Source organism: Pteropus medius, unplaced genomic scaffold, assembly GCF_902729225.1.
Source record: "Pteropus medius unplaced genomic scaffold, Ma_sr-lr_union100, whole genome shotgun sequence".
Classification (NCBI taxonomy): Eukaryota; Metazoa; Chordata; class Mammalia; order Chiroptera; family Pteropodidae; genus Pteropus; species Pteropus medius.
Window position 1 is genome coordinate 20,541,840 of NW_024340696.1, and position 71,527 is coordinate 20,613,366.

Consider the following 71,527-nt stretch of genomic DNA (forward strand, 5'->3'; position numbering starts at 1 on the left):
TATCATAGAAATAGCACTTATTCATACTTCAGTAACTTGACCAATAACTAGCTGTGTAACTATGAGAGGTCAAACTCTCTGGCCTTTAGTTATTTCATTTGTAAACTGAGGAGATTCAGTTAATGATATATGAATTTCCCTTCAGCTCTAAAGTTTCTTTGATTTCACCTGGTACCTTAGCTGAGATAAAATGGCTTAGCCCGCTGGGGCCTTTGATGCAGAGGAAGACCGTTGAAGAGAGCTTCCTGTGTGCCAGGGCACACCCGTTCAGTCTCAGCCCAGGATGCCCCTTTGAGTGATGTGGTCTTGCAACAGAGGGAGAGGTTTTTCCTCATCCCAAGGAAAAGAACCATCATGTTCAACTCCTTGCTCTAAGACTGAATATTACCTGGACGAGGTAGGTAATGCTGTACCCAGAGGATTTTTCATAGTGACTGAGTTTAAGAGGCTCTGAATTGCTGTGTGATCTACAGTGAGTCACTTTTCCCCCCTGAACCCCAATTTTTGCCTAAGTGAAAACGAGAGGGCTGGATAGAATGTGTCCTAAAGTGATTTTTTTTGGCATTAACATTATGGGATTCCATGAAGTACCACATGGTGGTCTAGAGAGAGCCATGGGAAAGAGGCCCTAGTGATGTGATTTTGAGTTCATAGCAGTAGGACTTCCAGGCTTTCTGTTACTTATTACTTTTTGTTTGTCCGATTTCTCTCATTGAGGCTTTGTATTAGAGGATAAAATTCTACTAATCAGACTGTTATTTTCTTACCTAGGCTTTTATGTGTAATCTATGAATTCCCTTGAACTCCATGATCTTAGGGTAAGGATTTTATTTGGGGAAGTGCTGGGAGGAAGAAAAGGTAATTTGTTACCAACCAATTGTCTTTCTCTTGGGCCGGGAGGAAAGAGAAAGCAGAGAGAAATGTAAATAACAACCAGGAAGTCTGAGCTAATAATAGCCACGATTTCCTATTTGCCAACTCTGTTAAGTCCTTTATTTATTTGATCTCATTTCTAATTCTTGCAACAACTATTTCAAATATGAATTGTTACCCTATTTTAATGAGAAAACCTGTTCACAAAGACACATGATATGTGGGTGTTAGAGCTAAGAGTTGGCTCGCTCCCCTAAGCACCATTCTAGACCAGTCCTTAAGGAGAGTGAAAAGCAGCTCAATCAGGTGCCCTTGTTTTGTTTTCCTCAGTCAGAGGTCCATGAACCTGGAACTGTCCCCTTCACTAAATGGCAGGTCACTTCTGACCTTCTGAGATTCATCACCTCCCTCTCTCACAATGATCCCATGAAATCACCTTATATAATTGTCTTAAACTCCCCCAGTGGACTTTTTTTTGTTTTTCAAAATACATGTCACATTGTCTTAAATGGTAAACTTGTCAACATAAAGATTCAGATATGATATGTATGTGTTTATGTATGTGTATAAGAGATTTTAAGTAAGAATTGGATGATTTGGATGATTTAGGTGATTGGATGATTTATGCCCAAGTTACCCCGGACAAAACAAAGAACAACACATGTCTTCTATGGAACATAATGATTTTAGGATCCTCCCCACCCAGCTCATTAAAATAATCAATGACGTAGAGAAAATACCTCAGCTGCAAAGTTGCAGCATGTGTGATTTTGACCCTGTGCAGTAAAATATCCACTTCTTGAAAGAGATGATCTACATTGTTCACAACTTTACATATTTGGTGAAAGTGTCACCTAGGTTATATGAGGTCAACACAGACTGAAAAGAAAATGTAGACAGAGAACATTCAAGAATCTAGTTCTTTCTGAACAATCTAATGGGTAATCAATTTATCATCAGTTAAGAGTTTACATATATATTGAGCACCACCTGTGAGGTTGACACTTAGGTGCTGTGCAGGTTCAAGGAGTAACAGACTTAGACTCTGTTCTTGAAGACAAAGCCAACATAAAACCATAGTGAGCAATAAAAGTCAATATAAAAAATAAGCTATAATGAATTAATTGTGTGGCTCTAACTGTAAGTGGTAGAGAATTTCTTTATTTTTAAATTCAACGCAATGAACAATTATCGAATGCTTACTGTGTATCTAGTTCTGAAGATTCAGGCATGAATAAGGTCATCAAAGAAGATAGATACAAAAACAGTAATCATCATAAAATTTGCTAAATATTGCAGTTGAAATATATTAGAAACACAGAAGTGTTAACTGGAATGGGGTGATGAGCAGTGTTTGACCTGAGCATTAGAACAAGAATAAACATTAATTAGAAAGCCAAGGTGTGCACACCAAGCAGAGGGAACAACATATTCAAAGAGCACGTTTGGGGGAATAATATATATTTCAGGATGGCTGGAATGTAGGCTTTAGAGAGAGTGATGTCAAGTGATGCTAGAAAGATGAGCAAACTCCAGTATGTATATGCTGTGCTAATAACATTGGACTCAATCTTGTAGGCAGTGGGAAACCATTGATAGACAGATTTCTGTCAGGTCACCCTTGGTGGGGGTGATGACAGATTCCATATCTCAGTCTCACCAGCCGTAGCTCTAAGCTCTACCCAGATCTCTTCCCTGAGGTGGAGGAGGAAAGGGACCCCCAAGCCTCACACTCTGCTCAGGATCCCACATAGCTCTTGGACTCTCATGTTCCAGAGATGCTGGTATGGAAACATTCCCAAATAACTTTAGAATTTCCTGGAATGCACCCTGTTCACAGGGAAGGGATAATAAATGGATTCAGACAAGTTGTGTCTTAACCATGTGTCTTGATGCCATTTCTCTAAGGCACCGGTGTGGTGAACACTTTTCTCTTCTGGCAGAGGAGTGATGCCTCTCCCTCCCTTTCTCAAAAGGTCTGGGTTTCAGCCCTGATTTAACTGCTCACAAACTGTGTTTCTTTGGGCAGGTTACTTAACCTCTTTAAGTCACCATTTCCTCATCTATCAGTTAGCTACATCTAAATGAGACAGGAAGAAGTACATGAGAAGATGACAGTTAGAGGGCTTACCACAGTCAAGTTCACTGTAGACATCGAATAAAAGGCAGTGGTATCTGCTGTCATAGTGTCACGATGATGGTGAAAGTGGTGAATGTCAGGTAACCACGTGCTTTAGTTCCCTTCAGGCCACCAGATCATTTCACAGCGTGTTCGGGCTATTTTTGCTGCCTCCCTTGTTTCTGTTCCTCCATTAGGGAAGCCCGACTTGCTTCCTCTTTCCCCCTTCAGTTGTTCTTCTTGGGTGCCCTTCACGAAACCCCCCATTTCTTCTCTAGTTTTAGCTCTAGTACCTGGAATCTTTACTGAGGATTTTCTTAGCATATTTTCACCTCGTGTATGTCTTCAAATTCTCACTATGGGACAAACTATGTGTGGGGTGGGAGATAGATAATTTACTTAAGGGTGGAAGCACAGTGGAATAAGAAAAAAAATAAAAGGACTTAGAGATACTTCAAAGTAGTTTTAAAAACAGAGAAAACCCTTGAGTTTCTCTGCCTCATTTCATAAGCGTGCTGTTTAATTGTACAGAGTTTCAACCTTCCTGAGGTGAGGGCCGTCTTTCTGTCTTCTTTCATATGTCTCGACTCACCTAAGCACATGGTGATTAAGAAAACGTTTGGTTAAAGAATTGAATTAAAATAAAACCTCACCTGCTGACAAAAATGTCTGCTAGTGGTGCAAAAATCGAAAGGCAGACACAATAGAACTGGTGAATCCCCATATATTATATTTGAACTATTGTTTGATAGTGAGCTATACTTTCAGCAACTTTCAGATGTTCACTTTGGGTCTCAGGTTTCAAAAATTTTCAAAACTATGTTTGTATAAAAATTCATGAAGCTGTGGGATTGGCTAAAACTATAGGGCCTGAAAAAATTTAGAAATTTATATAGTTCATGTAAAGAAAATATTAAAGATACTCTTTAGAAAGGGAGAAATATCAAGGAGATTGGAATTTCTGGGGAATAAAAAGCGGAAACGAGGGGTTCGAAAGCAGAAGTTCACTTGAGAATTTCTGACACAAAGCCATGATGAGAACATTGAGAATGGGAGAATTGTTATTAATTACCATAGATGGTTATTAATGCTGAAAATGGTGATTATTTTTTCAGTGTAGTTTCCTTGAAATAACATATTGGTTAGAATAAAACAATCCGGTTCTTGTTCTGGGTCCATTTGTTACCGGGAGGTACGGCTATGGCACGACCTCTCCGAGCCTCAGTCTTCTCACTTGTAATATGAGCATCACAGTTTTTGGGGGGCAGGTTGACTAGTGTCTTGCACAGAGTGGGCTATTGAGTACTGTATGAGTAAACATTTGCTATAGTAACAAACAAATGAATAAATAAATAAACCGGACAGATACTGTGAAAGGTAATTGCCAAATGAATGTGAAAGATTGGTATTATGATTGTGTTTGTCCTGTCACAGGGCTCTGCCCTGAGATCCGTCTTCTTCACATAGATACCATGGTCAGTACAAATAATATGACTGAGTTAATTTTCACCGGCCTCTTCTAGGATCCAGAGGAGCAGAGGGTGTGCTTTGTGGTGTTTCTTCCCGTGTACCTGGCCACAATGGTGGGCTGCGGCCTCATCGTGTGATGGTCCACGTCAGTAAGAGTCTGCATTCCCCTAGGTCTTTCTTCCTTAGCTACCTGTCCCTGGTGGAGATGAGTTACTCCTCTACTGTCTTCATGAAATTCATCACAGACTTACTTGCCAAGATGAAAACCACCTCCCTGGAGGGCTGTGTGGCTCAGATCTTCTTTTTCCATGTTGGAGTTACTAAGTTTGTCCTGCTCATGGTAATGGCTTATGACCACTACGTGGCCACCTGCAGGCCCCTTCAGTACACCACCATCATGGGTCGGCCTGTGCGTCATCTTCTAGTGGCTGGTTCCTGGTGGTGGTGGTGGGGGGGATGGCTTTTTTCACTCTATGGTTCAGATGGTTGTCACTGGCCAACTGTCCTTCTGTGGTCCCAGTGTGACTGACCACTACTCCTGTGACCTCCATCCCTTATTCAAGCTTGCCTGCACTGACACCTTGTGTTGTGTTGTGTTGGCTGACAGTGGGTTGATCTCTGTGTTCTCCTTCCTCCTCTTGGTGTCCTCCTACGTCGTGTTCCTGGTCCACCTGAGGATCCACTCTGCAGAGGGCAGGCGCAAAGCCCTGTCTACCTGTGCCTCTCATGTCCCAGAGGTCTCTTGTTCTTTGCACCTGCCAGCTTCCTCGACATGGGACCCTTCTCCACTTTCACTGAGGAGAAACCGGTGGCTGTGTTCTACACGTTTGTCACCCCCATGCTGAACCCCATCATCTACCCTCAGAAATGCAGAGGTGAAAATCACCACGAGGAGGTTGTGGGGCAAGAAAGTGAACTCAGGGGTGGAATAAAAATGAAAATGAAAAAAATTCACATGTACAGGGTGACCAAATATGCATTCTGTTTTTGGTCAACTATAAGGAATAGTGCAAAAGTTAACCTATGAATGTTTTTTTATTGAATTTTAGATGAGCTTTTAATACTCTGTGGCATCAATCCTAGCCCTTTCACAGCTGTCTGTATTTTGTAGAGTGTGGAAAACTGAGTTGCATTCCTTCTTTGCTTCAGTGGTCCGTAGTGCCAAGTGCATAGACTCCAGGGACTGGAATCCTCACTCTGTCATGTACCTGTGGAAGCTTGCTTTCATCCCTTTTCCCTCTTAGTGTTAACGTGCTGTTGTAGGTGGAAAGATGGTGGCACGTGGAGACAGAAGTCTACGTGTTGCTTTTCCCCTCCCCATCAGTGTGATCTTGTGAGAGTCCCGAGAAAGCTTTTCTACTTTATTCATTACCTTCGCTCCCCACAACTTGATTGCAGCGTCTGAAAATCTGCAATGGGAACTTTATTTCATGGGAGTAGGGTATAGTTAGAATGGAAATCTCTCTGGCTATTATTAACCATTAATATCTTAATCTGAACAGTTCTATACGATCCTCCCTTTTCTATAGAGTTGTCATCTGGGCACCGAGGTATGGCTTAAGCCAAATCCAGCCCATTGTGTGGCTTGTGAGCTAAGAAAGGTTTTTAAGTGTTTACATGGTTAAAAAAAACCAAAGAAGAATAATATTTTGTGACACATGGAAGTTATATGAACTGCAACTTTTAGTGTTCATAAATAAGGTTGTATTGGACCAGAGTCATACCCATTATTATTATTTTTTTAAATCTCTGGCAGCCTTTGTGATAGTGGCATAACTGAGTCATTGTGGCAGAGACTGCATGGCCTGCAAACCCCAGATATTTACTATGTAACTCTGATAGAATAAGTTCACCAACCCCTAGCTTAAGCCATAGTAACATTTATCGCTTACAAGAAGTTTGGAGGCCAGTGGTTCCAGGGTTGGTTTGTTAATTCTGTGATGCCAGAACATTTGGTTGGTGCCTCTTCAGTTCTCCTTCCTGTCCCCTCATGGCTGCAACGTGGCTACAGCACCTTCAGGTATTCTATGCTCACAAGAAGAGACAGGAGAATAAATGCTGATTGTCATATGCTGCTGAAGATCTGTGGTTGGCACATAGCACAAACTCTCTACAGTTGAACTAGCACATGCATTTAGCAATGGAGAGCAGAAAAGTCAGCAAATTGGGTTAAAAATGGTTAATGTTTATGAGCCTTGGTATGCTTACCTCACATTGCATAAAGATTATGTTGAACTTGAACATGGATGTGTCCTTCCTGATGCCCTGAAGGTATTGCCCTTGATTGGAACTATCTAGAAATGGTGTCCGCGAATTTCTGCCAGGTCAGCATAGCTCAACTGTTCATTTATGTTATATGCATTTGTTGATCTAGGTTCATTCAATGTTGATTTTCCGCGTGTTTGCCATTCAAATATTTCAAGGCTTCTTAATCAAGAGTGAAAGTTGTAGAGCTGATTGGAAGCGAAAGCAGGTCTTTGGTCATCTGCCCAATAGCTAAATTGTTGAGTTGGTTCATTCTGTCACTTAATTGTTGCTAATTTAGTTCTCTGCAAATTTCTAGTTGGTGAATTGATTTTAGGTGAATTGCTCTGCTTTAGTACCTAATGTAATGAGTGACACAGGGTAGGCACTCAATAACTGCTTAATGAATAAAAGATATCGGAATGTCGTCAATGTTATTTACCTTCATCACTTGGGGAAGGCTTGAGCCAGACATGAGATAATTTGGAAACAGAACTTCTTGTGAATACAAGTAATGTTAATATATTATCTTGTAATAAAACTTACCAACTCTCCAAACTGCATGGAAATACCTGGAGTCACATTGGGACTTACTAGTAGAATAACTGATATTCCTTGTATTTGCCTCACACCTTGTGCATGTTTCACAGCCCTGGCACATCCATTATTTCATTGGAGTCTCATAGCAATCCTCGCTGTAAATAGAAAATAGATTAATCCTTCCCAATCTACATTTTTGGAGAGTAAAATCATTTAGATTAGGTTTTAGTTGCAAGGAACAGAATCTCATACAAGACAGAAGCCAGGAAGTAGACACTTCAGGATGGAAGGGGACCCTATCTTGTTTCTCCATCCTTTACAACTTCTATTCTTAGAGTTGCCTCATGGCTGAAGATGTCCGGTAGGACTCCAGTCCTCATGGCAGCATTCCTGTCATCAGGAAAGAGGAAGGGACAAAATAAGTGCATGTCCCCTCCTTTGAAATTGTAAGGGAGGCTGTGGAATGTAATCTTTAGTCCAGGTGGGCTTGTGCCCAGATAAAAATTCAGAGGTCCTAGTACTGTAGAAGGAAGAAGGAGAAAATAAGCATTGGGGGACTCTCGCAATCTCTGCTCCTGAATGAATCAGGCACGAAGTCTTGGGCACAAGCTCAGGTATTCTGACTCCCAGACCAGGTGTTCCCTCCATCATGGCCCTCTGCCCCAGCCAGGTTTTATTTCTTTCACTGAGGTAAAATTTTAATTGAGGTAACATGTCATGAAATGCACAGACCTTTAGTGTACAATCCAGTGAGTTTCGACAAACTTATATATCGAGTAACCACATCCCAACTAAGATGTAGAATATTTCTGTCACCCCAGAACCTCCTTTCATGGCCCTTTCTGGGTAGTCTCTACTCCCCAGAGGCAACTGCTGATCTAGTTTCTATCATCACGGTTTCTGTTTAACTCATTCTTAAACTTTTATAAATGTACCCTTATGTGTCTGGCTTCTTTCACCTAACATAATGTTTTTGAGATTCATCGTGTTGTGAGTTACAGTAGTTTGTTCTTCTAAACATAAACATACCACAACTAAAATAAACCTCTTGTTCATAGATATTTGGGTTGATTTCAGTTTTTGTCTGTTGTGAATAAGCTCTGCTGTAAACATTCTTTGACATCCCTATTTTTTAATAAGAAGCATAAGCTGACCGATTCATTCATTTGTTTTACTTGCAAATAAGTTTTTGCAAGGAAGAATGTGTATAGACACAGTCCTAATTCTTAAAGAAACTGTACATCTTTTATGATGGTGGGGTTTAATTGGAACTGGAGAAGTATGCCAGAGTTGATGAGTTAATCTTTACTGGGTTAGGAAATAACATCAAACTCTTATGAAAAAGGCAATTTATAACTTCAGGTGAACAAACACAATTCTATACCACACATATTTTAATAATTATAGTTTTCTATAACAAACATTCATGGACTCATGTTTAATAATCTATCTACCTTAGATTTCTTAAACCAAATCTTTCACTATAGAAAATATTTTGATGACAGGATTTTCACAGAAACTCAACTTCATGATGACATATTATGGAATACATACAGGTTTGAAATAGTTGGAGTTTTTATGTAATCATTTGGCTTGTGTTTTTTTTTTCTATGTAAAGGATAATAGTTAATTCAGTATTTGTACTCTCAAAAGCAATTATATGGAAACCTTCAGAAAAAAATCTTAAAATACCTCATCATTACTTTCTTATTAACCATCTGTTAACACTTGACATTTGGTTTTAATCCAGGCTGAATTAATGACATTGGCGAGTAACACCAGTGCAGAGCACATTTATCTTATAAAGTGCTATGATAGGATTTGTAAACCTTTTATTACAGAAAACTTGACACATATACAGTTGTGGTCAAAGCATGGTAATGAACTCACCTGTAACCAATACCGAGTTTCAGTAATTATCAGTTCAGGGTCATTTGTCTTTCATCTATAGTAGGGCATCTCAGTAGCAGTGGTATGATTTTTGGATCAGACAATTTTTGTTGTGGGGTCTGTCCTGTGCATTGTAGGATGTTTTATAGCATCCCTGTCTTCTACCCAATAGCACTCCTGCCCTGCCCAGGTCGTGATAATGAAAAATGGCTCCAGATATTGCCAACTGTCTTCTAGGGGTCAAAATTACACCCTGTCAAGAGCCACTAATATATACCCTCATCATAACAAAAGCAAGGGAAGTGCTATCCGCTTCCTGAAACTTCAGGCTTATGTTCCTTGGCCCCATCCTTTGAATGGTGTTATTTTGTGTAAAGCCACATGATTGAGTCCATGATAAGCAAGAGCCGTATTAAACTGACTTCTGGACAGCATAGAGCCCTATCCAGAGTCAGTGACCTGTAAACATTGGGTGAGTTTAATTTTTTCACATTTCCGGTTGACTTCTGAAGGTACGTTACCTACAAGGAGGTTTGAGATTTGAGGGACCAGGTCTTGCTTCCCATGAGGTAGTCTACCTGATTAGGGAGAAGAAAGGTATGGCTCTCTGGGGACCGATCTCTTGCTCATCATGCCTTACCCTCTGGAGCTCTCAAGCACTTTGAACTCAAGGCTCAGCTTCCAGGATTCTTATTTCTCTGTGGAACATTTGGGAGGGCCAGTCTACTTTGTTCTGGTTTTAAAGCAGGTAGAATTGAGCCCAGTGGCTTAGTCTCAGCATTCCCAAGCCTGAGGCTGCAGGGGGAGCAGATTTTCCACCTGGCAGTTCCGGAGAGGAGCTTTCTGATGGTCTAACTGGGAAACCTGCATGAGCTGAGGGCTGTTCTCATGTTTGCATCTCTGCGGTCAGAACAGAAAAGGTAACTGCGGTGAGAAGAGCAAAACCACAGCAACACTGGGGTGAGTTTTGTTTTGTGAGCATGTGATTCTTTTACATAACGATTGCGAGTCTACTTTTCAAGCAAAGGGAATGTTGCTATGAAGCGCATGGCATTTTACAAAGTGCTCTCCCATTATCTGGTCTTTGACTGAGGCAAGCACAGGGCTAGGTGTGGGATTCCGGGGTGGAGAAGGTGTGGTCTCAGTTCTTGGGGACCTTTGTTCTTTGGATATTTACTGAATACCTACAATGTACCTAATACTGTGTTAAGAAGGTTGGGGAACATCTATATCCAGTCTTCCTTCATCGTACTTGCAATCATTGAATGCTATTTCATGGAGGTGCGTAAGTGAGCACTAAAGGTGGCATTATAGAGAGACATAATCTGTGCCTGCGGGAATCTCATAGTGTAGTGGGGCAGACAGTTACATAACAATTATAATTCGGCGTGAAAATTACTGTGATTCCAAAATGTCCTCAGAGAAGCAGGCCTTCAACCATAAGGGTGTGTGGATTGGGGAGATGGATTTCCTATCTCTTAGAAGAATCCAAGGCAGCACAGAGGATGGGAACTTAAGTTGTCCCGGGATGGGCTCGAAGTGGCATGTATGGTATGTACCTGTGACATAAGTATTAATTCCATGCTACCTTTGGACCTAGAGTCTCTGAGAGGTTAAAGAATTTTCTAGATATCACATAGATATGACCGAAAAAACCTGAATGTAAACCCAGGAGCCGGCATGCTAGCAGTGCTTTCTTCCATGAATGGCTTCTTGGTAAAATCCCCCGGCTGATCAGAGAGTTTCTGGCTGGCCTTGGCCCTCTCTTTGTCTCCGTAATCATAAACTCTATCAGTGATTCCCTTCTGGTTCATGATGGTTCTTAATCACCTCAACCTGTCCCCATTGCTGGTGAAAGGAAGCTTTGTGACATGAGTGGATGTCACCTGACTCTAGGTCTCAGGTGCCCTGGAGTCTCATTGTACAAGGGGCTGTGTTGCTATACACAGAACTCATTCACCTTGGACAAAATCCAGCATGGACCAAGAGAGTCTGCAGTCAGTCAGTGCACATTCTCGGTGATGCCCTGAGGGGCTGGAAGGCTGGATTGCAGAGAATGTTGTGTCAGAGCATAAGTGGGCACTTTGGGCAGAGGGATGGTTTGTCCTTCTGTTGCCACTTGCGGGGGCACATGGGATGGGAGGAAGCAGAAGTAAGAGGGGGAGCTGAGTGCCAGGGGACAGCTCTTCTGAAGACTCCGAAGGGAGGCAGAGTGGCAAGGAAGCTGTTCTGCAGACCAAGAAAGAAAAGAGAGCAAAAGGAGATGGAATGAAAGAAAGCTGCAGGAGAAAGACAAAAGCATTCGAAGGCGATGGAGAGATACCTAACACGGAGACAGTAACGCTCTCCTTGCTGCCATACATCATCCGGTGAGGTATTCGTGTCCTAGTCGGTCACCCCTCCTCTGGTCTGTTAACACTAGTCCAACCTCTTTTGCTTTCCAATTGACTAGTGTTTCTGATGATTCCCCATTGTCTGTAGGATAAACCCCAAAGTCCATAACTGGGATTCATGAACTAGTCCTACATTCTGCCTCCAGCTTTATCTTTGCCCTTCTCCTGATGAATTTTCATTGCTTTGTATGCTCGTCTTCCTTTTTTATTTTTTAAGTTTATTATTATTATTTATGCCTACAGCACCTGGTCTTCCTAGGTGGTCTCCCATCTAAGTACTAACCAGGCCCGACCTGGCTTAGCTTCTGAGATCAGACATCAGGCTTGTTCAGGGTGGCATGACCATAGACCATGGACCATGGCTCTACTGGGGCACGTACCCGGGACCTTCTGCATGTAAAGCAGATGTGCTCACTGCTACACTGTGGAACCACATCCTCGTCTTCCTTTTTGAATTTTTTTTCCCTTCCACACACAACTAACTCTTACTCATCTTTCAATATCCAACTCACAAACTTTTCAGATATGCAAAGACTTTGAAGTCTAATGAGGGAATCTATTGCTTTGTATCATTTCAGATCATCCACCCAAATTACTGCCTCCTGGTGGCAGCTTCATGGCTAACACACATAACGTGACTGAATTCATTTTTCTGGGACTTTCTTCCAATCAGGATGTGCAGAAAGTTTGCTTTGTGATATTTCTGCTCTTGTACACAGCAATTCTGCTGGGGAATTTCCTCATTATACTCATCGTCTTGACCAGCAGAAGTCTTGGTTCCCCCATGTATTTCTTCCTCAGCTACCTGTCCTTCGTGGAGATCTGCTACTCCTCTACTACAGCCCCCAAACTCGTCTCCGATTTGCTGGCTGAAAGGAAAGCTATATCTCTGTGGGGCTGCATGACACAGCTTTTCTTTATCCACTTCTTTGGTGGCACTGAGATGTTCCTGCTCACAGTGATGGCTTATGATCGTTATGTGGCCATCTGTAAGCCCCTCAACTACACCATCATTATGAACCGGCAGGTATGTGCTGTTCTGGTGGGAATAGCATGGGTGGGAGGCTTTGTGCATTCCTTTGCCCAAATCCTTCTCATGTTCCACTTGCCCTTCTGTGGCCCTAATGTGATCGACCACTATTTCTGTGACCTGCTTCCTCTGCTCAAACTCGCCTGCTCTGACACCTTCCTCATTGGTCTGCTGATTGTCGCCAATGGGGGAACCCTGTCTGTCATCAGCTTCGTGGTCCTCTTAGCCTCCTATGTGGTCATCTTGCTCCATCTAAGGACTCGAAGCTCTGAGGAGCGGCGCAAGGCCCTCTCCACCTGTGGGTCCCACATCACCGTGGTTACCTTGTTCTTTGGGCCCTGCATCTTCATCTACCTGAGGCCTTCTACCACCCTGTCTGTAGACAAGATGGTGGCCGTGTTTTACACGGTGGTCACCCCACTCCTCAATCCTGTCATCTACTCCCTGAGAAATGCTGAAGTGAAGAAGGCCATGAAAAGGCTGTGGATTAGGACAATAAAACTAGATGAGAATTAGAGGCTGGTCTTGGTATTCATCCTTGGGTTTAGAATGATGCTGAGTCCAAACCAAAGAATGAGACGAAAGCAAGTTCACAGGCTTTGTTATTTCTAGGGTTATTCTAACTGGTCTCCATCTCCCAAAAGACAATCCAATCAGTTGTAAAATATTTTCTCTTATGGATTTATGTGCTATATTTTAATTAGCCACTTTCTCTTAGATGTTTAGATCACTTTTAATTTTTTTTTTTACTGGTATAAATAACACTGTGGTAAGCATTCTTGAAAAGAAATCTTTACACTTCTATTTTTCTTTTAGACTCTTTTGCTATAATAAGTTTACTGTGTTCAGAGGTATAACAACTTTTGATGCATGTGTTCAGTTGATTCTTAAGAAGATGGTAATAATTAACTTTCCTTGTGAATATACTCTTGTGGGGCTTGAATAATGTCATTAAGCCTTTTCTTGATGAGAAATAAGATTTTACACTGTTTCAAAGTAGCTCCCTGCAAGATATTTATTAATTGCAAAAGGCAAAATGTAACTTTGGAAAATGTAACTTCAGTGGAGGAGCCTGGAAGATACTCCCGTAAATGATTACTCAAAGTTAACATCACCAGTATTGAGATTGGAGAGACACACAGTATTATTACTGTGGTATTCTTACTAAAAACACATAACCTAAGTCTCATCATGACAAAATACAAGGCAAACCCCAACTGAAGAACATTCTACAAAATTCCTAGGTTGCTTTCTTTATAAGTATCAAGACAAAGAAATTGAAGAGTTTTTCCAGATTACAGAGAGATGGTAACTAAATGCAACCTGTGATCCTTGATTGGATCCCGTGGTAGATGAAGGTCATTAGTGGACGAAAGAGCTGTAAATGAGATAGTAGAGTTCTATCAGAGTTAATTTTCTTATTTTGATAATTGTAGTGTGGTTATGCCAGAGAATGTGCCTGGATTGAAGAATTACTTACTAAGGTATCTAAAGGTTACATGGGCATTATGTTGTCAACTTTCAAACATTTCAGAAAGAATTCTGTCTATCTACTGAAAGAATGAATGATAAAGAAAATGTGGAAAAATATTAATATTGGGAGAGTTTGGACTAAGGATATACAGGAATTCTTTGTATTGTTATTGTAACTTTTTTCTGTCAGAAATTGTTTTAAAATATTAAGTTAAATTACTTTGCAAATCAGATAGACATCTTGTTTAATTTACGTTTTGTGAGTGAGAAGGGATGTTTTAATGTTTAATTAGCTTCGAGTCTTATTTATAAAATTTTCGCTGTGGGCTAGTCTCTTCATGTTGCTCTTCTTTATCTGAGTTCTCCTGGATATTATTTCTCCTTATGAACTTTAGATTAATTTCACCACTCTTTCTGTTTTATAGCCATCCGAAAGAACTTATTATTTTGATTGCTATAAGATTACATTTATAAATGTATTTAGAAAGAATCGACATCTTCATGATGTGAGTCTTCCTATCCAAAACCATGGATTGTCTTTTCATTTGCTGATGTCTTCCTTTGCATTCTTCAGCAGAGATCTATTATTCTCTCAGCAACTTTCAAGTATATAATACGGGAGTAGTAATGGTAATCACCATGCTGTGCATGATTTCCTCAGAACTTATCTTACAACTGAAGTTTGCACTCTCTGATTAATATCTCCCAATTTCCCCCATTCCCCTAGCCTCTAGCAACTACTGTTCTATTGTTCTATGTTTTTATGTTGCCTATTAGCCTCCTTTCATTTCAGCTTAAAGAAAGAAGTCCTTTCAGGATTTCTTCTAAGGCCAATCTAGAGATGACAAACACTGTTGTCTTTGTTTGTTTGGGAAAGCCTTTATCTCACCTTCATTTCAAAGGACAGCTGTGCTGGGTAAAGCATTTTGGGTTGGTTATATTTTCATTCGGGAGTTTGAATATATCATCCCACTCTCTTGGCCTGGAAGGTTTCTGATGAGAAATCCAGTCATAGCCTTATGGAGGTAGGTGCCTTGTAAGAGATCATTTTTTTTCTCATTGTTTTAAAATTTCTGTTTTTGCTTTTAAACAGTTGTATTATAATGGTCTTGGAAAAGATAATTTCGTATGGAAATTTTGAGGCCATTATTTCTTTAAATAAGCTTTCTATTCTCTTCCCTTCTCTTCTTCTGGGACTCCAATAATTCACAGATTGTTTGTTTTAATGATATCCCATTGTTTATGCAGGTTTTCTACACTCTTTTTCATTTTTTTTGTGTGTTCTACTTTGGTTAATTTCAAAAGTCCTGTCTTCTATGCACAGAGTCTTCTGATTGATAAATTCCGATGCTGATGTTCTCTATTGCATTTCTCTTTTCATTTATTGTAGTCCTCAACTGCAGAGTTTCTGTCTGGTAAGCTTCATTGTGGTGCTAATTTTATAATGTTTGAGTATATCAGAATATTACATTGTATATCTTAAATATATACTATTTATGCTTGTCAGCCATACTTCAATAAAAGTGGAAAAATTTAAAACAAACCTGGTATTAGTTATTTTTATTTCCTTTCTAAGCAAATGGTGTGTGTATATGTGTGTGTGCATGCATGTTTGTGGGTATGAGGCAGGGAGGTGTGATGTAAGGCAGAAAGGAAGCACTCTCTTCCTACATTCCTTCAGGTGAGCAGAAATGCATGTATGGGCCATTTTGTTTCCTCATTCTATTTTATCAGCGTTTGTTCCTCTTAGAAGTCTTTCCCAGGTTTTGGCTATAACCCAGCTGTTGATGATATTGTGAATGTTTAATTTTTTCCCCCTCCTTCTTCAGAGAATTCCTGGAGCTTTAAAAACAGAGATTGAGTTCTTGTGGTGTTTCAGATGGGTTATGATTAGGAGGAAGGGGCCATACTTATACCATGTTTCATAATTTATTCGGCTCAAGTTAAGAGAACTTTGATGAAGCAGCATTACTACACAGAGAAGGAGCAGATGTGGGGCATATACTGGTTCGGTTTCCTATTGACGTCTTTGTTTCCTAATGGGGCGCCAGCAGCTGGTGACATATTCTGTTTGGGCAGGAAATGTTACACTTAGACATTTGACCCAGCTGGACAATTTATTAGTTGTATAAGTTTGAACCATTCTCTTAATCTTTCTGAGCCCCAGTTACCTAATCTGTCAAGTGGCAATACTAGTTACTATGGTAGAGTGTTACTTTGACTCTGTGTGAGATGTTAGAAAGAAAAGTGGAAAGACACAACACTGCACAACGCAAATGTAACGTGCTGTTACTTAGGAGACCATCCCTAACAGTTAGGGGACTCTAGTCTTTCCAAAGCCTTTGCACATGAAAACCATGTGTTGAAAAGTTGTGGCAAAATGCTTAAAACCTTAAGAATGAACAGTTGGAAGACCCCAGTAATAGGCATCAGGAAAGAGCTGGGTTATCTATGCTATCAGTTCATGAGGTAACTTTGCACAGTGATTTTCCTTCTGGCTCTTTTCCCACCTTTAGGTTGACATGAGTTGGACATGATGATCTTGAAAGCCCTCCATGTCTAGCATTCTCTGAAGAGACATGTCAAAGTATGTGCGTGAAGTGGTCCAGGTACACTTGGGTAAAGTCCCCTTGGAATTGAGCATGACATCATTGGTCTAATGAGGGGTGAGGTCAGAATTGGCCACCAAGAGCCTCTTGAGGATGCCTGTGGCGAGAACACAGGGGTGAAGTGATATTGCATTCTCCTCTGTCACTTACTTGAGAATGCAGAGGGAAACCTCTAGTGGCCAAGGCAAGAGGGTGCTAATCATGGAGGCAAGTAGAAGTCCCTACTTTATAATTGGATTAATTAGAGATAAGTTCCTTAACCTCTGAAGGATACACATGAGAGGTCGACTTTTGCTTATCTCAGAAACTCCCCAAATGGGGGATGCTAGAAAAGTTCAGGGAATTCAATTCTCTTATCTCAATTTTCCATCTCATACACCTTAAATGCTTCCATCCTCACAGTCCAGCAGTCCTCATTTTAGTGGATTTTAGAGTAGACTGCCCCTGTTCTGTTTTCCTATAACTCTCTTAGTGAGAAAGTCATTAAGTTCTGGAGTTGGCACATGGATGTGATGGCATCGATGATAACTGGTGAGTCCGAAGGGGATGATCTTAATTTAGTGGTGCCTTTATGTGTGGAACAGGTTCTGAGTCAGTTCATTTATTGATCCTTTAGCATGGAGGGACAGACCCTCAGGCAGGGTCTTTTACACATGTTGGCACTTTTCACTCGTGTTCCTCTGACTTCCACGTACTTTCACACAAGGGGAGCCTTAGATTTGTTCACTCTTTCAGCTGATGGAGCAGACTTTAGACATCATCATGTTAAAGTCTTTCTTGCCTACTTTAATAACAAGATGACTCCTTTGCTTGGCTTAGAGCAGATGTTATAGTCATTCTCACCAGTGCCACTTGTAACATGGTCAGTGTGAAGTCGTTTGCAAGGCTAATTTTTAATCAAGTGCAGAGTCATATATTTTCAGAAATATTCTTTTGAAAAATTCAGAGATCCTGGCTAAGACACTCTCACGTCTGGCCTTCTCTGGTAGAAATGAAGGTATTAGCTTCATTATAGCCTGAATGGAGAATTGGTACACAGAAGCCTAGATTTTGCTGAGGACCAACCTTGAATCAACACTTCTAAGTTTTAGATCAGTGAACACTAACATATTCTTTATATTTCTTTGGTTGCTTTATCTGTAGACCTTGTCAGTGAAAGAAATCTGTTGTCCTGGGGTGGCTTGTGCAAGTGAATCAGTTTCCTGACCACAAAAGTCAGAATCAAGATAACAAACAATATTAAAGGCGGGTTCATTCGCTTAATCTCGATGGGGGATTGCTTTGGAATTATTTTCAAAAAGGAGCATTTTTTTTTTTTAACACTAGATAGATACTCTCACATATATTTTATCATATTTATATATATATATATATATATATATAGATATTTATATATATAAGATACATATGCATCTTTACATATATATATAAATATATGTCTTTATATTTATAGGACACCCCAGTGATACCTTGGTTTTGAAATAGATGTAGCACCAGCCAGAAGATTCAGGGATCAAACCCAAATACTTACAACATCTACTGAGTTCCCCACCCTGTGATAGGTGTGACAGAGGGATGAAAGAGACTCTTTTAAAGCTTTCAAAAGGTTATATTCTCTCTTGTTGGATAGACCTGACAGATTCATGTGAAACAGCTAGAGAATCATTTAACTCTTGGTGACAAAGTGCTAGAGCTAGGATCGGCACCAAGGCATATCTTGCAAAGGCTTCTTTCATTGGCAGACCAGCCTGGCCAACTCCTAAAATATCTTCTCCTCTCCAGGGCTTCTAAGCTCTGCACAGGCTGCCAAGGCCAAAATGACAACCCAGGAAGGTGGGAAACTGAAGTTGGACAATATTATTGTTACATTTCTTACTGTTGATTTTTTTTTTTTTTTTTTAGATCTTTTCAGGTTTGTTTTGCCTTTTATCATAAACTCGAATCCCTTCTCTCTCTGTGATCTCCCTCCGTTATGAAATATAGTTTTCGGTGAGGACCAGGGGGATGGGTAACAGATGAGATGAGCATTGAAGCACTTATTGGACGGGAAGCCATGCAGCCTAATTTTAGTCCAGGCTCCACAATGACCAGCTGCATGATTGTGGGCCCAGGTTCTTCTTCTGTAAGAAGAGGAATCTATAGCATCCTTCCTGATTTAACAGTTCATGATTCCTCAGCGAGGAAAACTAGCAAGGAGAGGCCTTGTACTGACTCTTCTGGTGACAGGATATCTGGAGAAAAAGTGGGATAAAAGAAGTGCTGGAAAAAGCCATTTAGACCAATTTTATTTTTCAGAACTCCACAGGACATGGAGTTCTATGATAGGGAAGGTACAATGAGAAATCATAAGGCAGGGGCCAGATTTATTGTAGACTTGAAGAACTTCCATAGGTTTTTATTTATTTCTATTTATTTTATTCTTTCTTTATTTTTTAATTGGGGCCAATCTATCTTACACTTCTGGGTCATCCCTGTTCAGGTTTTCTTAACCACCAACCCTGGAAATATGCAGTTGTTTACTATCTGATAAGAACACATACTGATCTTTCAGTCTCTTCCTTGGCCCTGCCAATTCAAAAGTCAGAATTAAAGTTATTCCACAAGTATGTCACTGCCACTGTCAATGGCTTGTGGGTCTGATGACCTCTTTATGAAATTATCTCAAATGTTTTCCGTTTCTACTCAAAGTTTCAATAAATGTCAATTTCCTTTTCTTTCTTCCATTCTAAAGACTTTAAAATTTTAACCTTTTAGAGAAAATTCGATGATTACACTGTATATACATCTTGCTCTGTTAACCTTCAGTAACTTTAGAAAGAAAAAAACAATCTCCTCAATTTTAAATTTTTATCTGAAGATTAAAGTGATCCTTACGCATCCCCTGAGAGGAGCTCTCTTGCTGACACCCTAAATCAGAAGCAATTGCAGAAGCATAGAGCATTTACTTTCAAAGCTAATTTCACGGAGATTATTCACCTACTAATGGAGCCCTTTTTGCCCTGAGGGTGAAACATATCTAAGATTCCTGCTCTTTGCATAAACATCCTGAGTGAAAAATTGCCACAGGGCAGAGGAACCTGATGGGGAGGTGAGGAAGTGGCTCAACAATAAGAGGATAGTTTTATGTTTATTTTATAGGTAAGGAAACAGAGGCTCAGAGAGGGTTAGTCACTTGCCCCAGGCCATGCAGCTCATAGTTGAATGGAGGTCTGAATTCTCCAAAGTCATTATCTCTCTTACTGTGAATGTTATAATGGCTGCATAACAAGGGTGTCAGATCTGTCTTGCTTTACACTGGAACATGGAATGGCTTTTCCACAGCAAGTGCCAGAGCTTCTCCACGTCAACTCGTCTGTATCCTTTGAAACTAATCAGACTCTCTGATTAGGCATAAGAAGGAAGCTAAAGTGGGGAGGTAAGGGGAAGGGAGGACAAATTTGACAAACTTCAACCATTGTCCTTGGAGGTGGGTATGGAGAAGGGGAAATGAGTCATTTGATATTGTTTGTGTATTTATTTATTAATTGTGGTAGAATACCCATAACATAAAATGCACCACCTTAACCATTTTTACATGTCTAGTTCAGTGGTATTAAAGTACATTTGCGTTGTTATGCAACCGCTGCTACCATCCACGTCGAGAACTTGCATTGTCTCAATCTGAAACCGTGCTCCCATCAAGCACGAACTCCACGTCCCCGCTCCTCCCAGCCCCTGGCACCACATTCTACCCTCTGTCTCTATGAGTTTTACTACTCTACGGACATCGTACCGTGCTGGACTCATATTGTATGTGGACTCCTACAGTATTTTTCTTTTTGTGATTGGCTTAGCACGTCACTTAGCATATTCAGTCCCATTTTATTACATGGCCTACTATTCCATAGGCTTGTTGTAAGATGCTTAAATCAGAACCCCAGGGTGCTGCAAGTCTACACAAACAGAATTGGGTGTCAGGCTCGCCTTCTGATGCAGGGGCACCTTAGTGAGTCCCCATCACACACTGCACTAACAGGGTCATGCTGCAGAGTAAAAGCATAACCAATTATACTCGCCAGTTATTCTCTTCTACAATTATTATTTGTTTTAAAACTCGTGAGCTCATTCAATTCTCAAAATAGCACCATGCAAAAGGTTTATTATTTCTGCTTCTCAGATGCAAATTATAGGCTTGGAGGGATTTCTGTACTTGTTTAATGTTCTACAGCTACTAAGCAACAGTGTTGGGATCGAACTCAGGTCCCCTGACTCCAAAGCCTGTGTCCCCATCACCAGATCACAGTGCTGCAGCTGCTCTCCGACAGCCTGGACTGTAAGCTGGCTGTGAGGTGTGTGCATTTGACTGAGGGTATCTTCGGGTTTGCTGGCAGGGCTTGTTTCAGCCAGAGGGAGTGACTGCTCAGAGGCTGTGAGTATGAACTTTCTGTGTCTGATCACCGTTGTCAGTGTTCAGAGCCCTCTGCAGTGTGTGCCGGCATCTCTAACTTGCCTTTGTTTCAGGAGGCAGTCCTTACACCCACCTCAGAGCCTTTCCTTGTGTAGACTTGCTGTGCTCTGAAGCTCTGAGTTAAGCACACTCGATATCCCATGGAACAATAGGCTGTTATAAAATGGAACTTTAAATGACTTTTGAATTGTTTCTTAGCTGCTGGTCCCAGGAGAATTGAGGCAGCCTGTTACCGATTCACATTTCCTATTCTCCATCTCTCCCTCCAAGGACAGTGGTTGAAGCCTGGTGACCGTCCTTCCCCCTTTCAGCTTCCTTCTTATGCTTATTAGGGAATCAGGTTAGTTTCATAGGTTGCAGAATAATTAAGGTTGAGAAATCTGGCACTTGCTGTAAAAAACTGGTTCCACATTACATTGTAGGGTAAGACTCGTTGAAACTTGTATGCAACCAAGATCACGCACACTTCAGGAGCAGATCTAATGGTGGAAGCATCTTTGTTTTAAAAGATACAGACCTGAGTTCAAAGATGAGCTGTGTGGCCTTGAGTTAGTGACCGAATCTCTCTGAGTCTCAATTTTCTTACATATAAAGTAGCGTTTCATTTTTGTCGTGAGGATTAAATTATCTAATGCGTGTGCCTGGATCAGAGAAAACACTTAAGGTGCTTTATTATAAACTTAAATCTTATTTTAGGAATGATATCAAGCAGCTGATGGTCATTGTTTTGTGTCCCATCACCTGTCTCATATGGGACTTTAATCACAACAACTGATTATCTCATGGAGAACATGTGGTGGAGAAGCCCAAGGCAGACAGGGGACTCAAGAAGGAGCAGAATGACAATCTTCCTCAAGGTTTGAGAAGCATGTTTCTAATTATTGAAGGAGGGTTCTTTGTTTTCTGTGACTCCAGGCCGTTGGCTTCTGTGCTTTAAAACATGGTCCCTACAAGCAATGAGACTGAAATAATTTTCTTGGGATTTTCCCATAACCGGGACATGCAGAAGATCATTTCTGTGTTTTTCCTCCTCATGTACACAGCCATTGTGCTGGGTAATGGCCTCATCGTGGTGACCATCATGGCCAGCAAAGGACTCACATCCCCCATGTATTTCTTTCTCGGCTACTTGTCCTTTGTGGAGATCTGTTACTGTTCTGTCACAGCCCCCAAGCTCATTCTTGACTCTTTTATCGAAAGGAAAGTCATTTCCGTCAAGGGCTGCATCACACAGATCTTTTTCCTCCATTTCTTTGGTGGCACCGAGATCTTTCTCCTGGTGGTGATGGCCTACGACCGCTACGTGGCCATCTGCAAACCTTTGCACTACACCGTCATCATGAGCCGTCGTGTGCGTGGCCTCCTGGTGGGTGCGGCCTGGGGTGGGGGCTTGCTGCATTCTTTTGGGCAAACCTTCCTCATTTTCCAGCTGCCTTTCTGTGGCACCAAGGTCCTTGACCACTACTTCTGCGATGTGCATCCTGTGCTGAAGCTGGCTTGCTCGGACACCTTCCTCATTGGCACGCTCATCATCGCCAATGGCGGCTCCATATCGGCGGTGGCCTTCGTGCTCCTGCTGGCCTCGTACGTGGTCATCCTGCACTCCCTGAGGAGCCAGACCGCAGACGGCCGGCGCAAGGCCCTCTCCACCTGCGTCGCCCACGTTGCCGTCGTGAGCCTGTTCTTCATACCCTGTTCCTTTGTCTACCTGAGGCCCTGTGTCACCCTCCCTGCAGACAAGATTGTTGCCGTGTTTTACACGGTGGTCACACCTCTCTTAAACCCTGTCATTTATTCCTTCAGGAATGCTGAGGTGAAAAATGCCATGAGGAGACTAGTGAGAGGAAAGTGACTTAGGAAGAGAGGCGGATGATCTGGGTGGGGCGAATAGGTGAAACCAAGGATGGGAAAATGGGGCACCGAGATCTCATTCTGCCTCTACTTCTGGCTGAGAGAGCGGCCTTTGGGCCTCTCACCTTCTTTCTATAAGCTTAAGTCTTCTCTCCTTTAGGGATTGGACAGAATTGCAGAGGTCTCTAGGATGAAGCCTTGGAGGGGCCTCCTAGTGCCGCACCTCCACGTTTGACAGTGACCTTGAGGTAGATCGGCTGGTTTTGAGAGGATGAACTCTTCCAGAAACCAGGGTCTCTCAGGGAATAATGAAGAGGGAGGTGGAAGAGGAGGGGAACTGCCCCAGGGAATAGCACCCATGTGTGCTTCGTGTTTGAAAAGCCTCAGTTTTTGGAATTTGGGAGGTGACTAATGGGAAAGGAAGAAGTGGTCACTCAAATGCTGAGAAATTTGATTGACCTGACATACTGAGAATTTGCCCCATGGGTTCTGGGCAGACCAAGCTGCCCTAGAAGGGTTTAGTCCTCAGGACAGAAGGTGTTTTGACTCTTGACAGAGGTTCATGTGAACTCAAGCTAGAGTCATGTTTTCAAGGAGTTTTAACGTGATTTGAGAGCACCAGACCATGCTATCTACTCTGTGGACACAAGTTTTATTTCCCATGTAATACTGACATTTTGATGTCTAAAATTCTCTTCTGTTCACACCTATTTGTCTTTCTTTTTCTCCTGCTTTTCCTCACCATGCCTCTGGTTGTTTGGCTCATTAGTTTGCTCTGTGTTCTTGTGTTTCTCAGCTGGTCCCACAAAGTCCACAATAATTCACTCTCTTACACCACCACCATACTGACTTGGTCACTCTCCATCCAGGGGCACTCTGCTCCTTTTCCTTCTTCATTCTGAAGCTGCCGTTGCTTAAAGTATGGGTTTAACTGCTCTTGGGTCCTCACTGCTTGTCCTGATATTTTAATGATCATTTTTTGAGTCCTACTTCATGTAGTCACCACGATATGCCACACGAATACACCCCCAAACGCTAACCCCAATACTGACCATCATGCACAGCCGATGATTTGTTTCTCACATGCTTCTAGAAAAATCACCCGAAAGCACCACTCTAATTTCACCATTCCCCTCTTCAGAAATCTTCGATGACTCCCCATTGCCTTGTGAATCGACCACAAACTCCTACTTGACACGTAACACCCTCAAGGCATGACCCTCTCTTAATGTTCTATTTGAATTTTCAGTTACACTCTGGTAGAGCTCACTGTTTTCTGGATATCCCCTCGTGCCTTCCACCTAAGATCTTTTCCCCATTGCTATCTGTTAACATCCTATCCACCTTCCAATGCCCGTCTCAAATGCTGCTTCTGTGTTTATCCTATCTGGTTATGTCTTTTTCTTTATTTGAATTCTAAGAGCACTCAGCTAGAGTCCTTTAAAGCCTTCACTACCTATAGGAGTTTGTCTGAATCTTACTCATCTTTGTACCTTGCTCTGAATGACATATAGTAAAACTCAATAAATACTGGGTCAGTTAAGTTTCTGGAAGTCATTATTGTTCTCTCTCTCTTTTCATCTCAATTATCTAAATAATATACCAATGTTACACACTTAAGAAAAACCACTAATCACTCTTGATATCGTTTCTGAGAACAATAAGAAATAAGGAGGAGGTATGTGTATATACTTTACTGTTAACCAAGAGATTTCATATATTTTATCTCATTTGATCTGAAAATACTCTGGTGAGATGAATATGAGGCCCCTGTTTTACAGATGAAGAGAATGAATCTTTGGCAGGTCAGTGTCTTGATCAAGTTCATATAATAACTCACAGAGGCTAAGTATAAACCTAGGTCCACCTGATTGCTACGTCCCTGCCTCCTCTGCTCATTCCTCTCTTTCTTTATAAAGATCACCAGAACATAAATACATCTAAGTCTCTGAATTCCAAATCTGAGGCCTGATAATCTCCTTATTATCAGGCATTTCCCTCTGGAATCATTTCAAAAGAAATAAAAAGTTCCAAAAAATATATAGCATGAACTGCTTTATGGATGTTCACAGGTTTTCCTGGGTCCACAGAAAACCAGAGCCTGCAATGCCAGATTGGGAATTGGCAAATAAGAAAGCAGGAACACATGCTTCTTCTGTGAGCTCAGGCTCCTCTTCTTGTGTAGGCAAAACTTGGGCAATAGCTGCAAGAGGTACCTATGCATTGGATTAAAACTCAGTGTGGTGTCCAAGAGAGATTTTTTTCTATTGACATAATACTGAAAGTGGAATCATTCTTGAGAGAACCATTTGGATCAGGAAAAGGGAAATAGGCAGCAAAAGGCTAATATGAATTGAGCATGCACCAATAAATTTTCTAAAATTAATCTCAGGACAGTGTTGCCCCATAGGTGGGACGAAACTCAGTTTGCAGTTGAAGACAGTGCAGATGGAGTACTGTTTCCAAGCTCTTGATGTTTTTTTCTACACTGGTTGTTTGTGAACCATGATTTGGAGTCCAGAATTCTTCAGGTGTTTCAGGTGTTGGGGCAGGAAGCACAGGAGAGGATGGAGGCAGCCAAACAGGCACGTGTGGGACTTTAATCACAACAACTGATAATCTCTTTTCAAAATCTTTTCCATATAGATTTATGTCGATGAAAAGTATTCAAATTCTAAAAAAAGTTTAAGAACCACTATAATATACTATGTTTATTCTTTCTTGTTCGGTCCTAGCCACGTGTGGCTTGGTTATGGAGTGGCAGACTTTAGGAAATGACCTTCGTTCTGAGAAGGAGAAGCAGATCTGAGCCTTCTTCTAGGTCCAAGTCCAGAGACTCAAGGCAAGACCTTCTTCAATGAGAGTGAAGACATACTTCAGAAAATGCAGCTTGTCCAATCTGAGTGAACTCCTGCAATGTTGACACAGCCTGGTCTGAAATTGCTTCACTCCTTGGTATGATGGCACTATAGCATCTTTCTGTTACGACTGCAGACTGTGCTACACAATTCATAGCATTCAGTCTTCTTGATAAGTTTTAAAAATCTGTGACTTGTATAAAACTAGACGTTCTATACTTTGATTGTTTATGTGTATGGTTAATGTCGAGAAAATTGGGTGAAAGTTATGTTATTCCTAAGTTATTCTGAGAATTCTAGGTGTTAAGACTTTTTTACCACTCTGAGAAGCCATGTCGAGACACTTTGTTGGTTCCCTCACTTATATTTGCTCAGTATCCACATTCAGGGGCATGAGGCATCCGATAGAGCTATGGCTTCTCTTGGAAAAGTCTGAGAAGCCAGGTGTTGCAATGGAGTGAATAACATAATTGGTTATCATGGTGTATCTTCTGAAAACCATGGCTTTTTTTGTGGGTGAAAACCTACTCTGGAGAATCGCACCCAGTGTTAGAGCTGACACAGTCATAGCAATTATAGGCAGAGAATCATGGCATATGGGCACTCGGGAAGGTGTTGTGGCCACTATTTCACATGGATACAGCTAATAGATGATTTTGGCTAAAATCACAGAGTAGATAGGTAGAGTGGGGATTTGATCTCACAACAGCTGAATTCTCGAGGTCATGCCTTTTTCATACCCAACACTTGCACCATAAGGGAATCTAATTCACATCTTCCTTTCAGAGTACAAAGCTCTTTAAAAATCTTTAGTGAAAATGAAAGTCACCCCGTAGTCCATCTTTTATTCAGTATAAAATCTGATCGGAGTGGTGGTGGTGGTGGTGGGGGTGTCCCCTGAGCGGCAGCTGTAAAAACTTGGGCACCGGGTTGTGTAAAATCTCCACCCGCCCCACGCTGGTGCTTTGGAGCGGGACAGAGGGAGAGCGCGAAACGGCCCCGCCCAGCCCCCGTAGCCGGGCGTGGGCATCCCAGTTAGGCCTTAGGGCCCGGCAGATGCTCGATGTGGGCACGTGGGTCTGGGCGCTTTCCAAACAGCGGCCTGTGCTCTGGACCCTGGCGCGGTGAGTCTGCCTCCCAGCTCCGCATGAGCCTTTTCTCAGTTCGCTGCCGCCCTTTGCATTCAGACATGAGCCTTGTTGGTTTTCAAAGCCGTATGTTTTGGGGTCTCTCAGGTGCAGGTCTTCAAAGTTAGGGGTGCCTAATGTGGGGTACGAATGCTTCGCTCCTCAGGGAGAAGCGCTTGGTTTGTGAGTTCCCTTCCCGTGGTGGGTTCCCGCCAGGGCGGGGGTGGGTGTATGTCGAGACTATGTCTCTTTCCTGCCGGCTTGGTTGTGGCCTTTTCCTCGTTTGCCTGATGTGAAGGAGCTGCTCAGTTGGTTTCAGGTCTTTTTCAGAGGAAATTGTTCCGTTTGTAGCGGTAGTTTTAGTGTGTCCACGAGGGGAGGCGAGTTCGGGGAGGTCTTCTGTCGCCATCTGGAATCGCGTCTGGTTTTGGGTTAAAACCACCTCGCGTTCCTGGCATAGGCCCACTTGGTCATGATATATTGTCCTTGGTATACATTACTTCATTTGATTTAAATATGTTTTATTAAGGGTTTTTTTTTTTTTAAATCTGTGTTCATGAGTAATGTCTGTGATTTTCTTTTAATTACTTTTTTTTTTGGTAAGAGCTTGGTGGCAGAGTTAAGCTGCTCTTATAAATGACTTGAAGAGTTTTCCATTCTAGTTTTGAAAACGTTTGTGTAAATTTGGTGTTGTTTCTACTTTAAATGTTTGATGAAACCAATGAAATTATCTTGGTTGGAGTTTTTTTGGTGTTTGTAATATTTGTAAGCTATGGATTCAATTTAACAAATACGAGGCTATTCAGATTTTCTGTTTCATTTTGGGTCAGTTATGTAAATTGTATTTTTTCTAGGAATTTATACTTTTCACTTAAATTGCAGACTTTAATAATTTTAGGTCAACAAGTGACATTGATGTTAAAACTTATGATTGTTCATAATCTTATATTATGTATCATAAAAGTCTGACGTTTGTCCAATTTTTTCTTTTTTCGTTTTTTTACATGATTAATTTCTATTATGTTCTTCCTTCTACTTTGATTGTATTTAAATTTGCTCTTCTTTTTTCTATATCTTAAGGTATAAACTGAGTTAATAGATTTTAGAACTTTCATTTCCAGTATAAGAATTTAAAGCTGTAAAGTTTCTTTAAGCAATGCTCTAGCAGCATCTCATAAAATTTCACATGTTTTCATTATTATTCAGTTAAAATGTATTCTAATTTTAAAAACGATTTCTTCTTTGACTAATACATTTTTTTACAAGTGTGTTGTTTATTTTCCGGATATTTAGGGTTTTTCCTTGCTACTTTATTGTTATTGATTCCTAATTTAATTCCATTATGAATAATGTCATTCTTTTTACATTTATTGAAACTTGTTTCATGGCCTGACATAAGGTCTATCTTGGTGAATGCTCGAAAGAATATATTCTTTAGTTTTAAAGTGTTGTGCTTTATAAATATCGGTTAAGGTGGTTCCTATGTTGTTCAGATCTGGTTTTACTGATTTTTAAAAAACCTAATCATACTCCTACTTGCTGGGGGGTCATGGTGGTGTTAATGTCTCCAACCATTATTGTGGAATTGTGTATTGATTTTCTTTAAACCTGAGAAAGAAAAACTTGGATGAGAAAATGGTATCCCAAGATGTTAAGCCATTTGTTAAAGGTTATGTATCTACCAGATGGTAAAATCAGCCTTTGTACAAGTTGTACGTTGTACAGCTCGACTCCTTAGTCCATGTTTTTAAGCACCATATTATACTGCTGCTTGTCTGTCTGATCCTCTTCACAGGTGGAAACAGTTTTCAAAGTGCTATGTTAACCTAAGGTAGTAGTCAAAGTCCTAGTTAATTCAAACTTACCCAAACATGTTTGACACCAGCTTACTTCCCCAAATAGATAGCACAAAACCATGCCCTGTATGTAGTAGCTGCTTAATAACTATTGTTGAATGAATGAGTTTGGGATGATTCAGTATAGAAATCCAAAGTTAGTATAAAAAGAATGGCTTCCTTGTCTTCTAAAGTTTGTCTGAACCAAGTTAATATGACAAGTGGGTGTAGCTCTCTCTATGGCCTACTCTTTTAATTGGGATGTAGTGCCTCTGGGGTCTTATTAGCCAGCCTCAAGGTACTTTTGGTAACCCCGAATGTACTATGGCTTCTAAAGCAGTGGTGTTCACGTCTGGCAATGGCTTTGGCTGGCGTGATTCCACATGAACTTCCCTGAACCCTCTGTGCTTAAAAGTTTACTGGCCAGACTCCTTGACTGTCACCACTCACCTGAGGAAGGTGAGTTCTTACGTAGTCTTGGTCTATTGGGGAATCTCTGGCTAGAATAAACCCATACCACCCAGGGAACTTTACAGAAAACAGATGTCCTCACTTGCTTTGCTCTCTCTTCGTTCTGTGCTCGGTGCCCAGGTGAAAGTACTGCTGCACGATATCTGAGTATTTCTCAGGTTCCTGCCTTCAAATGTCTCAAGTGTGAGTTGATTTAAAAAAAATTCAGATTCTTGTGGCATCACTAGAATTGTTCTCCTCCAGCCATTTTCTTGCTTACCCTTTATTTGTTGAGGAGACGTTCTTGCTGGGTGATCAGATGCTCCCATTTCCCTAGTCAGGAGTGTTGTATAGTGACTAAGAGGACCACTTTGATGCCAGGTACACTCGGTTGCATTTCTTGTTCTAACCTTTACTGGTGTGAGAGCTTAGCCAAATCACTCATTTGCTCTAATCCTCATTTTTCCCATCTGAAAAATAGAAACAATCATAGTAGCTTCTTCAAAGTGATGTTGAGTGGATGAAGTGAGATGATGCATTTAAAATGCTCTTCACAGGGCCTGGCATACAGCATTGCTCAATAGAAGCAAACAAATGTTATACAGCTATGGTTACTGTTCTCTCTTCTTGTGGAGCTGTTTAAGCTCAGAGAGCACTTTCACACATATTTAATTATTTAGAGGCTTGCCATATGAATGCCCAGCTCATGGCTGGGGGCTGCCGAGTTCCCCATGCTTTCCTGTGGGCTGTCTTGATACCACATTAACTTTTTGGAAATTGGAGCAATTCAAGGGTGTATTTCACTGAGGTATGGTTGTGATACCCTTTTTCCTCAAAGCCCAGGTTCACCTGGCAAGGTGTGGTTTCATATAAATGAATCCTCTGATACCTGAAGCCTGAAAGACTCTTACAAGGCTTATTTACATTTTAATCTTTTAAGGTAGAAATGTTCCTAAATTGCATCACAAATTTTCTCTTTCAAGACAGATTATATCTGAAAACTGGTAAGAGATCAAATTCAGTGTAAGGCCTGATGAATGTAACGTGAACCCTAATCTTCCATCAATCCTCAGGCAAAGTAGTGAAAAGAATGAATAATAATGTAAAATTACTTGTTTTCTAGTTATTTTTAAATTCATCAAGTATTGATTATTGTTACCAGTGAAATTAATTTTTAGAATGTGTTTCACTTTTCCAGCTTAGAATCACAGAGCTTACTCCAACCATGATTTTATATAGATGGAGAAATAGAGTATCAGGTTGAAGAAGGGAGTTGTTTGAGGTCACTCAGCTCCCAGTGACAATGCTGGGACTAAAACCAAGATCTTTTGGCTTTCACCTGCACCCTTTTCATTGTGTCATGCTGCCTCCTTCGGGCAATGTCAAGTCCAAAGTTAATCAGTAGTGTGAGACTAGAGAAGGTAGGCGGGTGTAGCAAACAAGCATTGCAAGGGGAGGGGATAGGAACAGACTACTGAAATAGGGGAAAGAGACTGTTGCGATAGAGATAACTCTGACAATGAGATATGCAGGCGTCTCCTAGATGTGGTTGTAACTCCTGTTATGGTGCTTGCTATTCGTGACCTTGAGCAAGTCACTTAAACACTAAATGTTTTGAGCTTCCTTTTCCTCATCTCTGAAATGAGAATATTAATAGTTTTCTTAAAGGGTTGCGATGAGCGTGAGCTGGGATAACGTGTGAAGCTCATGAAAAGTGCCTGACCCACAGCAGCTCCACGTGGTGACAGCAGCGTGAACTGCAGGAAGCGGGAAGTCCCAATTTCACTCTGTTCATTCTTGTTCAGATCCTCACAGACCGTGATGTCCAAGGGTGTGTTCACGGCTTAAGGACGGTGTGATGAATTTGCACAGTATGAGAGAGGAGGAAACAAGGACAGAAATGAGTCCGTAAAGGAGAGGTTGCAGGCGTTTAAGCTGTTTAGGTTGGAGAAGAGTAGTCTGGGTCGAGAGTTAATGATTGTGCTTATTTCAGCAGTTTCTCCCCTAATTCCTGGAAAAGCAAATGACATTTTCTTCATACTACCTGAGATTCTATCAGGACCCTAAAAAATGTTCATGCCCTTCACCTCAACCTTTCCACTTTCAGGAAAATTGTCCATAGATTTATAGGGAAAAAGCATGTATTACAGGTCAAAATAGGGAGTAACATAAAAGCTTATATAAAAATGATCAAATGAATTATGGTACTTTAAAAAAAATGTACCGTTAAAAACCTCTTTTGAAGATTATCACTGTGAGGAAATGCTTAAATAAAGTGTTAAGAGAAAAGAGCTCAATATGAAAGTACACATTTCATTCAGATTTGTAAGAAATGTTTGCATAATTGAAAGGAAACAGTGAAAAGATATTCACCATAATATTAATGATTTCTAGTTTCTCATTGTACCTTCTCTACTTTCCGAAGTATCTCTAATGTGTATGTATGAACTTGGGCAAATTACTTGATCTCTCTGAGTCTTACTTTTCTTATCTGTAAATTGGGGGATAAGAATAGCAAATACATAATAGGAAGGTTTTGAGGATCAAAGAACAAAAGGCATGTCTTATTTTATAATAGAGATCATAAAAGTATAATGCAAAAATGATGGTGGTGATTTACTGATGGTGATGATGATGGTGATAATGATGTGATGATGATCGTGGTGGTGGTGGTGATGATGGTAGTGATGATGATGATGGTAATAATGGTGATGATGGTAATGATGGTGATGATGTGATGGTGGTGATGACGGTGTTGGTGGTTTTCTCTGGGAGAGTCTGGATTACAACAGAATCTCATGAATGGAAGGGAAGGGAGAGCATATCTTGACTTGGAAGCACCCAACCTCACTGTTCCCTCTTTATCCCGGAGGGATTGGCTTCATGAGCAGGTAGGTGGCTGACCATCTTGCCCATTAGGTATACCAAGTTTCATGATTCTTTGCACTGGAGATTTAATGAAAATGTTTAAAAATGAATGAAAATGAAAAATAACTTTGGAAATAATTACTATGGCACTGCCCTTGTAAACCAGTCTCCTACCTTAGTTTGACATACAACCATTGAGATCTAATAATGCTTGATATCGACTTAGCACTTACTGAGTGCCAGGCAATGTGCTATATACAGTCACGTGTGCATAAACACATTTTGGCCAATGACAAACTGCAAATACAATAGTGGTTCCTTATGATTATAATGGAGCTGAAAAATTCCTATTGCCTTGTGACATTGTGGCCATCCTAATGTTGTAGCACAACTCATTCCTCACGTGTTTGTGGTGATGCTGGTGTAAACAAAACTGTTGCGCTGCCAGCCATATAAAAGTATAGCACATGCAGTTATGTACAGTGCAAAATACTTGATAATACGTGACCGTTACTGGTTTATGTTTGCACTGTACTGTACCTTTATTGTTGTCTTAGAGTGTACTCTTTCTACTTATTAAAAAACAGTTTGCTGTAAAACAGTGTGCTGTGTTATACAGGCAGCAGCCTCATACGTCTATGTTAACTGAACCTCTTGATTGCATTATTTTCTCTTGTTCTCAATTTAGTCACGTGTTGTTTTGTCTAGTAGCATGCCGTACAGGTTTGTAGCCTAGGAGCAACAGGCCGTGCCACATATTCTAGGTTTAAATTAGGCTCGATCATCTGGTGTGTATGTGCACTCTGTGATGCTTGCACAACGATGAAATCGCCTAATGATGCATTTGTCAGAATGGATGCCCATCGTTAAGCAACTCATGACCATACCTTTACATTATCTTACGGCCATTTTAGATGATATGTATTTTTGAAAGATGAGGAAACTGAGTTTCTGAGAGATAAGTTGCCAAATGTCATTCAGCTGGATTGTGGCAGAGCTGGGATTCAGTCTCATGGGATCAGGCTCCAGAGTCTTGGGGTCTTGCTGACTGCGATGCTGCCTCCTACAGGAGTTTTCAGATGATGGCCCAAACACCAACTGTGTAATTCCATGCAGGCATTTGGTTTCAAGTCACAAAGTTCTTATTGGTTATTTTTGGAGCATTGCAAAAGAACAGATGGATATAGCATACACGTTTTATACTTACTATAAAACTAAAAACAAAATATGGTAGGATTTCTTCGTCATGAAATAATGGTTAGGTTATCTACCTGCTATCAAATTCATTTTTGGGGTGCACAATGATTGCATTATTTCTGGTTGTAGCATTTTCTTCAGTGATAGGAACCGGTTGGCTATCTCTCCTCTCTATCCTGTGGTTAAATGTAACCATCTGATCAAACCATTTTCAGAATTTTAGAAGAGGACAAAAGAAGAATGTTGCTGTAAAATACATATATTTCCTGGTGGGAAATTTCTGGGGGAGAGAGATGCTTAATAAGCCTGGGCAGAATATCCTGAGGGATGACAATTATTTTCTTGTTTTTGCCTTTGGCAGTGTCATTGCTTATTGTTCTCGTTTTCAGCTGTACTTTAATTTCGTCTGAGACAAACCCTCTGTGCCAACTTCAGTGAGTCTGTGTCTGAGGCATTTTAATTCTTCTTCTCAGACTTCTGTGAACCCTTTTCCGGGATCCTAAGTCTCCTGGAGAAGCAAAGACTGGAGCTTATCTAACTCCTTATAATGGTGCAGGATCCTCCACTTTTTCCGCTAGTAATGAGTATCATTTGACTTGATATTTTTGCAACCATAATAACAAAATGTCATAAAAACAGTGCTCAAACACAGTCCTGTGGGATTTCACTTCCTTTGTTCCATTTTCTACTAACCTGCCTTTGACAATGAATCATTAATAACCACCCAGCATCCTCCAGTTGTCGCCGATGTACTCATGGTAGAATTTACTGTAATTTTCCAAGTTTATTGATTGATGTACATGGAAGAGAAGGCCTGAAACCTGACTTCCTAATGTCAACATATCTCTCCCCTTGCCTTTCAAAAGAATCTTATTTTATCCTTCAAACAGCCCTGTTGGGAAAAGCCTTTGTTATGGTCCTGGGCATGTAAGGGTCGGTGACATTCTTTGTTGGCACTTAGAGGGCCCAACAGTCTTTGTTGGAGTTAAACTGTGTTAATTTTTATAATCATATATTCACAAATTACTTAGACCCCGAGACATTTGTTTCTGCATTCACTTTTTTATTCATTTGTTTAACATGCTTTCAGTATTTTCCTAGGTCAGTCTCTGGTCTGTGTTCTGGCACTATACATGTCCCAGGGTAGACGTTTGCATGGAACCACATAGCTTCTAGATAACAAAATGCTTTCCACATACAGTGTTTTATTTGTGGCATAGAAGGAGGTATGGCTGTTACTTATGACAGTGTATGACCTTGAGAAATAACTGAGTTTTTGATCCTGCTTATGTAAAAGGAGAGAGTAAATAAAATGCATTTCCAAAGCTAATATGTGCAAGGACCTAAGCCTGTGTCTGGCACATATTAGTGTCAGTAAATATTAGATCATGAAATAAGATTACATACAGTTGTAAAGTCCTATGTATATATAGATTGGTATTATTATTTTTGACGTCTATAACTATGGTTTATTCATTCATTTAATCAAATATTAATTGGGCACCTACAGTGTGCCAGGCAATGTTCTAAGCATTGGAGATGCCTTAGGGAGCCAAACAATGAACCTGCCTCATGGGGCTCATATTCTAGTGGGGGCGTAGGACAATAAAATATAATAAATAAATAATACATTCGAAGGCAGTATGTGATATGGAAAGAAGAAAAAGCGGAATAGGGCAAGGGAGACTGAGCGTGCTGGGAGGTTGCAGTTTTAAATAGGGTGATCAAATAGCCTGCTTGAGAAAGTGTTATCTGTACAAAGACTTTGGGGAAATGAAGGAGTTAGCCAGTAGTTATCTAGGTAAGAATGTTCTCGGAAGAAGGCACAACCTGTGCTAAGTCCCCAAGGTGGCAGCATGCCTGGTGTGTTTGATGAATATCAAGGGGGGCGGGGTCTTGGAACGAGAGAAACAAGGGGAACAGTGGGAGGAGGTGAGATTAGAGAGGCCGGGGTTTCAGATCGTGTAGCACCTGTGTGACATGGCAAAGTTCTGGGATTTTACTCTGAATCTCGGAGAGGGGACCCACTGAAGGGCTTCGAGGGAGCCCTGACTGTTGTGATGAGAATAGACTGGGGGTAGGGTAGGTGGTAAGAGGAGAATTAAGGATACAGCTAGGAAGCAAGGGAGAGGTGATTGTGGCTCAACCAGGCAAGAAGGGGGAGGAGAGGCTGTGAAGGTGGTGAGAGTAGGCTCTTACCTTGTAGAGGTAAAGACAACAGGAGTTCTTACTGAAGTGAGATGTGAAAAGAGGGGAATCAAGGATGACGTCCAGGTATTTAGGCCGAGGGTTCAGAAAGTCAGAGTTGCCATCAACTGAGATAACAGGCTTTCAGAAGAAAATGTTTTAGCGGAAAGATGGGGAGTTTATTTTTGGAAATGTCGAGGTGGATAGGGCAGGTATTTATTAATTCCTTTATTCCACAAACATTTACTGAACGCATACCATGTGCTAGATGTTGAGCATTATCTAGAGTCAGGTGGTCAGGAGCCTTGTCAAGCAACTCAGCCTGGTGGGGAGAGTAGACATGTACATGGTTATGGAACAATGTCACAAATATGATGGTGTGTAGCAGGGACAATGGAGCACAGAGGAAGTGACAGATATCCTTATCTTTTAAACTTTGTGTTTTTTTAAAACAATTTTTTATTTTTTAATTACAGTTGGCATACGATCTTATATTAGTTTCAGGCGTACAACACAGTGGTTAGACATTTTTATAACTTATAACATGATCACTCCTATAAATCTAGTACCCGTTTGACACCATGCATAGTGATTACAATGTTACTGACTATATTCCTTATACTATACTTTACACCCCCCCGTGACTATTTTGTAACTATGAATTTGTACTTAATCCCTTCCCCTTTTTCACCCATCCTCCCAACGTCCCTTCCATCTGGCATCCATCCAAATGTACTCAATATCTATGAGTTTGTTTCTGGTTTGTTTGTTCGTTTATTTTGTTATTTTGTTTTTTTTTAGATACCACATATAAGTGAAATCATATAGTATTTATCTTTCTCTGACTTATATCACTTAGCATGATACCCTCTAGGTCCATCCGTGTTGTTGCATATGGCAAGATTTGATTCTTTTTTATGGCTGAGTAATATTCCATGATGTATATATATATTAGTTCTTCTTAATCCATACATCTATTGATAAACACTTAGGTTGCTTCCATATCTTGGCTATTGTAAGCAATGCTGCAATGAACATATGAATGCATGTGTCTTTTTAAATTAGTATTTTGGTTTTCTTAAGATAATTACTCAGAAGCGGAATTACTGGGCCCTTCTTGGTCTCTTGTTATAGCCTTTCTTTTAAAGTCTACTTTGTCTGGTATAAGTGTTGCTACCTCAGATTTTCATGGAATATCTTTTCCCATCCTTTTACTTTGTGTGTGTCCTTCGATCTGAAGTGAATCTCTTGTAGGCAGCATATGTAAAAGTTGTTTTCTTATCCATTCAGCCACCCTATATCTTTTGAATGGAGCATTTTTAATCAATTTACAGTTAAAATAATGATAGATATGTAGTTATTGTCATTTTATTATTCATATTTTTGATCTTTATTTTTCCTTCTTAAAAAAGTCCCTTTAACATTTTTTGTAATACTGGTTTGGTGATGATGAACTCCTTTAGTTTTTTCTTGTCTGGGAATCTTTTCAAACTTTGAAAACGAGGTCCTGAAAAGTTAATTGATTTGCCAAAGTTCACAGCATATAATGCAGTTGGAACCTTGTGATGTTGTGACTTATAAGAAATATATATTTGGTCTTTGTTCCAATTTGTAGCACAGAGCTTTTAGAACCCTTGAAATTTCCTGACCAGTGAGAGAGATAAAGGTGTCTTTCATTAATAAGGTGACTTTTAGAATGCCTCTAAGTGAACTAAGGATAGGGGTTGGTTGCCAGGGGAACCAACCCTGTGATTGCAGGGCGGGTACTTTCAGTCCCATTCCTCTAACCTAGAAGAGGGAAGAGGAGCTGGAGGTTGATCGCCAATGGCCAATGATTTAATCAATCAAAGGATGGGGCTTGCAGGTTGGTAGACAGGTAGAGACTGGGGGAGAGGATGTGCTCAGAGAACATGGATGCTCTTACCACAGACCTTGCCCTATGTATCTCTTCCATCTGGCTGTTTCTGAGTTATATCCTTTTATAATAAACTGATAATCTTGTAGGTAAAAATCTTTCTCTGATTTCTGCGAGTCACTCTAAAAAATCAGTGGAACCCAAGGAGGGGTTCACTGAAATCCTCATCAATAGCCATTGTGTTAGAAGCACACAAGTGATGATATGGGCTTGCAACTGACCTTTGAATGGGGGAGGGCAGTCTTGTAGGACTAAACCCTTAACCTGTGGGATCTGATGCTATCTTACTGAGTTGAATTGTAGGACTCTTAGCTGATGTCTGAGAATTGCTTGTAGGTGTGCGGTACCTTTCTCTCCTAATTGAAATTGAGTGTTAGAATCATTATTAGACCTGAATACAGTTTTCTGACTCCTCAGATTAGGAAAACTTTCTTATATCCTGTAATTTGTGTCCTTGCAGAGCTAACCACTTTGTTAGTGCTCAGGGTAGAGAACCCATGGGCACCAAGAACAACGTGACTGAGTTTGTGTTGTTCGGCCTTTTCCAGAGCAGGACATTCCAGCACGTGTGCTTCGTGATCTTCTCCGTCTTTCACGTGCTCACTGTCCTGGGGAACCTTCTGGTCATCATCACCATCAATGCCAGCAAGACCCTGCAGGCTCCTATGTATTTCTTCCTCAGCCACTTGTCTTTCGCTGACGTGTGCTATCCATCCGCTACCACACCCAAGATGATCGCTGACACTTTTGTGGAGCGCAAGACCATCTCCTTCAATGGCTGCATGACCCAGCTCTTTTCTGCCCACTTCTTTGGTGGCACTGAGATCTTCCTCCTCACAGCCATGGCCTATGATCGCTACGTGGCCATCTGCAGACCTCTGCACTACACGACCATCATGGATCGGTGGAAGTGCGGCTTGCTGGCAGGGGCCTCCTGGGTGGCTGGCTTCCTGCATTCCACCTTGCAGACCCTCCTCACAGTGCAGCTCCCCTTTTGTGGGCCCAATGAGATCGATAACTTCTTCTGCGATGTCCACCCCTTGCTGAAGCTGGCCTGTGCAGACACCTACGTGGTGGGGCTTGTCGTCGTGGCCAACAGTGGCATGATCAGTTTGGTGTCCTTCCTCATCCTTATCATCTCCTATGTGGTCATCTTACTGAACTTGAGAAGGCGGTCATCTGAGGGGCGGCGCAAGGCTCTGTCTACATGTGGCTCACATATCATCACTGTCCTTTTGGTCCTTGTGCCCCCCATGTTCATGTACATCCGTCCCTCTACCACCTTGGCTGCTGACAAACTTGTCATCCTCTTTAACATTGTCATGCCACCTTTGTTGAACCCTCTGATCTATACGCTGAGGAACAATGAGGTGAAAAATGCCATGAAGAAACTGTTTAGGGTCAAAGGGAGCTTGGGGGAGAAGTGACAGTCCAGGGAATCTCATTTAGCCTGAAACTTGGGAGACTTCCCATCTTGTAGCTTCTAGCACAGGCTTTGCATCTCTAGTTTGGGGGGCTTATAATGACAGCTGTCCTCCCAGCTCTTTTCCTAATATTAACCTCATATATTCCTTCAGTCTTTCCTTCTTTAAATATTTATTGAGTGTTTGTAATGCTGGGATACAAATAAAAGTAACATGTAATCTCTGTCCTCAAGGAGGTCACAGTTCAAGAGGCTCTGAGTATAATAATTAAGGCTCATTCCGGAAACTTGTGAGAGCTTATGAATGAAAGAGCCTCTTGGAAGTTCAAGGATCTCACCTGTGTAATGGACAATACCACTAGATAATTGTTTTGTGGTGGCTAACACAGTGCTTGATGAAATTAATTCTGTCTCTTTTATGATATTTAAGGCACTTTTATTCCTTTATTTCATGCTCTCGGCAGGGAGATGAATAAATAAATGTAGAAAATGTAGAAAAGGATCTACTCAGAGTCACACAATACGTCCGGAGCAAGGAGAAGGCAAGAATCCAGGATCCTTAAGTCTGGTTTCGGGCCTTTTCCCACTTCAGGCCTCCTTGACAAAGATTAAATGAATGGACACTGAACAGTACAGTCAAGGAAGTTTTGAAGGACCAAGGATTGGTGGTGGCCTGCAATGTTGGAGAGCAGAGCCAGGGAGAACAAGTTGTCAACATGCATTCACCCAGCAGTGCTGATTCCTCTCTCTCCAGCGGAAAAGGGACTCCTGCCCCCATCAATTCCCTTTGCTTTACTCTGTTTTGCTCTAGAGGGAGCCAATTTGCGCAGGATGGAATTAGAAGAGCCAGAATAGATGTCCTGTATAATTAACCATTCATAGGTCATGTAATCTCGTTGAGTCTCAATTTCCATATTTACGAATGGAGACAGTAACAATAGCAGCTTCAGAAGTTTGCAGGACTTTGTAAAGTCCTATATCAAAGTCTTTTCTTCAGAGGTGGCAGCCACCTGTTTCTTTATAATGTCTTTATTGCGTTTTCCTAGACCTTACTTCTTCCCTGCCCTTTCTCCTAAAGCCCTTGTAACTACCAGATCAATTATTCACTCCTCAAGTGTTTACTGATCACTTAGCATTAACCACTTTAATCCTTACAAGAACCTGGTGAAGTAAGCATAATCATCAAGAGAAGTGTGATCAGTGCTGGGTAGTGTTAAAAAACTTTCATTCCATTTGATGCCTAACAAACATGCAAATGTTCATCTTGACTATGAGAATGATAGCAATAAAATAGCCATTGGCATTGTGAAAACACAGTGTTCTCAGAAGTTTTCATTCAGCTTAATCTGTGTTGAATAAATCATCTTTTAAAAATCCATGCAAGAATGTGGGAACATGTGTGTTTATTCGGGTTTGAAGATAAATGGGAGCACACACAGGCTAACTCACATAAAGTCACGTACAAGGACTTCTAATCGCTAGTTTAGTGCTCTTTCTATTACTGCCGTCACACCATATTTTGAACTAAAGTAATGATGTGTATGTTCATGTATGTGTGCATGCATGTACGCAGATAGGTTCATGTAGGTGGAGATAGGTATATAAGGGCATATGTACATACATATGGATCCACATGAATAAACATGTGTCTGTAGTTACTGGGGAAGATCCAGTATACAAGGTAAAGTTGCAATGTTTAGATATTAAGCACTTATGAGTACTAGTGAGTTACCTTGGCATCTGGAAATTCTTAAGTCAAGGTCAAGAAGGTACTAATTGATATTAAATTCCTAAAATTTAAAGTTGTGTCTTTTTCATTTAAGTTCTTATTCTACTTAAAATTGATCATTGGGCATAGTGTAAGGAAAGAACTCAATTTTATTTTTTTCTTATATGGAAAACCAAATGTTCCATCATCAGTTATTGAGTAGTCTTTTGTTTCTGCATTAGTCTACAGTGCCACTTTTATCGTATATCAAATTCCTATAGTTGTGTGAGTCTATTTCTGGGCCAATCCTACACTGTTTTAATTACTATAGTTTTATAGTGTCTTGGTATCTGGTAGGTCAAGTTCCTTTAACATATTCTTTTTTTAGGACTATCTTTTCTGTTTTGAGTTCTTCTTTTAGGCAATATTAAAGCTAAATTATCAAATCCTACAAAATAACTTATTGGGATTTTGTTTGGAAGTGTATTCATCTATAGTTCAATTGGGAGAACTTACATTTTATGAGATTGCATTATCCTGTTTATGAGTATGGGGTAACTGATTTGGTTAGGTGTTACTGGACAAGGTATTCATCCTTCCCACCCCAATGTGTCAAACTCTTTTTTTTTCTCCAATAGAATGATGGAACTTCTCCTCTAAAAATCTGAACTTTCACAGAGGCTCTCTTGTCTGGTCTGTAGGTGACAGTCTGCAGGTGCTCCTGGACTGGGGCCGAGAAGGATCAGAACTCTTTCAGTCTCCGCAGGTTCCATAGCTGGTAACAGAGTTTGTCTGCTATTTCCCAATGCACCTGTGGCGAGACTCGCCCTGAGCCCCTTGGTATATGGAGCTGGATCCCACATCTCCCTTAGAAGCACTTCTATTCATGATGGTTGCTGAATTTTTGTTGTTAATGGCTGGGACAAAAACAAGGGGCATCCTATGCCACCATGATTCTGACGTTACTTTCCATTTTTATGCATCGAGGCAGTTCATTTTGTTTTGAGGCTTCTTTGGTCTCTGTTGCTTAATTGCGTGTGCCAGGCATAGTACCTGGCATATCATAGGTGCTTAGTAAATATTTGTTTAATAGATAAGGGCTGTACCACAGCATCCCCATTATCTTTTATGCCGAATATGCTTACATTTTGTTAATGTGTATTTTAAAGCATTTGCTCCAGAACAAACTCAGAGGCGCTACCTTCCCTTTCCCTTGATGCCTTGCTTGTGTTGCAGCAGGTTGGGCCTTAGGATGTAGGCTGTGATGGGTGCCCTGACTCATGTGCGTGTTTGTCTTCCTCACTGAGAGCTGCAGCAAGAACATCATCAGCAAACTCTGAGTCGGTGGGTACTGCATGGTCGATCGCACCTCCTCTTACTAAACTGTCAACGTTCTCGGGGGTTACCTCACTTTCTGAGGTTGCAGACTTGCTGGATCTATTGAAGGCTCACTTTATTTGGATCTCACTGCAAAAAATACAGGATCAAAGGAAAACATTTTTCATTGTTTTACAAGAAAGAGAACATTGCAAAATTTAAAAAAAGCCTACTCAATTCATACAAATAGTAACAGTCTAATTATATCACTTAGCATTTTAGACCATGTAATTCTGTTGTTGATTGTCACAGCATGAAAAAACCAACAAAATGTGTTTTTAGACAGTAAATATAAAGTAATTACATTACAGAAAAACTGGTAGAGTGTAGCAAACAATTTTTAATTTTTCCGTTTGTTGTCTATATCCTTTTAGGTGTAAGTTTAACTGTATATAACAGAAAAGAAAGTGACACAGCTTTAACATTTCATCCATAGTCCAAGAGGCAGAAAAGGAGAAGGGGGAGGGTACACTGATCACTTTTCCTTCATAGGAGATTTTTCAAAAGTGCCACATAGCACTTTTACTTTCATCTTCTTTGATAGAAATCAATCACATGATTTCCCTTACTTGCAGGAGACACTGAAGCTATGATATTTTATTCCGTGCGAAATGATGGTTTGCTAAGAATCAGGACTCTGCTCCATTCCTAACGAGGAAGGGGAGAATGGATGTAGGATTAGCAGATAGTTTCAGTCTATCACATACATAGTTACCCACGTCATTAAATGTTTTTCGTAAACATGATTTTCGATGGCATGGTGATATTACAGAGTCCGATTCTGGCATAATTTACTAATTGTTCACCAATTTCAGGGCTTTTCGGTCCATTTAATAATTTATCCAACAGGACTTAATGAGCATGTACTATGTGCCAGATGTCAATGGGGAGGCTGAGGCACTGGGAGTCTAAGTAACTCGTACATGAATACGTGACTGTTAGAACTGGAAGGATGATGGACATAGTCTAGCCCAACTCTGTCATCTTAAAACAGGAACAGAAATGGGGGAGTGAGGAGTGGAGAGGTGAAACAACATGGCTCAGGTTAGGTGATCAATTCCTGAACCAGAGCTTGTGCCTGTGTCCTGGCTCCCTGTCCGGTCCTCTTTTTCTTTTCTATCCATTTTCCTTTTTCATTCTCAGGAGTCCGGTCTGGACAAAAATTCCCTTTATGTCTTTCCTTCACCTTTCTTCTCTTACTACTTCATTACTGGATATAAAAACTTTACAACTTTCACTGAACTCATCTAAACAGTTTTGAAACTTGCCCCAAGTCCAAGTTTATTTGGCAAAGTTTTACCCTAGAGAAAAAAATTCCATGGAGAAGTTGTTCCCTTGATTATAGGGGATGGCTTAATTTATTTAAAATACTCTAAGAACCTAAGCATTTAATCACAATCCTTGAACTCTCAGTGGGTGGATAAGTTTTCTACATGAAAATATGGATCTTAAAATCTCTGAGTTTGTTGCTTCCTGTGGCTTCTGTTTATTTCTTAGATATTACAAATCCAAAATCAACGTAGATCCAGAATCCCTGAATTCCCACTCCCCCCCTTTTTCGTGATTCATCTTATCCATCATCTAGTTCGTTTTCTAAAAGCTCCCAGTAACTTGATGATTTGTTCTTGGGGACACGGTCTGATCCTTGAATCGAGTAACAGCCCCCACCCAGAACCATCAGAAATCAGCCTGGTGGTGTTGAAAGAGCACCGATTTCTTAATCAGTAATCTGGGAAATAATCTAGTGTGTGGCCTGGGAATCAAATTCATTTTGCTCAACCTCTTTTACTTCATCTATCACAGAGGAGTTTAGAGTAAAAGGTCTCTAAATTTTTTTGGCTCCACTCTCAAAGTGAGTTAAATGAGTTTGACCTAGACTTTGCTCATCAAGGACCTTCAGTGAAAAATCAGCTAGTTGAGCGACATTCACCAAGGTGCCTTGCTTGTCCAGGGACCAGAATTCCCATAGAGGAATCCTATGCTTAATCCCATCTTAGTTTTCCCAGTTGGAGCATCATTTCCTTGAGCGATGATCTGTTCCACCAGAGTGGCTAATTTCATGCTGTATTAGAGACACTTCACTACATTCGAGATCCATCTGATTCACTTCCTTGTTCTAAGGCAGAATGAAGCCACACTGGATTTTCTGAACTAAAAGTAGGTGATGTGATCGGAGGTAGGGCGTAAAGTTTCTAAGGGGATCTAGGATGTTGGGCAAGTCAGTTCTTCTCTTTGAACCACAAGTATTCATGTGTAAATGAGGTGGTGGGGGCAACGAATTAAATTTATTCATTTGTTTTTATTGTAAAATATACGTGACATAAAATATGGTGATTTTTAAGTCTTTTACGGTTTTGCAATTCTGTGATGTACCATTTGAGAATTGCCAATGGGAAGCATGTAATTGGAATGGAGCTTCTGTGACCTCATTCTGAGATCAGTCACAATGGCAAGTGAAGCTCTCATCTTTCCCTCTGGCCATTGTCTCCATTCTGTCATTATGCTCTGGGGCAGAGTCCAGCAGGTTGCCCGATTTAGAGTCTGTATGCTCAAATGCTGATTTCGGCTTTCATGCGCTGGTCAGCTTCTTGCCCTGATTCTCCGTGTGGCTGCATTCTGTGGGGAGAACTGATATTTCTGACCAGTTATGTGGGAGAGATGGTGGGAATGGCTGAGAGCAGGTTGCAGAGAGAGTAATAAATGCAGAAAAGGCAGAGACGATAGGAAAAGAAAAGGTGGTTAAAAAAAAAAAAAGACTATCAGGCATTCTGCTCAGGACAAAGGCCAGAAAACTTGGACCCTACATAGCTCTCCTCTGAGAGCTCTCTCAGATGGGCCCTGTTATCTTTTCTTAATTTCAAGAATAGATTTAAAAAAAATAGAGTCCATGATCTGACAAGAGCTATATGTTTGTGTGGGCACATAAATATACTTTGGACTTCTAATGAAAGGACGTACTTAATTTTAACTCTTTACTTATGTGTTAGATACCTAGAGACATCAGGCATTAGATTCTCATAGGAGCACCAGTCCATGGTGCCAAAAAGATTAGGGACCTCTGGGATAGAGAATTTTCTTTTGAATCACATGACATTGTCAGCTTGAGGTGTGTATTGTGATCTGTATTTCTTCTATATGTTCTAATAGGTTTATACATATATTAGAGGTGCTCAGTAATTATCTGTTCCAGGTGAGTAACTCACGAAGAAATCTTTAGTCTCGTTATCATGCACTTTGCTATTCATTGCCAACTTGGAACTGGAACAAGGTGGCTGGCCAGCCACAGCAGTGCTCTTGGAGTAAAATCTCTGAGTTCACGATCTCTCAGTAGTTTGAATAGTGGGACAAAAGGTGTGAAAATTATAGTGAAATGATGAAGACAAACTAGTGTGTTGAATTCTCTTCAGATTTTGAGCATTGGTCCTATAAACATGGTTACTGAAGCTGCAAGACTGGTAAAGAAATCTGACCTGAGTCAATTGAAGACTGGTAAGACTGAGTGAACGACACAGTTTAGAGGACCTCTTGAAAGGGAAGAATTGTCAGTGGGAAGATGATTCCCTGAGGCAGAGCTGAAGGATACCAGTTCAGCAGCAGAGATGTGTCACGGGGGTTCCCCAATAAGAGAGTGTTCAAAAGGCAATGAAGATGATAAAAATATAGGCTATGAACTTGAATGGCTCCCCAAATTCAGAATATGTTTTGGTGATTTAGAATTCTGGCTGAAGTCAGAAAGCCTGGTCCAGTCTCAGAATTCACCACTTTCTGTATTATCTTGGGCGAAATAACCATTTCTCTGAGCCTTAATTGTCTAATATATAAACTGTTGTTAGATTGCTAATATTTAATGCTGAATGAGTACATATTGACTAAATAAATGATATGATAAATGTGTTGTAGTTTCCACTATCTAACATGTTATAAATGAGGTGAATTAGTTACAATCAATGTTTGTTTACTGCATGTCTCTCAGTAGCTCACGTCCTGCACACTTGAACATATTACATGGAGAGTACAAGTAACGTGACTGAGTTAATTTTCACCGGCCTCTTCCAGGATCCAGAGGTGCAGAGGGTGTGTTTTGCAGTGTTTCTTCCTGTGTACCGGCCACGGTGGTGGGCAGTGGCCTCATCGTTGTGATGGTCAACGTCAGTGAGAATCTGCATTTCTTCCTTAGCTACTTGTCCCTGGTGGAGATGAGTTACTCCTCTACTGTCTTCATGAAATTTATCACAGACTTACTTGCCAAGATGAAAACCACCTCCTTGGAGGGCTGTGTGGCTGAGATCTTCTTTTTCCATGTTGGAGTTACTAAGTTTGTCCTGCTCATGGTAATGGCTTATGACCACTACGTGGCCACCTGCAGGCCCCTTCAGTACACCACCATGATGAGTCGGCCTGTGCGTCATCTTCTAGTGGCTGGTTCCTGGTGGTGGTGGTGGGGGGGATGGCTTTTTTCACTCTATGGTTCAGATGGTTGTCACTGGCCAACTGTCCTTCTGTGGTCCCAGTGTGACTGACCACTACTCCTGTGACCTCCATCTCTTATTCAAGCTTGCCTGCACTGACACCTCCGTGGAGGGGTTGTTGTGTTGGCTGACAGTGGGTTGATCTCTGTGTTCTCCTTCCTCCTCTTGGTGTCCTCCTACGTCGTGTTCCTGGTCCACCTGAGGATCCACTCTGCAGAGGGCAGGCGCAAAGCCCTGTCTACCTGTGCCTCTCATGTCCCAGAGGTCTCTTGTTCTTTGCACCTGCCAGCTTCCTCGACATGGGACCCTTCTCCACCGTCACTGAGGAGAAACCGGTGGCTGTGTTCTACACGTTTGTCACCCCCATGCTGAACCCCATCATCTACCCTCAGAAATGCAGAGGTGAAAATCACCACGAGGAGGTTGTGGGGCAAGAAAGTGAACTCAGGGGTGGAATAAAAATGAAAATGAAAAAAATTCACATGTACAGGATGACAAATATGCATTCTGTTTTTGGTCAACTATAAGGAATAGTGCAAAAGTTAACCTATGAATTTTTTTTATTGAATTTTAGACGAGCTTTTAATACTCTGTGGTGTCAATCCTAGCCCTTTCACAGCTGTCTGTATTTTGAGTGTGGAAAACTGAGTTGCATTCCTTCTTTGCTTCAGTGGTCCGTAGTGCCAAGTGCATAGACTCCAGGGACCGGAATCCTCACTCTGTCATGTACCTGTGGAAGCTTGCTTTCATCTCTTTTACCTCTTAGTGTTAACGTGCTGTTGTAGGTGGAAGGATGTTGGCACGTGGAGACAGAAGTCTACGTGTTGCTTTTCCCCTCCCCATCAGTGTGACCTTGCGGGAGTCCCGGGAAAGCCTTTCTACTTTATCTGGGCTTCTCTAGTAGAAATGAAGGCAACAGCTCTGTAGGGAGATAACCTGCACGGCAACCTCGGTTTTTCTGAGGGCTGATTTGAACCAAGCTTTCCATGTTTTAGATCAGTAAACATACTCTCTATATTTGATTACTCTACCTTTAGTCTTTGTTAGTGAAACAAAGCTCCCTGTGGCGCTTTGTACAAGTGATTCAGTTTTCTCACTGAAAAATGTTCAGAAAATAACATTAAGAATTGAGGCAACCAGGTAGGTTCATTCACTTAATTTCTATGGGGTCCTGCTTTGGAGTTATTTTCAAAAAGAAGAGCTGTGTTTTATACTAGATATCCACATATATTTTATCTTCTGTGCTGTTTATAGGATACCCACAGTGATGCCTTGATTTTGAAATAGATGTAGTAGCAGGTAGATGATTCAGGGATCAACTATAATACACCAACATCTACGTTCCTAGTCCTGGGCAGGGTGCCACAAAAATGATAAGAAATGCTTCAAAAGGCTTCAGAAGCTTATACTGTTTATAATCTGTTTCACAGATGTATGTGAAATGGCTAGAGAATAATTTAACAAAGTGCTAGAGCTCAGATCCCAAGTTACCAAGGCGTATCTCTTGCAAAGCCTTCTTTCCTTGGTAGCGCAGTTTGGCTGGCTTCTGAATCATCCTGTCCTTGCCAGGGCCTCTCACATCTGAACAGATCTTTTATCGAGGACTTCTCCTCTCTCTCTTTTTTTTTTTTTTTAACCAATCCAAGGTTTACCTCAAGTTGTGTCTCTTTTGTAAGACACACAATCCCTGGAGAATTGCACATCTCAGGAGTGTTTTTCCTAGAGAGCCACCCATCGGCCTATGTCTAGCACTTAAATTTATCCTGCATTTTGGTTAATAAATAGTACTGATTGGAGTTGAACTGTCTTACTGAATCAAATAAGGATATGCAATGAATGTATTTAGAAGTTTCAAAAAGGTATAATACTTAATACTATGGGTATGTATGTTTTATAATGGACATGGAACTAGCTGTGCAGAAATGTACTACTTTAGTATGAACTCTCATACAGTTAGTATGAGTTCTCATATGAACTCTGAGAACAGAGAACTTAATTTAGTCAAGTCTAGGTTTTTCTAATCCAGTAACTTCAGTTTTAAAACAGTCCTATATATGGTGGAAACACCCTCTCTTCTGTCGTCCATGTTTTTTTAAAGGGTGATTTTATATTCCTAGGGGCTTTAGCACCCTGCTTTCTGTGGTTGATGGAAAGGGTCCACCTGCTCCTTGCCTTCCTTTGGTTACAGTCTAGCTTTTGCTCTAGAAGAAACTCATTGCATCTATCCCTCCGCATAAACCACACACAGTGAGTGAATGAGAGACGAGAGGTACCTCAGCTCCTGTTATGTCTGTAGGTCAGTGGGCTGAGGAGATGTAGCTATAACTGGTCCTTTCCCACGATGATTTTCCACCTCAGTCCTTCATTCACTTTTCTTTTGGCTCAGGCCCTGAACTTGATCTTTCTCTCTCTCTCCTCCACCCTGCTGCCACCTCTCCCCTCCCTCCCCTCTCCCCCTCCCCTCCTTCCTCTCTCCTCTCTCTGCCCTGCCCCTCTCCCCCACTTTCCCTCTCTTTTTCTCTCTCTTTCTCTCATCTAGTAGCTGATCTATGAGCAAATCTTCTTAGCTCAACTTCAAAATATCCTTCCTCTTGAAGCATTCTAGTTCCAGGCAAGATGGTGTAAAGAGTAATCCACCTTTTCTCTCCCACAGAGATGCATCTATAAAACCTAGACAAAATGCCTGGAGAGGCTATCTGAGGGCTCTGAAATGTAAATAAGTAAATGATAAGCAGGCACATTGAGGAAGGAGATACTATTTGAAGTTTCTAATCCCCACCCCCCCCCAACCCGTATCACTTGGTCTGGATTCAAAAGCTGTACAGACCTGGAAGTGTGCCCTGAGTACATACGCAAAGAGCTCCAAGAGAACCCCTGTCTTTTTGGTCAGACAAGTGGGTCGGAGAGTGGATCTCTTTCTTTTTTCCCTCCTTCTCTGTTCTCTACCCTGCCAGACCCCAGTCAGTCCTGTGGTAGAGAATTAGTGACAAGAAGAATAGGGTTGTAGCGACAGTCTCACACGAGCATGGGACAAATCTCCATTGCTTTTATTTTCCCTGTCTCCTCCTGAATTGGCCACTGACACAGACTCAGTTGTGGGAAGTGTGCAGCTCAGTGAGAAAACTAAAGCCAAGTTTCCAGAGGCAGAAAGCATCATGGAGATAAAAAGAAGGGCACTCAAGAGAGTCAGCCCATACAGTTGTGTATGAACTCCAGGGCTCGCCTTGGAGCTGAAATGTGTGGATCTGGACTTAAACAGCATACCGAAGTCTTGGAGAGTGGCATTGCAGGGTAAACCACCAACCAAGTCCTGGACTGGCCACTGGGTGGCGCACATTTGCAAAGGATGCGATTGAACTGACATTGGAATCACAGCCCACCGCAGGCGGTGGGTTGGAAATTGCAACCTGAAGCTAACAGTTGCCTAATAAAACTAAAAATTCAACATTCTCCTTAATTTATAAAAGGTCCAGCGTATCACAACATAATGTTTGGAAAAATAATGGCTGAAAACTTGCAAAATTTGGTGAATATTTAAGAAGCTCAGCAAATCTCAAACCGGGTGATCTTAAATCCACTCTAGACACATCATAATCAAACCATTAAAAACCAAGACAAAGAAAAAAATCTTTGACTTGCAAAGTGGGACAGACCACAAATCATGTCAAGAAACAGATTTCTAGCCCTTCCAGGACCCGTTACATCTTTTCCCAATCATCTGTCTCTCTTCCCAAAGGTAAATACTAATCCCTTTGATAAAACTTCTTTGCTTTTCTCTATACTCTCATACATTTACCATGTAAGTACACATCTCGAGATTGGTCTATTTTTAAACTTTAAATAAATGCAATTACCTAGTAAGTCATCTTCTGTGGCTGTATATTTCTTGCCTCAACATTGTGTTTATGAGATTCATTCACGTTATTATTGTGCCTGCTGTTCACTTATTTTCATTGCTGTGTTAGTTCATCTTATGAATATACTGTAAGTTTTTATTCATCCTATTCATGGATATTTAGGTTATTAACTAGTTTTATCTTATTATGAATAATTCTCAACACTTCAGAGATGTGTCTTCCAATGCACAGGTGCATACATTGCTTTTAGATTTATTTCTAGGAGTGGAGCTTCTGGGTCATAGGTTACATGTATATTAAACATTAACTGACAATCTCCAGTAATTTTCCAATATGTACTTGGACAATAATTATACATTTCCACCGACAGTATATGAGAGTTACTGTTCCTCCATATTGAAAAGAAACACTTGATATTGATAGTCCTTTTAATGTTAGCCATTTAGGGGGATCATTGCAGTAGTATTTATTGTGGTTCTATATCATGTCTCATGGCTGATTAAAAAGGTGAGCTCCTCCCCACCCTTTATGTGTTTACTGGCCACTGGATATCATCTTTGCCAAAGTGCTATTCAAATCTCATGTGGTTGTCTGTCTTATTGATGTGCAAGCGATCTTTATATGTTCTATATCAGTCCTAGTTTTATGAGAAACAGAAGCTAAGATAGAGTGATGTGCAAGAGTAGATATGCAAGAGATTTATTGGGGGACACGCAGGTGAGAAAAGGTGGGGAGACCCACCAAGAATGATGCAGGCCTGACTCCTGTGAACGAGAAGTGGAAAGGAAGAAAGATCATAGAATGTTCTAAGAAAGTTTTTTCAGGACTCAGAAGTTTTTGAGGTAAAAGTGAAGAGTAGACATTGGAGTTTGGAGTATGGAATGTTGAAGAAATTTGAAGAACATTTTAAATGGTCCTTGAGAACTGAAAAAACACGTTGATTAAAGAAATATAGTAGGATTGCTAGGCAATGTTACTGGCCTTTTGAAGTTGGTGACATAAGTTTATAGCAGACTAAGTCCTCTTTGTTTTGTGACTTTTTCTAGAAGCTTTCAGGGAACAGGTTTGGAGAAGATCTAGAATAGGATTCATTCAGTACTGAGGAATTGCTGTACACATGTGCTGAATGGACGAGAGTATTGAAAATGTAAGTGGTTACAAATTTTATGTAGGAAAATTTACTGCGTATGTCAGTAAGTATTAAACATGTATATCCCTGTAAATATTTATCAGCATTAAAAAATATAAAACGAACCCAGCAATTCCATATATTTGATTTTATAATTATTTATGTCCCTGCTTTGTTTTGAAGATAGCTACTGTATCTTTTAGAATATAAGCTCTGTGCTACAGGGACCATGTCTGTCTTATTCATTACGATATTCCTGGCATTTAGCAAAGTGCTATTTTTTATTTGGTAGGGCCTGAAAAAAGGGCTTATTGAATGATTGAAATGGTGAAAGTACAATTTCAGTGTAAATCATTCTGACTCTAGTTTCCCTGATCTTTTAGTAATACTTTTCTTGCAGCTTTATGGGAGGAAATGAAAGAGATAATGTTTATGAATGGGCCTAGAGCACAGGATATGCACAGGATATGTTGGTTTTTATTTTTGTCTAGTTAGCATTTTCCCTAAAGATGTTGACCCTCTAATATCAGTTCCTGAAATATCATAATTCCCTTTCTTCCCTACAATTTGTTGACTATGTCTCTAGACACTAGAAGGACACTGGGCACTTCTAGGAGGTGGAGTAGAAGTCACTTACTTGGGAGACCAAAACTGGATTCAAAGGGACTAATTAAATGACGACATCAATATTGTTCAAACCTGTAAACAAGGCAAAAGCTAGTTCCAGCACTGCTATAGCAAGTGATCCAGTGAGGGGAGAATTAATCCTTCTTGGAGAGGCAAAAAACACAGGCACTGATCATCCTTATGTTATCACTTCCACCTTATAAATAATGTTTTTCAGTGTAAGGAGAAAGATTTTCTGCGAGACTGGGCTGACGATTATTCTTAGCAGAAAGCAGAGTGAACAAGCCAGCTGCTCCTTCTGCGAGGCCTTCCTCCCTGATGTTAGCAGCAGTGCTTTCTCTAGTTTGTCAAAGACAGAGAAAGTTGATAACGGAAGGTGGTGGTCATATTGGAAAGGGCGCTTGAGTGACCTGCAGTGACAAGTGACTTGGGTTCCAGCTGTGCCTCTGCCATGAATTACCCATGTGACTTTGAACCATTTGCACCTAATCTGAGTCTTAAATTCACCATCTTTAAAATGGAAAAGATGACTTTAAATGTCATAGGGTTGTCATAGGGTTCTTCAGCAACTAAAAGGGAAGTAGATAGTGGAATGAATTCCCAGCTGCTTGTAAATGAATGACTCCCATTTGGGTTTTCACCTACTACTGTTCTAAGAAACTTTCAGCTCAGATGAGTTTCTGTAACCAATAGCAGTTGCCTAAGCTACGCTTTGCCTCATTGTAAAACACAGTTCAAATTTCATCCTGGAGTTTAATCAAGTGCAACAGTGAAATTTGGGAAGCTATGTTTAGAGCCGACCTAGATAGTCCTTTAAGAACACTTCCAGATCCAGCATTCCATGATGTCAGGAGGTAAAAAAAAACCCCAAACCTGGTGACGTGTTGGTGTCCTCAGAGCCTGCCAATGTAAGTTTTCTATGATCTGTTTTGAAAATTAAAGAAAAAATACAACTCAAAGATGCAGTAGAATAATTTTACTAAAAATCTCATTACTTTCCAGAAAATAATTTTGTTTCTCATGAATAACTCAAAACAGGAGATGTTTTTTCTTTGCTAATTTTAAACAAACGATTTATTTTGTACTCCCACAAATTAGAGTCACAGCAATGAATCAGCTTAACATTTTTATTTAGGGGATATAAACTTATTATTTGGCTAAATTGTATACTATTCAATTTGATTGCATTTTCTCTTGTATTCTGTGTGGGGATCAGTATTACGGCATTTTCATATCGATAATACAGTTATACCATATCAATACCTGGTTAGTCTTTGATTCATAAGCCACGTTTGTTGCCCATTGTATTGATGATGGCGATATCAGAGATGCCATTTATTGAATGTTTATCACATCCAGGCTCTGTACAAAAACTTGACATGCAATGTTTTCATTTACCCCTCTTGCAACCTCAGTATAGCAGTACTCTCATTTTTATTTTATGGATAAGAACAAGGCTTTGAGAAGTTGTTCATGATTAGACAGCCAATAAATAGCAGAGGAAGGATTCAAACCTAGACGAATTTAAGTGATAATATAGTACGGGAAAGCCCACAGACTCTGTAGCAACTTGGCTGAGTACAAGCCCTAGCTCTGTCCTTATTAGCTGAATGTGCTTCTGTAAGTTGCTAAATGCGTTTCTTACTTTCTTCTATAAAATGAGGGTAAAGACAGTCATCTACCTCATGGGGACGATGCGAGGATTAGATGAACTGATAAATGCAAAGCAGTTAGGACAGTGCTTGGCAAAGACTGTGCTGCACAAGCGTTTGCTCTTATTACTGCTGTCTGCCTGCCCTTGCCCATAATATTCTCCCCGACCGCCACCATGTCTATGTGGAACCATGCTGAAAATTGTCAGAGATGGACTCCAGGTGAATTAGAAAACCAGTGTTGGCTGAACGTTTCATTTCCATAGTAATAAAATAAATTACAATTCGGATAATTAAATTATTATTTTCCTGTAGAAACTTAGATATCTAGTGCCCAGATATGCTGAAATTAACATAGACATATATGCCGACATTTCGTGATTAACAGAATAAATTGGTAACAAGAATTTTGGAACAGTAAGGGTTAAGAGGAATGAAAGGAAGCGAGTGTGGATAAAGGAAAACCTTGCAACATTTTTTCCCTCTGGAGTTCTGTTATGATTATGTTTCTTTCTTTATAGGCAATACTGTACCTGGACTCTCAGTGTCCTGGGACTATGGAAATACCACACAACATCACAGAATTTTTCATGCTGGGACTCTCACGGAACCCAGCAATACAGAGAGTTCTCTTTGTGGTCTTTTTGATCATCTATTTGGTCACGGTTTGTGGCAACATCCTCATTTTGGTCACCATCACCTCCAGTCCCAGCCTGGCTTCCCCCATGTATTTTTTCCTTGCCAACTTGTCCTTTATTGATACCTGTTATTCTTCCTCTATGGCCCCTAAACTCATTGCTGACTCTTTGTATGAGGGGAGAATCATCTCTTATGAGGGCTGCATGGCTCAGCTCTTTGGAGCCCATTTTTTGGGAGGCGTCGAGATCATTCTGCTCACAGTGATGGCCTATGATCGCTATGTGGCCATCTGCAAGCCCCTGCAGTACACAATCATCATGACCAGGCATCTCTGTGCCCTCCTGGTAGGGGTGACTTGGCTGGGGGGATTCCTGCATTCACTGGTTCAGCTCCTCCTGGTTTTTCGGTTGCCCTTCTGTGGGCCCAACGTAATCAATCACTTTGTCTGTGACTTGTACCCCTTGCTGGAACTCGCCTGCACCAACACATATGTCATCAGTCTGCTGGTGGTCGTCAACAGTGGTGTGATCTGCCTTTTGAACTTCTTCATGTTGGCTGCCTCCTACATTGTCATCCTGTGCTCCTTGAAGTCCCACAGCACAGAGGGGAGACGCAAAGCCCTCTCCACCTGTGGGGCCCACTTCACTGTTGTTGCCCTGTTCTTTGTGCCCTGTATATTTACTTATATGCGTCCTTCCTCTGCTTTATCTATAGACAAAAACATGGCAGTGTTTTATGGTATTCTGACACCTATGTTGAATCCACTCATTTATACTCTGAGAAATAAAGAGGTAAAAAATGCCATGAAAAAGCTCGTCACACAGTAAGAAATTGCAAGTGGATCATGAATAGTAAGGCAGGAAATAAAAATAAGTTTATTTTTGTGAGTGGAACAACCCCAAACTTGTTTTTTTATTATCGTATGTCATCTTATTTCATCTTATCCATGTGTTCATCATCATAGACTTTTATGGTTTATGTAGCCTTTTCACTTGAATTGCATAATTTGATTATAAAGCAACTATATGAAATATATGGCATGAAATATATATTCTTGTTTTAGAAATTAGGAAATTGTGTCTCCTAATGTGGTTAATTGATTAATCAAGGTTATCTAGCTTTGAAATACCTATGCCAAAACTCAAAATCAGTTATTTTTGATCCATTATCATGTCTTTAAATAGCAATCCATGTTGATATTAAGAGTCTGTGTGATAATTGAGTTGTATAAACGTGAGGCAAAATACAACTTAAGGTAAAAAAACTTCATGCTTAGTTATATATAGCAGTCTGTGTGCATCTAGGCCTGGCTTCTATTCCTTCTTGTCACCCTTTGTGACATCAGCCATTTAGCAGCTACATTTTAGCAGAGAAGATAAGATCTTGGTTCTGGAGCAAGGTCACCTTGAGTTTGATTCTTATTTCTTATGCTTGCTCATGACATAACCTCGACTAAGTGACCAAACCTCTATACAAGCCTCTGATGCTTGTCTTTAAGGATAATTCACATCTAAAGTGTTATTGTGAGAATGAGATTAGATGATCTAGGTCAAATTCTTAATCGGTTTTCTGGCACATCCACCCCCAACATGTTTTACCTGATATTATTATATGTACCTCAACCTTTCCCTAACCTTCCATAGAAGATTGCTTTCTTTTGCTAGACTATCTATCTATACTAAATTTGAAATAAGCTGCGTTTAGAACAGAATGTTTTTTAGCTAATGATGCAAAATGACCCTTCCTTTCATTTTTCCTAATTCTGTTTCAAACTCCAGGGGATGCTCCAGTGTTCTAGAATCTGAAACGTACATCTGTGTTCCATTTTTCTCTGTTTTTACAAACTCTGACCATATTCCCTCCAAGGCTTCACCCTTAAAGAGTGTAGGCTCTCATAATTTATAATAAACATCATTGTTTGATAAATAATCTGTAATTCACCATGTTACAACATGTCCACTTTTTACACTCAGAAATAACAAACCAGAAGTTAGTATGAAAGAAAATTTCTTTACTCAGAATTAGTCTCCAAGAACCAATAAATTCAGATCTTAAGGAAATAATTGCTTCAACCCCAAACTTCTATACCTAACAAAAACAACAGTCGCTGAGTTCTTAGGCAAAATAAAGATTGTCTTCTTTCACTTTGTCACATTTTGATAGTCTAATAATAGCTAGGTATAACTGATATCTTGAATTCTATACCTATTCATTTCTGCTCTTAGACAATAAAAGTATAATTGTGCTAAATTTCTGATCAGCTAAGAAATATGAAATGGTGAGGCTCAATTAAAAATAGCCTTTTTTAAATTAAAAATTTTGGGGTTAATAATATTGGTTAATAAAATCAAATAAATTTTAAGTGTATAATTCAGTAGTGTGTCATATGTATATTGCATTGTGTGTTCACCACCCAAAGTTAAATTTCCTTTCATCATCAAATATTTGACCCCCTTTACCCCTCTCTACCTCCTTCCGTGCCCCACCCCCAGTGATAACCACTAATCCACTTTCCATGTCCATGAGTCTGTCTGTTCATCATGTTTGTTTGTTGCTTTCAGTTTTATATCCCACATATGAGTGAAATTACATGGTTCTCAACTTTTTTGGTCTGACTTATTTCGCTTAGCATGGTTATCTCAAGATCCATCCATGTTGTTGCAAATGGCAGCATTTCATCATTTCTTATGGATGAGTAATATTCTGTTGTATACATGTACCACATCTTTATCCAATCATCTATCATAGGATACTTCGGTTGCTTCCATGTCCTGGCCACAGTGGATAATGCTGCTATGAACATTGGGAGATCTATCTATCTATCTCTCTCTCTCTCTCTCTCTCTCTCTATCTATCTATCTATCTATCTATATATCTATATATGTATATGTATACATATGTATATGTATATATGTATATATGTGTATATATATATAATTTTATTTTAAGAGACTTTCTAGAAGAGCATACTTTAGTTGAAATTTGAAAAGCATCTTTTAGTATGTTAAAATATCAACTTAAAACCTATATAATTTTATTAACCAATGTCACCTCAATAAATTTATTTTTAAAAAAGAAAAAAGTTCAGAAGGGGAAATAAAACCAAATAGCATAAAGGATCCTATTGCACTTTTGTTTTCTGTTGTCGAAATCGTGATTAACAACAACCCAACTAACTTAAAAATGAGTTGACAGAAAGAAATTAAGGTCAGAAATTTGCTGCTTCCAAAACATAAAATGAGTGCTTAGGTCAGGACTTTATTCACAGAAGGTGTTCAATAAACATTAGTTATAATCATCATCATCATCATCATCCTTATTTCTACATTATCTTGTTTCATTCCATCTTTCTTGGGAGCTACAACTAGATCTTTAAAAGATAAACTTGATTTTTTTAAACATGCCATTTGCTTGCATATATTTTCAAGGTGGCCACTTGCAGGAAATTATGTCAAAATATCTATTTTTTAAAGGCTTCCGTATATAGTGAGAGCTAACCTAATATAAATTCCTGAAAACATGAGATATATGAGCATCATATAATATTTGAATACTTGGGTGAGAAATCTTCTGAAAACAAGTTTCTGAGCTCTTCTCCAGGAATCATAAGCTCTGTATAGAGAGAGTTGTTTAGGTCTCTAGCCCTGGGCTCCCCTTTCTTTTCCTTCCAGAGGACTGGAATGGGACAGGATCCATCATTCGTGAGAGCTCTTGAAACAAGTTCTCAGGCATCTTCCAGTTGCTCCAACCAGCTCCCCGATTATAACTGCAGAAATATCCCAGAATAGAGAGTTGGTGATGGACTAACTCTTGCTGTTTAGAGATCTGCTCACTGGCCCCATTAAGTTTCCTTGCTGAGCCAATAACTCACTGTTATTTTGTCCATACTCAAACAGATGGCATTTATGATATATTTTGAAATGATGTGAGGCTGAGGCAGACATTTGGTCCCACCATGATCATGGTTAGTGAGTGACAGTAGCAGTGTTCGTGGGCTTTGCCTTGTGCTCTGGTGACATCTCTGAAGGCTGTAACAATGTCTGAGCAATTTTCACTAATTTTTAGCTGACTCTTTCAATTTAAATCATTTATTTTTTAAGTGTGTAATGTTATTTCCCTCTCACAGATAAAAAAAAAAAGTAAAAGAACTTGCTTACATTTACAAGGCTAATTAGAGTTGGAGACAAGATGAGAAACCAAGCTTATTTGATCCAAAGCTCTTAATCTCTGACTTTAAAGCATCTAACTAGTTCTAGACAGAATTTCATTATGTTCATCATACAAATTCTCTTCTATAATCCAGATTCATTGTCATTGTTGTCCAGTTCCATGACATATACTTGTTCTTACATCACCATATAACCTATTGCTCCTACGCTACAAGCTTGTACATCATGTAACTGTACGAAAGAACATGAGATTAAATCAAGCACAAAAGAAAATGATGTAATTAAGAGATGCAGTAAACATGAGATGTATGAAGTTGCTGCTGGCATAACACAGCATACTGTTCTATGGAAAATGGTTTTTGCAAGTAGGAGTACACTCAAATGATAAAAAGTATAGTTTAGTAAATACATAAACAAGTAACAGTCATTTATTGTCATTATCAAGTATTATGTACTATACGTAATTGTATGTGCTGTACTTTTATATGACTAGCAACATAGTAGGTTTGTTTATACCAGCATTGCCACAAACATGTGAATAATGTGTTGCTCTATGATGTTATATTAACTACGATGTCACTAGGCGATGAGAATTTTTCAGCTCTGTTATCTTATGGGACCACCATCGTTCATGTGGTCCATTGTTGACTGTTTTCCTCTTTTAAAAGAAAACAAAAAAAATTCATTCTAGCTGTAGTGCTGGATATAAAGAGTATTCAAGAATATTGCTGTTGATCTGTTTCATATCTACAACCAGGGCGACACTATGACTTTTGTAGACCCGTGGTACTTTTGTCCTCGTGGGTTCTCTCCTCCATAAAAAAATATTAAAAATGATATTTTATGACCTCATTGGTATAAAGATGAGTATAATCCAAGTCGTATTTGATTATATTTATTTTTCTTCTTATTTTAAAAGTAATGAAAACATTTCATGGGCTTGTAAAACTGTTGTGGGCTCTAGGCACTGTGCCTACTATGCCTTAATGGATATGTCAGCCCTGCCCATATATGGATATGTGGGCTCCTGAAGAATATTGATTCAGACAGGATAATTGACTGTCCCAAGTTTAATCAACTAAGAAGGGGAATAAATCTCTATAAAATATCACTAGATTTTTTTTTACCTAAATGCTCTAATCACAAGATTTATTCATCATCAGTATTCATTATTTGCCCCCAGAGCTTCTTCATGACAGTTTTTACTTCTGCATTTCTGAGGGTGTAGATTAAAGGGTTCAGCATAGGAGTTACTATGGTGCCAAACACAGTCACAGCTTTGTCAGTGGGGAAGGAGGCTGTGGGTCTTAGGTACAGGAATGAACAAGGTACAAAGAATGAAATGACAACAGCGACATGAGAGGCACATGTAGACAGGGCTTTGCGACGACCTTTAGAGCTATGAGTCCTCAGGGAGCTCAGGATGACAACATAGGATGCAACTAGCATAGAAAAAATGAGCAAGCACAGTGACCCACTGTTGGCAGTAATCAGGGGCCCCAAAGTGTGAGTGTCTGTGCAGGCTAGCTCCAGGAGAGGTATTAAGTCACACATAAAATGGTCAATGACATTGGGGCCACAGAATGGTAACTGGACTATGTACAAAATCTGGATCCCTCCATGAAGAAGTCCTAAAACTCCAGCCATTCCCACCAGGAAACCACACACAGGTCGGCTCATGATGGTCATATAGTGCAAGGGCTTACAGATGGCTACATAGCGGTCATAGGCCATGGAAATTAACAAGATGATTTCAGTTCCAGCAAAGAAATGTTCAGCAAAGAGCTGAGTCATACAACCATTGAAGGATATGGTGTTCTTTTCGGAGATCAAGTCAAAGATCATTTTGGGTGCTATGGAAGAAGAGTAGAAAACATCTATAATAGACAAATAGGACAGAAAAAAGTACATGGGAGAACCCAGGTCTGGGCTGATGAAGATGGTGACTGACATGAGCAGGTTACCTGTCAGTGTGATCAAATAGGTGATTAAAAACACAACAGATAAGACTTTCTGCAGTTCTGGATTCTGGGTCAGGCCCAGTAGGATGAATTCTGTTACATTCCTCATCTTTATCAATTCAGCTTGGGTTGTGGTTCATCTGGAAAGATCACAGTATTTTTGAGTGATGATATTTTAATTTCAATACTAAAATATTCCATCACCTCTTTAGTCCTGGTCTCTGGGATTTGTGGAGCTATACCTTCCACTCAACTCTGTCATTTTGTAGATAGTTGTAAAGAAGAATGGAAGGAGATTAAATTTCTTTTTATTTATATTAACTAAATACTTTACAAATACCACAATAAAAGCAAGGTGTTATTATGAATATTGACTTAATGGTTGACTTCTGAACTTTCTAGCTCTAAAAGTCTTGCAGATGGCTTTTTGGAAAAAATTTTTCATCAGTAACAATTATTTTGAAATTATACTTGTCTAATGGAATGCATATTTATAGGTACATGGACACAACACTCTTTTAAAAGTCAAACATGCACCAGATATGAAAGCACCGAGCCTTCCTATATCCATACCAGATGTGTTCTGTGAGCTGTTTTTCCTTTCTGTCAAATGAATGCACCTGCACACACACAGACAGAGCTGCAGATGAAGGTTTTCCCCTTCAAAAGACCAAGGAAATATCTTTATAACAGTCTGTTGAGCAGCATTCACTCAACAGTTGTGTCTGGCTCAACACAGTTCTTTCATGCTCAGTCTTTCCACATCTTTGAATGTGGCCATGCTCGTGGTGCAGATTTCCCTGAAAAGTTTTCAACATTTTCTAAATGAATTTTCTGTGCAGTTGGTCTTTCATCACACGTAGAATAATGTTCTGGATTAGATATATTATCCTACTTACATTTTACAAATGGAATGAAGTGAGTCATGAAATTTCCTTGAGTTTCCTATTGAGAAGATAGAAAAGTTAGGGTCACCTAAGATAATACAATTTGCCTTTTTGTCATAAGTTTGATCAAGTAAGATGAACTTGAAGTTTTTATTGCTAACTGGTGGAAATATTGAATATATACAAGAATACATTCTTTTTTGGAATGATCTGTACATGGATTTTCAAGGGCCAGTACATGTTGTTATAAAAGATCATAGGATATTTTATTCCTTCTCCCCCTCTTTCTCCTTTCCCCAGTTTCTTTCAAAAACATAACCACATATATTTCCTCAAAAATTTTTTGAACACAGAAGTCAGCATCATGACCTCTTAGCTTCAGTAAAGGTGAGGAAAGATATCTTTACTTTTCAGGAAAGCTTAATCTCAATTGTTTTGTCTCTATTCATAGCTCCTGTAGATGGTGACTAGGTGGTTGATAGATTTAATAGATTTAATTTTAATAGATTTAGTCCACAAATTCTAACTTCAATGTGGCAACATGGAAGTCGTGAAAAGGGAAGAGAATTTCAGATCATTAAAACAAACCTACAGGATCAACTACTTAATGAGACATAAATGTAACAACAGTGTTGCACATGTGACTTTAGTAGTTCTCCCCAGCATCTTGTCTGGCAATTTATTTATTTATTTTTCTGTTGATATTTTCATGTCATTGTGTCCAAAATCATTTTTTTCAGAGAAAGATTCAAGTCACAGAATCTAACTACAAAACTATTTCAGTGAAAGTAAATTGGCTAAATTAAGTTAATCTGCTTAAAATTTGGGAAAAAAGATTTAGTTACCACTGACCTGGATCTAGTTGATTGTGGTTTCCTCAGTTTTTAGATTGAGCCCAGTCATCACTTTCTTACCCTGGTGGCATATGCTCCACATCCACAAATAGACTCCATGAGCTAACAGTGGGACACTGGAACGCTTATCTCTCTAGACAACTCTCTCAATCTTGGACATTTTAATTGCTTTCAGTTCCCATGATCAATCTGGATTTACTCAGAAAATGAGCTGTTTTAGGAAAATTTAGTAGCTCTAGGATTTCATTTCTACTTATTTTCTTGGCTTCCTGTGAAAGTATAAACACATCTTCAAACTCTACCTATTTTCAGATATCTAAGAAGTATATTCAACTTAAATTAAAAATGAGAACAATGAAAAAAACTTTTAAATCAGGAAAAGTTGAGATATGGAACTATAAAATGTATAAGTGAATCAAATCAACTTGATTGGACATTGTTTTCTCAATCAATTCTGCTAAATTTTTGTTTCCAAACAAGTCTATGAGCAATATGGAGAGAATTCTTTTTATTTCTGATTTAAGTCCTCCTTCTAACTTACCAAGCTTGGGAGAGTGTCTCTCACACAAATCTTCAGCTTGTTGGTACTGCTGCTGTCATTTACTTAAAGGTCTTTCTTTGTAATTCTTTCTTCACTGACTCTAGACTAATGTTTAAATAGGCTTTCATAAAGTGTAGGATTTGGTAATCCATTGACCTCAAGTCCTCAGAGGATTAGTAATTGGGTCTGTTGAAATATTTGCTGAGGCATGAGCCAGAGTCTTGTATTTACTCCTATTTGGCACCCACAAACCTAATCAGAGGCTAGTGTTTAGTGATGTTTTAGAAATATGGTTGAGCTTTGGTTAGGCATGTGTCTCTGGCTATAGTTTAGGATGGGACTTGGGTATGAGAAGTTAGCAAGTTTTGTTATAGGGCTTTGTTGCTCATTTTGACATTGGCGAGCCTGGCATAGGATATGGGGTGGTTTTAGGAATAGGTCAGAGTTCAGAGAATGGATTTCTCTCTGAAAAAATGACTGGTTTAAATGATAGGGCTACACTGTGAATGGAAATGGTAGTCTTCAAGCTTATATGCCAAAATGCCCTGGAGATTGTGACATTTTTTATTAGTGAGTGACTTAGAATAGACTTAGATGGCAGGATTCCTAGCTACCAAAGATTGAGTCATTTAAAAGTTATAGACATATCAACTTCCTTTGGAATGAGTACCTAGACAACAGATTCTCAAGATGTGTTCAGGGGAATGTAGCTTTTCTCTCTGCTCTGTGGAAAGAGAATCTTGGGGAAATACAGTAAAGTACTGTATTTTCACACAGTAGCTGTTGAGAAAAATCATACTCAGCCGGTTGCTCACTTATAAAAACATCCAGACGTAGAGAATAGAAACGCTACAATCTTCTCTCTCTCGGCTTCTGAGGCAATAAAGAGCACACTGGAACCTGGCAAAGAATCACCTTTCTTTGTTGTCAGCCTTTACCTTTAAATCAAATTGTCACACTTCTGAAGTCCAGAACCAGAAAAGGAAGCAACACCTTTAGCTCTGTCCTACAGTTAGCAATTTTGCTCCTCTGTTTGCTACCAACCTCACTCACAGTCTGTCCGTCTCCCTCAGTATTTTTTTATTGTGGTAAAATATAAATAACATAAATTTATTAATTTAACCATTTTAAGTATACAGTTCAGTGGCATTAAGTATATTCACATTGTTATGCAAACATCACCAACAGCCATCTACAGAAAATTTTCATTGTCCCAAACTCCACATCCCTTAAACAATTACTGCTCATTCCTCTCTTATACCAGCCCCTGGAAACCACCATATTACTTTCTGCTTCTTTGGGTTTGATTATGTTAGGTACTTCATATAAGTATTAATTATTCTATTACTGGCTTATTTCACTTAGAGTAATAACCTCAGTATTCATGCATGTTTTCACAAATGGCAGAGTTTCCTTCCTTTTTGAAGGCTGAATAGCATTTCATGTGTATATATATACCACATAAAAAAAAAATCCATGAATCTATTGGTGGAAATTTAGGTTGTTTCCACATCTTAGCTCTTGTACATAATGCTGAAATGATTGTAAGAATGCAAATAATTCATTGAATCCTGATTTTAGTACTTTTGGATAAATACCCAGGAGTGAGATTACTGGATCACATGGTAGTTTTATTTCTAATTTTTTGAGGAACCTCCACGCTATTTTAAATAGTGGCTGTACCAATTTATATTTCTGACAACAGTGCACAAGTATTCCCTTTTCTCACATCCTTACAAACGCTCGTTATCTCTTGTCTTTTTGATAATAGCCATTGTAACAAGATGTGGAGTGATATATCATTGTGGTTTTGATTTGCATTTCCCTAGTGTTTAGTGATGTTTCAGACTTTTCATTTGTTGGCCATTTTTGTATCTTCTTTGTTGTAATGCCCATTCAAGTCTTTTGCCCATTTTTGGGCTATTTTTGCTACTGAGTTGTACAAGTTGTTTATACATTTTGGATATTAACCCTTATCAATGACATGGTTTGCAAATATTTTCTCCCATTCTATAAGTTGTCTTTTCACTTTGTTAATTGTGTCCTTCGTTGGTTAATGTAGTCCCATTTATCTATTCTTCGTTTTGTTATCTCTGCTTTTGGGGTCATATCCAAGAAATTATTGCCCATTCCAATGTTATGAAGATTTTCTGCTCTGTTTTCTTCTAGGAATTTTATGGCTTCAGGCCTTACATTTAAATTTGAGTTGAATTTTGTATAACATGTAAGATAAGGTTTCATTTTCATGATTTAGCATTTGGTTATCAGTTTTCTCAGCACCATTTATGAAAAAAAGAATATCCATTGTATATTCTTGGCATCCTTGTCAAAGATCAGTTGACCATATATATGTGCATGGGTTTATTTTTTGGTTCTCTATTCTGTTCCATTGGTCAACATGTTTGTCTTTATGTCAATAGCATACTATTTTAATAATTAAGGCTTTAAAATATAAATTTGAAATTAGGAAGTATGATACCTCCAGATTTGTTCTTCTTTAAGACTGCTTGTTTAGTGTCTTTAGTGGTTTCATATGAATTTTATGATTGCTTTTCTATTTCCATGAAAAATGCTTTTGTCATCTTTATATGGATTTTGTTGACTCTGTAGATTGCTTTGGGTAGCATAGACATTTTGATGACATTGAGTCTTACAATCCATGAACACAAGATATCTTTCCATTTATTTGTGTCTTGTAAAGTTTCTTTCATCAATGTCTCATAGTTTTGTTTATAAGTCATTCACTTTTTTAGTTAAATTTATTCCTAAGTATTTTATTCCTTTTGATGCTATTGCAAGAGGGATTTTTCCTTAATTTATTTTCGTGTAACTTCTTGTTAATTTATAGAAATACAACTGATTTTTGTATGTTGACTTTGTATCCTGCAACTTTACTGAATCCGTTTCTTAGTTCTAATAGTTTTTTTGTGGGTCTTTAGGGTTTTCTATATATAATGTCGCCTGAAAATAGTGATAATTTTACTTCTTCTTTTCTTATTTGGATGCCTTTTATTTTTCTGGCCTCATTGCTCGGACTTGAACTTCTAGTACTATCTTGAATAGAAATGGTGAGGGTGGGAATCCTACCTTGTTGCCAGTCTTAGAGGAGAAGCTGTCTATTGTGCACTTGTTGAAGAAAGAAACTATGCAGTTGTTGAGTATATGTTTTCCGTGGACTTGTCACATGACCTTGATTATGTTGAGGTAATTTTCTTTTATTCTTGGTTTGTTGAGAATTTTTGTCATGAAGAGATACTGATTTTGCCAGATGCTTTTTCTGCATCTAACAATATAATCACGATTTTGTCCTTTGTTCTGTTAATGTGGTATATGACATTGGTTGATTCTGATATGTTGATTATGCTTGCATCCCAGGCATAAATTGCACTTAGTGTATGATATTTTAATGTGCTGCTGAATTCAGTTTGCTAGTACTTTGTTGAGGATTTTTACATGTATGTTTATCAAATATTTTATAAAAATATTGGCCTACAGTTTTCTTGTGTTTCATTTTGCTAATAGTGATTCTGGCCTTATAAAATAAACTTAAAACTGTTTTTTCTTCATCAAATTTTTAGAAGAGTTTGAGAAAGATTGGTTTTAATTCTTCTTTAAATGTTTAGTAGAATTTACAGTGAATTCTATGTTCTTGGGCTTTTCTTTCCTGGGAAGTTTGTGATTACTGATTCAATTTCCTTGCTCATTATTTGTCTGTTCAGAGTATCTGTTTCTTTGTGCTTCAGATTTGGTAGCTTGTATGTTTCTAGAAATTTATCCATTACCTCTAAGTTATCCAATTTGTTGGCGTATAATTGTAGTAGTCTCTTATACTCCTTTTATTTCTTTGACATAAGTTTTAATATCCTCTTTCACTCTGATTTTATTTATTTGACTTTTCATTCTTTTTTTCTCAGTCTAGCCAGTTTGTTAATTTTGTTTTTCTTTTCAAAACACCAACTCTTTGTTTCATTGACTTTTAAATTTTTTTCCCCTAGTACCTATTTTATTTATTTCTACTCTAATCTTTATTATTCTTTCCTCTGCTAACTTTGGGCTTGGTGTTCACCTCTTTTTCCTCATTTCTTGAGGTACACTGTTAGGTCGTTTAAGATCTTTTTTTTTTTTTTAAATGTAGGTATTCATCACTATAAATTTCCCTCTTAATATTGCTTTTGCTGCATTATGTTGATTTTAGTCGATAGTTTTTTCATTTTCCCCTGTCTTCAAATATTTTCTAATTCCCCTTTTGATTTCTTTTTTAAACCATTGGTTGTATATCAATGTGTTGTTTAATTTCCATGTATTGGGAAATTTTCCAGTTGTTTTCTGCTGTTGATTTCTTGTTCACTGGATTATGTTAAAAAAAGATACTTTGTATGAGTCCAGTCTTTAACAATTTTTGAAGACTTGGTGACCTAACATATGATGTATTCTGCATAATCTTCCATGTACACTTGAGAAGAATGTATATTCTATGGCTATTGGATGTAATGTTCTAGATATGTCTGTTAGGTTCATTTGGTCTATAGCGTTGTTCAAGTCCATTGTGTTCTTATGAATTTTCTGTCCAGGTGTTCTATCCATCATTGAGATTGAAATATTGAATTTTCCTACTATTATTGTATTATTGTCTATTTCTGCACTCAGATCTGTTAATATTTGCTTAAAATATTTAGATGTTCAGATGTTGGTTGCATATATATTTCTAATTATTATATCTTTCTGGTGGGTTTACCTTTATCATTATATAAAGTTCTTTGTCTCTTGTGATAATTTTTGTCTTAAAATTTATTTTGTCTGACATAAGCATAGCCACCCCTGCTCTCTTTTGGTTACCATTTGCCTGCAGTATTTTTTCTATCACTTTATTTGGAGCCTGTGTGTGTCCTTAGATCTTAAGGAAGACTCTTGTACAGTTGAATCTTTTTTTTAAGTCCATTTAGCCACTCTTTATCTTTTTACTGGGGAGTTTAACCCATTTACATTTAAAGTAATTATAGGTAAAGACTTATTATTGCCATTTTAATTGTTTTCTGTCTGTCTTATAGTTCTTTTGTCTCTCTTTTCCTTTCGTACTGCCTTCCTTTGTATTTTTTGACTTTTTTTTTGTATTGATATGCTTTGATTCTTTTTCTTTTTTTCTTTTGCAGATCTTTTATCTGGGGTTTTTCTCTTAGAATGGCATTGTGTCTATATCTCAAACTACTTCCCATCTCATTGGCGTACAATTGGTTTGAAATTTTCTTTTCAAATTTGAATGTGCAGACTTCTTGTTTACTCAGTTATCATCAGTTCTCTTTTTTGTACCAGATACTTTTGTTCCTATTAGCTAAGCTACAAGTCTATGCAATAAAAGCTACTTTGGAGGTGAAGTTATATATAGGATGTCTTTGACAATAAGTGCTCCACAAATTGTTTTTGGCTAGAGATATCACGTGTAAGATTGCATTCTGGCTACACCTGGAAGAATCTTATATCCCTCTATAGCTTTATTTAAGAATTTAAGAATTTTAGAATTTAAGAATTATTTTATTTTAGAGAAAATAACTTATTCTGGGAAGAGCCCTTATTACAATGTAAAAGGTGCCCCCTATATTTGTGTAACGTAGAAGCATTAACTTTGGAATGAGTCTTGCCTTAATGACTCTCTCAGTCTTCAAAACCCATTTATTTTTAGTTGATCTTTATCTCTTACAGTAATAATTCTACTTTGACTACATTTGTTGGGATGAAAACTATGCAGTTTCAACAAAATACTAAGCTCTTTGGCCTGTTTGTTTAAATATTTTAATTACTTGGTCTTTTGGTTACATAATCTATACCCAGAACTACAGAGAACTGTTCTACTGAATACATAAATTTGGAGATTTTTTCATACATTGTGTCATTTTATGTGAATTAGCAATGTCCCATTGATCAATAATTTGTAAATACAAAGAAGTTTCTATTTGGAGGAAATTTTAGTCATCATTTAATCAACCATTAATATTTTATGAAAGAGAAACAATTAGAGGTTCCAGAAATCAAGAGAAGCAAAATGTTAAGTACATATTTTGACATCAAGACTATTACCCTTTCTATTAGTCACACTTATTCTCAAAATATGTATAGAATATTGTTTTTATCTTCTCTATTCACATGAATTTTTACCCAAGAATATTCTTTGGCTCCAAAGCTTTCTTATGGCATTTTTCACCTCTGAGTTCCTGAGGGTGTAGATTAAAGGGTTTAACATGGGTGTTACCATAGTATAAAACACAGCAACCGCTTTATCAATGGGGAAGGTGACCATAGGCCTAAGGTACACAAATATACAGGGCACAAAGAACAGGACGACTACAGTAACGTGGGAGGCACAGGTGGAGAGAGCCTTCCGCTGTCCTGCAGTGTTGTGAGTTCTTAGGGAGCAGAGGATGAGGACATAGGAGGTGATAAGAATAGAGAAAATGAGCATACACATTAGTCCACTGTTGGCAGCAACAAAAAGTCCGAAGATGTGAGTGTCAGAACAAGAGAGTTTTAGCAGAGGGAAAAGATCACAGATGAAATGGTCAATGACATTGGGGCCACAGAAGGGCAACCAGACTATGAAAGTAATTTGAATCAGAGCATGAAGAAATCCACCAGCCCAGGCCATGGCCACCAGGAGGCCACACACTCGTCTGCTCATCGTGATCATGTAGTGCAGGGGCTTGCAGATGGCCACGTAGCGGTCATAGGCCATCACTGTGAGCAGGATGATCTCAACTCCCCCAAAGAAATGTTCAGCAAAGAGCTGAGTCATGCACCCACTGAAGGAGATAGTTTTCTTTTCAGTGAGTAAGTCAAATATCATTTTGGGAGCCATGGTAGAAGAGCAGCAACCATCTATGAAGGACAAGAAAGAAAGAAAAAAATACATGGGGGAGCCCAGGGTTCGGCTGGTGGTAATTGTCACTACAATGAGTAGGTTGCCTGCCACAGTAAGAAAGTAGATAATTGTAAACACAGCAAACAGGAGTTTCTGCACATCCGGGTTCTGTGTCAGGCCAAGCAGGATGAATTCTGTCACATTGTTCATTTGTTCCATGAATCCACTTTAGCATTTGGATAATTGATTTATCTGTGAATAGCACAGGGATCTCAATTGTGGCAGATAAATTTCGATCAAGCAAATAATTTCTGTCAAGTTTGTTTTCTGTAAGACTGATGAAAACCCCAAGCAGATAAACCCAAGACTTAGAGTTGGGCATTATTCGTCATGTAACAAACTCATAGCCCTTCTCTCTCTCTCTCTCTCTCTCTCTCTCTCTCTCTGTCTCTGTCTCTGTCTCTCTCTCTCTCTCTCTCTCTTATATGTCTCTCTCATACACACACACACACTCACAAACATACATAGACTCATTCATATACATAAACATGGTTTTATGACTGTTGACATTCCAGGCACCTTTCCTGTAATTGTATATGGTTGGATATTCTCCCAACAATTGCCACAGAAAAACAAGAGTAAAGAGAGGACCTGTAAGAGAAGCAGAGGCTTGAATTCATGAGTCTATTTCCACATGTCTCTTCTCTAGTTTCTTGTACTGATGAGGCTAACCTTCAGGGTTCATTATTCTTGTTATTTTTAATTTGTTTCAGCATGAATATAAAATATCAGGTAAATTCAGTTTAAAACTAGGAATAATATAGTCACATTCTAGAAAAAGCTGAACTCAGTGAATGTTTAAGGTTAGTAAGATATATCCGGCAGTTAGATTAGGAACTTATCTATGTTTAAACAGAATTGTCTAAGGATATTATCAAACAAGAAAGAAGAAGAATATTCTGAAGAGTATAAAACAGACAGCATGTTGCAATGCAGAATTGCCTACATTTATTCTAAACTTTAGAATTCACTATTTGGAGAACTTCTGTCATGTGTAGGCTTTAGGGGCATTTTGCTAATCAAAACTTGATTTAAGGAAGACCATGAAAAAGTCTCTGGATCTACTGACAAAATAGATACTTTTAAGGTGAGGAAGAAACAAAAGTATCCTAATTTGTAGGATAGAGTTTGTTCTTTATAGTCAGATAGACTTATGTTTTTAAATTCTTTTTCACTGATTAGTAGCCATGTGATATTGTACATAGATCTTAGTCTTACTGCACTTAAGCTTTCTCCTGTATAAAATAGGAAAAATGACAGAGGGCATAGAGGAATTGAAGAATAGCATTATTACATAGCCAAGTTCTAAATGTAAACATATAGCTTTTCCTACACTCCAAATTCTTGATTAGAGAATAAAAATGAAAAAAAACCCCCACATATTATTATTCTTATCTTTGAAATATTTGATTATTATAATAAGAAAGAACATAAATTATGAGAGAAATAAGTGTTCAACTCAAGAGGTTTGAAAACAACCAATTATATTCAGAAAAAAAGTTGAATGCAGACATCAATACATCAGGCGATAGAAAAATATTGGACTTGATAAATTTGAAAGCTTTTTAGTATTTAGTATTTTAAAAATACAAATAAAACCGATAAGTACAGGTAAGCTCAATACAAAGCAAATACGATCAATTTGCAAAAAGATTTTAAAATAATTAAGAATATTATGCATAGTTCATAAAAGATTTTTCAATTACTGGATAGGCATTTTCAAAATAAAGTTTCTCATGCCATCACACACACAAAAGAACAGAAAAAGAAAGAAAAGAGAAAAACTCAAATTGTATATGTTAAAGTCTTCCAAAAAACAGAGATTTATTAAAAAACAGAAAAACGAATATATATATATATATATATATATATATATATATATATATATATATATATATATATATATATATATATATATAAATACATATAATCTCTGGATAGGGAAGAG

The 71,527-nt window shown here is 39.3% G+C and overlaps 6 protein-coding genes and 3 pseudogenes across 7 annotated transcripts; 6 read left to right on the forward strand and 3 right to left on the reverse strand.

Moving 5' to 3' along the window:
- Positions 1 to 3,783: 3,783 nt before the first annotated feature.
- Positions 3,784 to 5,394, forward strand: LOC120604365 (olfactory receptor 4B1-like; annotated as a pseudogene).
- Positions 5,395 to 11,763: 6,369 nt separating this feature from the next.
- LOC120610307 (uncharacterized) lies at positions 11,764 to 11,879 on the reverse strand (annotated as a pseudogene).
- A 242-nt stretch (positions 11,880 to 12,121) lies between these two features.
- Positions 12,122 to 14,059, forward strand: OR4X2 (olfactory receptor family 4 subfamily X member 2). 2 transcript variants are annotated; one of them, XM_039865019.1, is made up of 2 exons: positions 12,146 to 13,041; positions 13,845 to 14,059. In XM_039865019.1, the coding sequence occupies exons 1-2, from the start codon at positions 12,146 to 12,148 to the stop codon at positions 13,873 to 13,875; spliced, it is 927 nt and encodes a 308-aa protein (XP_039720953.1). In that variant the 3' UTR covers positions 13,876 to 14,059. The 2 variants fall into 2 exon arrangements, with proteins under 2 accessions (XP_039720946.1, XP_039720953.1); XM_039865012.1 differs by lacking the exon at positions 13,845 to 14,059 and having other exon boundaries at positions 12,122 to 13,132.
- Positions 14,060 to 22,028: 7,969 nt separating this feature from the next.
- Positions 22,029 to 22,940, forward strand: OR4X1 (olfactory receptor family 4 subfamily X member 1). Its single transcript, XM_039871739.1, has one exon. The coding sequence runs from the start codon at positions 22,029 to 22,031 to the stop codon at positions 22,938 to 22,940; it is 912 nt and encodes a 303-aa protein (XP_039727673.1).
- A 14,933-nt stretch (positions 22,941 to 37,873) lies between these two features.
- OR4S1 (olfactory receptor family 4 subfamily S member 1) lies at positions 37,874 to 38,803 on the forward strand. The gene has a single exon (XM_039865031.1). It carries the CDS (start codon positions 37,874 to 37,876, stop codon positions 38,801 to 38,803), a length of 930 nt encoding a protein of 309 aa, XP_039720965.1.
- Positions 38,804 to 45,889: 7,086 nt separating this feature from the next.
- Positions 45,890 to 46,812, forward strand: LOC120604388 (olfactory receptor 4B1-like; annotated as a pseudogene).
- Positions 46,813 to 54,052: 7,240 nt separating this feature from the next.
- OR4C3 (olfactory receptor family 4 subfamily C member 3) lies at positions 54,053 to 55,099 on the forward strand. Its single transcript, XM_039865055.1, has one exon. It carries the CDS (start codon positions 54,176 to 54,178, stop codon positions 55,082 to 55,084), a length of 909 nt encoding a protein of 302 aa, XP_039720989.1. The 5' UTR covers positions 54,053 to 54,175; the 3' UTR covers positions 55,085 to 55,099.
- A 4,476-nt stretch (positions 55,100 to 59,575) lies between these two features.
- On the reverse strand, positions 59,576 to 60,508 carry LOC120604397 (olfactory receptor 4C45-like). The gene has a single exon (XM_039865070.1). The coding sequence runs from the start codon at positions 60,494 to 60,496 to the stop codon at positions 59,576 to 59,578; it is 921 nt and encodes a 306-aa protein (XP_039721004.1). The 5' UTR covers positions 60,497 to 60,508.
- An 8,291-nt stretch (positions 60,509 to 68,799) lies between these two features.
- On the reverse strand, positions 68,800 to 69,782 carry LOC120604402 (olfactory receptor 4C5-like). Its single transcript, XM_039865082.1, has one exon. The coding sequence runs from the start codon at positions 69,736 to 69,738 to the stop codon at positions 68,800 to 68,802; it is 939 nt and encodes a 312-aa protein (XP_039721016.1). The 5' UTR covers positions 69,739 to 69,782.
- Positions 69,783 to 71,527: the final 1,745 nt, after the last annotated feature.

Excerpts from the sequence above, each read along its gene's own strand:
- OR4X2 (XM_039865012.1), top strand. The coding sequence starts at position 12,146 with ATGGCTAACACACATAACGTGACTGAATTCATTTTTCTGGGACTTTCT.
- OR4X1 (XM_039871739.1), top strand. The coding sequence starts at position 22,029 with ATGGTCCCTACAAGCAATGAGACTGAAATAATTTTCTTGGGATTTTCC.
- OR4S1 (XM_039865031.1), top strand. The coding sequence starts at position 37,874 with ATGGGCACCAAGAACAACGTGACTGAGTTTGTGTTGTTCGGCCTTTTC.
- OR4C3 (XM_039865055.1), top strand. The coding sequence starts at position 54,176 with ATGGAAATACCACACAACATCACAGAATTTTTCATGCTGGGACTCTCA.
- LOC120604397 (XM_039865070.1), bottom strand. The coding sequence starts at position 60,496 with ATGAGGAATGTAACAGAATTCATCCTACTGGGCCTGACCCAGAATCCA.
- LOC120604402 (XM_039865082.1), bottom strand. The coding sequence starts at position 69,738 with ATGGAACAAATGAACAATGTGACAGAATTCATCCTGCTTGGCCTGACA.